General features: G+C 38.7%; 1 protein-coding gene and 2 pseudogenes across 1 annotated transcript; 1 reads left to right on the top strand and 2 right to left on the bottom strand.

The window, feature by feature from the left end:
- Positions 1-32,390: 32,390 nt before the first annotated feature.
- DEFB127 (defensin beta 127) lies at positions 32,391-35,400 on the top strand. Its single transcript, XM_032419395.1, has 2 exons — positions 32,391-33,559; positions 35,147-35,400. Exons 1-2 carry the CDS (start codon positions 33,451-33,453, stop codon positions 35,398-35,400), a joined length of 363 nt encoding a protein of 120 aa, XP_032275286.1. The 5' UTR covers positions 32,391-33,450.
- Positions 35,401-43,810: 8,410 nt separating this feature from the next.
- LOC116641936 lies at positions 43,811-45,004 on the bottom strand (annotated as a pseudogene).
- Positions 45,005-56,291: 11,287 nt separating this feature from the next.
- LOC116641605 lies at positions 56,292-58,419 on the bottom strand (annotated as a pseudogene).
- Between the last annotated feature and the right edge of the window lie 13,670 nt (positions 58,420-72,089).

Genomic DNA, 72,089 nt, shown 5'->3' with positions numbered 1-72,089 from the left:
TATATCTCAATAATTTTAAATAATAAAAAATAAAAATTCCCCACAAAGAATAAAATCTCTAGGACCTTACTTCCAGTAACAATCCACAGGGCTACTCAAAAGAATTTTTAACAACACAAATAAAATCTTCTTTGAATGCCTGCCTCTAACTCAGTCAGAAAACTATTATCAGAATGACATCTGTTTTATACTCTTCTGGTTAATGCATTTACTTCCATACAACACGTATAAATTTTTCACATAAATTAGAATTACTCTATATGTTGTTCTGCAATGTTGCTTCTTCACTCAAAAATGTTTGGAAAGACAAAGTCTGCTGCACTTCTTCTAATGAATGTACAGCATTAAATTATATCTATGCACTTCATTTTATAATATTCTATTGTTGGACTTGAATGGGAATTTAAAGACATCATTGTACATATATCTTCAAGCGTTGATATATTTCTTTAAAAAAAAAACTTTTTAGGGCACCTGGGTGCCTCAGTCGTTAAGCGTCTGCCTTTGGCTCAGGTCATGATCCCAGGGTCCTGGGATCGAGCCCCGCAACAGGCTCCCTGCTCCGTGGGAAGCCTGCTTCTCCCTCGCCCACTCCCCCTGCTTGTGTTCCCTCTCTCGCTCTGTCTCTCTCTGTCAAATAAATAAATAAAATCTTTAAAAAAAAAAAAAAAAACTTTTAAATTGCAGATTATCAACAAAGTATTAACTTTTTCATTCAACAAACAACTGCTTAGGTACTTCTTTATACCCAGAACTAACACACAGAAAAGAATAATATGTAGTCAGTATTCAAAAATCCATTGTATTCTAGGAAAAGAGACAGCCAGGTGAACAGGCAGTCACAATGCGGTAAGGTAAATACTTTTAGAACCAACACAGGAGGACTGTGGAAAAACAGGAGTACCCAGCCTTGAGGGAGCAGCATAAATTCTTCTTGTGTTTTTCTCTCCAAATTGTCATACACTTCAGCAGAGTTTGCACCTACTCTTCTAAGTCCTTTTTCCCCCAAGGCATGCCTAGAATAGGGCTCTTGAATAGTGACACCTCAATTAGAGAGGCTGGTCAATGGACTGAAGTTGTTTGGCACAGTATTCTATATCCTACTGGTCTACTGGTTGAGCCCAACCCCGTCTAGGGAGGACAATAAAGACCTGTGTGCAGTCACACTGAATAAAGAGTTCTGGACTCCACAGAACCCACTGCCTACGTGTTTCAGGAGCCATGAAGTCCCTATTGTTCACTCTTGCAAGCTTCATGCTCCTGGCCCAATTGGTTTCAGGTAAACAGAATCTTGTGGGAAAAAGTCTAGCCTAGAACAGGGTCCTGGAAATGGAATCCCTATTAGCAAACATCTGTGGGAGTAAGGGTAGGGTTTTCGCTGGTAGGGTGTGCTAAGGTATGCCCTACTTCAGAACATCTCTATTATAAGAAACCTCTTACAACAGTGCAGTGTCTATGGTTGGCAGTTAAGGAGAATAATGAGAATCCAAATGCAGAGATGGTCTTGTTGTTCCAAACCCCCCCTCTATCCTATCACTCAGGGCTGCCTCAGGCCAGTCCTGCCTCACTTCACTTTGTATGGCACCAAGTATTACTCTTGAAGTAACAATTCTACAATATTACTTCTTCTGATTTTCTTGGTCTTACAGAGAAGGTCCTCCCATTTTTTTATTCTTGGATATGATTAACAGGACAAGAAAGGCTGTTTCTAAATATTTATAGGACTGTAAGTTGGAAAAGGAAAGAAACACATTCTGAGTGAACATGGGGAAAAGATTCAAGACTGTTGGAAATTCTATGTCAGATTTCAGCTCTATGTGTATAGCATTCCTTCCTTTTAATTAATTATATAGCTTATATTTACAAAATTAAGACAAGAACACTGGAAACATTTTAGAAATAAAGAAATTGGCCACGATTCCATCACTGCTCACATTTTTTTAAAAAGTTGTTACCAACTGATACATGAGTTTATAATCTGCCCTTTTTTAACTTAAGTTTGTAGCAGGTAAACTTTCATTCCTAATGCCTTAGTTACTTCTAAATATTTTTATTGATTTATTAGAAGCACAAAATTTTCATTTTCATGTTGTCAACTCTATTGGCATTTCCTTTGCATTCTTCCATTAGCTTAGAAAGTTCTCTATGTTGAGGACAGTTTGTGCACCATGCTTACTGTGTTGTTTTATTTTTATTTTTATTCCAGTATAGTTAACATACAGTGTTATATTAGTTTCAGGCATATAATACAGTGAATGAACAATTCTATATATTGCCTGGTGCTCATCATAATTGTACCCTTTAATCTGCATCACCTATTTCACCCATCCCACTACCCCCACCTCCCCCCTGGTAACCATTAGTTTGTTCTCTATAGTTAAGAGTCTGTCTTTTGGTTTGTCTCTCTCTTTTTTTCCCTTCGTTCATTTGTTTTGTTTCTTAGATTCCACATATGAGTGAGATCATATGGTATTTATCTTTATCTGACTGGCTCATTTCAATTAGCACTGTACTCTCTAGATACATCCATGTTTTCTAATGGCACAAAGTGAAGAACTAACTTTTTGAGGTAGAATTTCCTAACAGAGAATTGTATAACTCTATAGCCTGCCTCTAGAGAAAGTATTTTAGGTTCTCTAGAATTTACAGAACTGTTCAAAAATAACAGTAGGAAGGCTGCCTCAGAAGATGTTCAGATCTATTGCATCCTTGAAATTCTATGAGTTTAGACTGCTGATTTTGCTCTCTGTCTCTGGGACATTGATGATATACACCACATACTTGCATGGTGTCCTCTTTCTAAATCAAAGGACCTGAGAAAACTCCTCACTTCCCTTTCTAGACACACACAAGCAATTCAGGATTATTCTGCAACATTATCCAAGGCTAACCCAAGATCTCTCTAGATTAGAGAGATGCAAGCCTTAGAAAGGACATTTGGAAGGAAGCATCAACAAAACACCAGGGCTCAAGGTAGAACAGAATGAAAAGGAGGGAAACTTGATCTGAGGTTTCCATCCACTTGTCCCAGCCGAAGAAAGCAGGAGAAAAACATTTGAATGTTATCTCCATGGAGATATTTGGGATGGAGAGAAAGAAGACCATGGAGAGAAGGGCTAGAGAGACAGTTTAAGGTCAAAGACCATTCTGGAGACTCCTTACAGACACAAAAGAATAAAAAGAAGAGATAAAGTAAGAAAAATCACGCAAACAAAGAAGTCAAGCAATCTCTTCCTGTCTCAGAAATAGCAGGTTCTTCCCACACTCTTAGCCTTCACATACGCTATTACTTCTTCTTTGAACACTCTTTTAGATCTTCACATAGTGGGACCCCTTTCATCCATCCTTCTGTCTAGGCTTGAACATCATTTCCTAAGGGATAATTTCCTCAACAACCCCAGGCAGAATCCTGATTTTAGGAGTGAGAGGCCCATTCATATAGCCCTACATCTATATATGTAATTGCATGTACAAAAACATTATGTATGTAAAAATCTCATTTAATCCTCGGAGGAGAATTAAACAGCTGATAAAGGATAACAGTGGTGGTAATAGTCAGAAATCAAAAATGACTGTTCCATTTGCTTACTCTCTACTACATTCCATTATGTTTTTTAATTTGCTGCACTTATCGCAATCTGCAGTTATTTTGTTTATTCATTTACATATTTATTTTCTTCCCACCACCTCCCACATAAGCTTCTCAGATCTTGTCTTCCTGTTCATTGTTTCATTCCCATCATTCTTGCAGAGTTCTTAACATAGTAGGCACCTATTATATATGTGTTGATTGAATAGGGAAATGAGTTGAGCAACACAGATCCCGATAAGAAAGAGTTCTAACATCTCTTCAGGGCCTTCTATGTGTTATACCATGTGATAAGAAAATTTTTTATATATGTATATAATATGTAGGCACACCTTGCAGAATGGCTCCCTAATAAATACATTCCTAGTAGAATGCCTTTTGGGTTATTCCCAAAAAGTTGTAGACTGTATTTATATCTCAATATTATACAGGTATAGATACATAGATATTCATGTATATATGAGAAGTTATATTACATTTAATAAGACAATATATAAGACAAATCCAGTTACATTTCACATACAATTTGTAGGACCTCACAAACTTGTAAAGATATTTTGAAAATCTCACCAAGTGTCAACAAAAGCCAGTGAATTTGGGTGACAGTAAGAAGAATTACAGTGATGATCTGAGCATTTCATATTTTAAAATGATCATTTTTTTTTACTTTTCTTTAGGTGGTTTATGTGTGTTTTAGTTACATTTTATGAAATTGGTTAGGGCTTTTGTACTTACTAGAAATAAGTGTTATATATATTTTCCCATTAAAACAATGGGGAATAGATACCTGGTAAGTGTTTATATTCCGAATTTCGATTTCAGAAAGGCTCATACATACATCAAAATTCTATGTGTGTATATTTTTATAAAATCTCAGAGCAGGTCTGAGGACTAGGAAAAATATAACAATGCCACTGGTCAGGGACTTGAATGATCAGTGTTCAAAAAACTATTGTTATTTCTACCTTTTTGTGATAGGTCTCTGGTTTAAATAATCTATATAATTCCTTTATGCAGGTAGTTGGTATGTGAAAAAGTGTGCAAACAAAATTGGAAATTGCAGGTCGATGTGCAGAGTGGGAGAGGCGGTGACACAGCCTGCTACTGGGATATGCCCCAAAGAAAAAGTGTGCTGCATCCTGTCTGGCAAAGAGTTTAATTCTGCTGTCTGCGGGGAAAACTCAAAGATGACAACCACGGCACATGCTTCAGAAGGTTCAACAAGTGTCACTAACTGAACATTCCCACCTGTCTCCTGACCTAGGATCCCTGCTTCATTAAAGCAAAGGGCTTTACTCTGGTGTCACTCTTCTCGCTACACCCCCTTCCCCCGTCCCTCCACAGAACAATGTCTGGAAGGGCATCACATTTCCTTAGCACCAGCAGTGCCAGGGGAGGGATGCAAATAAGGTAGAGGCCAGACACAAGTGCGGCTTGGTCCAAAACACCCACTAGGGACTGATGGATGGAAGTGATGTCATCATTGAAGACAGTTCCCAGCCTGCATGCTCACAATCTGCCATAGCAGTGATTATCAAATGTTAAAGCACATCAGAAACACCTGGAGAGACTGTTAAAACAGATTTCTGGGCCTCATCCCCAATTTCTGATTCTGTGGTAGAGCCTGAGGAATTAGCATTACTCACAAATTCCAAGTGATGCCAATGTTTCTGGTCCACGGACCACACTTTGAGAAACAATGGCCCATAATATGGAATGTCTAAAGGCCTCTTCCTATAGATTGAGGGCGAAATCACACATATTTTTGAAGTGGTTACTGATACAAAAGCATTCTTACAGAGTGCTTAGGTAATCATTTTCTTATTAGATTTCCTATAACAACCTCAGAATGTAGGTATTGTGACTTCACTTCTGAGAAGAAGAAACTTGATGTATAAGCATTAGAACTGGAACAGATTTAATTGAACACTGAAAGCATTCTGTCACTATACCTTGATGTTGTCCTATTTTCTCCTCAATCACAGACCCCAACTTAGATAGGATGGTAGAATAAGATCTCTATAATGTGACTTGAATACAGGGATAGACACTTTAAGCTTAAGGACTTTTCCCTTAAGAACTCCACATGCACAGGGGCGCCTGGGTGGCTCAGTCGTTAAGCGTCTGCCTTCGGCTCGGGTCATGATCCCAGGGTCCTGGGATCGAGCCCCACATCGGGCTCCCCGCTCAGCGGGAAGCCTGCTTCTCCCTCTCCCATTCCCCCTGCTTGTGTTCCCTCTCTCGCTGTGTCTCTCTCTGTCAGATAAATAAATAGAATCTTAGAAAGAAAAAAAAAATAACTCCACATGCACAAGTAAGAGAATATGACCAGGGGCATCACAGTCATCCACCCATGCCCCAGGACCACTTCCTTGATACTTAGACTGGGAGAATAGGAAATGCAGTTGCCTTCACTGGCTGTGTTTGTCTGTCAGTCTGTTTGTCCACCTATGAGGTGATAGGGTTGGACTGAATTTCTTTCTCCTTACCTTTTTCATGCTGATATCCTTCTGACTCTAAAAATATGAGCTTAGGTTATGCCTAGTTGGGTCAACTTCACCTTTCACCTCACAAGAGGCCAAAGATTTAACGTGGAGAACTAAAAGTGGGACAAAACATTGGTTGAAGAGTTATCACACTGTAAACACAAGTCCATGAGTGCTGTCATGGTACCCTTTTCCAACTTCACTTGATCCCACATTCCATTACTAATAGGTCTATGTGAATCTTCCACCTGTAATACGTATCACGACTTCTATCTCCACTCCTGGAGTAAAGACTCAGCTCTCAAGACTTGCGCTGAGATTATTGCAAGAGTCTTCCTGTTGATTGCTATGCATTTCTTCCACACATATACTCATACATCCTCTATACTGATAGCCAGTCATTTTTCTGACACAAATCTAATCAGCAAGCTCTCCTCTGGCATCATTGCACACAGATTCCTAGCCAACATTTCAGTCCAGGCTTCACTGTTCTTCGCATTCAGATCCTAGATTACATTTCCAGTTTTATCTCCTCTCACTCCCCCAAGGGCCATCCCACACAAATCAAATGTGATTGATTTGAACTTACTGGATTGGTTCTGGATTTCAGTTTTTATACATACTCTTCTCTCTCCACTTACCCCTGCGCAGGAAAATCTTTATTCTCATCCAGAGAATTCATAACCACATTGCTCCACCCAAAACACAACTACATCACATCTTGTTCTCCTTTATTATGGCTTATACGGAATTTGTCATCATGTCACATCGTGTTCTATGTGTCTGCTTGTATGTCTTCTCCTCTAACTAGATTTTGAAATTTTATTCAAGGAGAGGAACTTTTTTCTATTTCTCTCTCTCCTCTTGTCCCGTAACTAGATTCTATATTAGAATTTGTTGAATAAGTAAAGAGGGTTCTTGACAGCCTGGACGACTTTTGGATGTTACTGGAATTTCGCATTTATTCTAGATATTCTCCAGAAGATTGGCCTCTGCCTCCTCAAACAGATACATCTATGATCTATGATATAATCCAGCAGAGGAGATTTGAGGGGTGGGTCATCCCAAACTAGCAGGACATCATTGCCTTTTACTCCCATGGCTCTCGTTGTAGGCAGAACTCGTGAACTCACACAGGAAGGGGGATGGACAGAGGCAGGTCACTTCAGCAGAGGAGGGCAGTAGAAAAAAACATGAGCTTTACAGTCAGACATCTATGAGGTCATTCATGGTCCCCCCATCTATTCATCTATTCAGTCTGTAGACAATTGATTTCCCACCTTCAAGCCTAAGTTTATGAAGTTGAAGAACAGAGAAAACATTTAGTCCCTCTCAGAGCACTCTGAAGGTTGCCAGAGTAGTATATTCAAATTTACTTACAACATAGGGACTTAGCCATAGCAGGTTGCTGATTCCTGGGTGAAGAGCAGAAAGGCACATTTCCCGAGGGCCCTGCCCACTAGACCATGGCTGCTCTGCATGGGTATGGTGATTAGAAGACATGTTTCACCTGGGGGTAAGCTCATTACAATGCAGAGAAGGCTGTGACAGAGGTTAGGAACATAAGATCTCACTGAACAGCCAGATGGGATTTTAAAGGCTCCTGATAGAACTCACTGTGCTTTCCTCTCACTAATCGCCTCGATCACTATCTTGAAAACATCTGAGAGCTATGGTCACTGTGATTACAGATGAGGAATATCATTTTAGTGCTGCAGCCTGAAACTTTACCCTCCTGTCCTTTTCCCTTACATCCATTCCTTCTTCATCCCATGCTTGAACTTAGGTGGCAAATAACCTTTCTCTGCTTTGTGGTTTGGGGGAGAAAAGGAACCTTCATTGTATGAGAATCACAATGTGCCAAGCACATTGATGCACAGTGTCATTAAATAAAAGCCTTATATAATAATTATGATAACATGATTAAAACTGAGGAAACTGGAGCAAAACATATCTAATATTATATCTAGGTTTGCTCCTTACTGTTTTTACTCATCGTGTGGCCTCTCCCTCAATTCTTTCACTGGTATGTTTCACATACACCTACATCCTAGAATCACTCTAAAATTTAAAATAGGTAAGGCATAAAGAACAGTTTCTGGCATGTATAAAACTCTAAGACATGTAGACTTAGTGAGATATAAGCTTCTCCCATTTAAAAATGAAAACTCTGAGTTCATGGAGGAAGAGGATCTTGCACAAACACAGACAGTCACATATCAAAGGCAGTTCCACTACTTCCAATGCCACAACGCATCTGTAACCCATCTCATTCTAAACTGGAAGATATCCTCAAAGCTGATTTCTACCTCTTAAGCTTGTCATTTTGCATAGCCATTGAGTCCTCAAGAATGAGGTCTGCAGTCCATGCAGAATAATCTGGATTCCAGAAGGAAAAGAGAGAAAGAAGGGCACAGAAGTTCATTTAAAGAAATCATAGGTGAGAACTTCCCAAATATGGGGAGAGACTTGGACATCCAAGTTCACAAAGCTAACAGATCACCCTATCATCTGACTGGAGAAACTTTCTCCAAGATACATTATAATGAAACTACTAAAATCAAAGATAAAGAAAGAATCCTAAAGGCAGCCAGTGAATGAAGATTGTAACCTACAAAGGAAACCCCATTAGGCTGTCAGCAGAGTTCTCAGCAGAAATCCTAAGGAGACAGTGGAGTGACATATGCCAAGTGATTTAAAATTGCCAGCCAAGAATACTCTACCTGGCAAAGTGTCCTTGAGATATGAAGTATAAATAAAGACTTTCCCAGACAAACAAAAGCTGAGGGAGTTCATCACCACTAGACCTGCTTTGCAAGAAATACTGATAGGAGTTTGAGCTGAAATGAAAAGATGCTAATTAGCGACATGACAACATATGAAAGTACACAACACACTGCTAAAGGTGGAAAATGTTAGTCAGATATAGAAAACTCTAATTTTATAATAGTAAAGTATATAGTATAAAGGCTAATGGAAAAGAGTATTAAAAATAATTATAGCTACTATAATTTGTTAATAAATTCACAGCCTTATAAAGAGGTAAATTGTGTCTCTTCAACAAATGGGTGTTGGGAAAACTGAACAGCGACATGCAGAAGAATGAAACTGGACCACTTTCTTACACCAAACACAAGAATAAATTCAAAATTGATGAAAGACCTAAATGTGAGACAGGAAACTATCAAAATCCTAGAGGAGAACACAGGCAGAAACCTCTTTGACCTTGGCCATAGCAACTTTTTACTAGACATGTCACCAGAAACAAAAGCAAAAATGAACTACTGGTACCTCATCAAGATTAAAAAGTCTCTTCACAGTGACAGAAACAATCAACAAAACTAAAAGGCAGCCTATGGAATGGGAGAAAATATTTGCAAACAACATATCTGATAAAGGTTTAGTATCCAAAATCTATAAAGAACTTACCAAACTCAACACCCAAAAAACAAATAATCCAGTTAAGAAATGGGCAGAAGACATGAATAGACAATTTTCCAAAGAAGAAATCCAGATGGCTAACAGACACACGAAAAGATGCTCAACATCACTCATCATTAGGGAAATACAAATCAAAAACATGATGTGATATCACCTCACACCTGTCAGAATGACTAAAATTACCAACACAAGAAACAACAGGTGTTGGCAAGGATGCAGAGAAAGGGGAACCCTCTTGCGGTGTTGGTGGGAATGCAAACTGGTGCAGCCACGCCAGAGCAGTTCCTCAAAAAACTAAAAACAGAACTACCCTATGATCCAGCAATTGCACTACTAGGTATTTACCCAAAGGATACAAAAATACTGATTTGAAGGGGTACATGCACCCCAATATTTACAGCAGCATTATCAACAATAGCCAAACTATGGAGAGAGCCCAGGTGTCCATCTACTGATGAATGGATGAAGACGATGTGGTGTGTGTGATGGAATATTACTCAGCCATCAAAAAGAATGAAATCTTGCCATTTACAATGACATGGATGGAGCTACAGTGTATTATGCTAAGTGAAATAAGCCAGTCAGAGAAAGACAAATACCATATGATCTCACTCGTATATGGAATTTAAGAAACAAAACAGATGAACATATGGGGGGAAGGAGGGAAATAAGAAACTCTTAATGATTGAGAACAAACTGAGGGCTGATGGAGGGAGGAGGGTGGGGGATGGGCTAGATGGGTGATGGTTATTAAAAAGGGCACTTGTTGTAGATAAGCATTCTACTCCTGAAAACAATATTGCACTGTATGTTAACTAACTAAAATTTAAATAAAAATTTTAAAAAGAGGTAAATTGTGACATCAGAAATATAAAAGGGGAGGAGAAGAGCCTTTATAGGTTAATGCAGGTAAGTTGCTATCAGTATAAAATGGACTATTTTATCTATGATATGTTTTATATAAGCTTCAAGGTGACCACAAAAAAACATCTAGAGTAGGTTCATGAAAAATTAAAAGGGGGAAGGGGCACAGAGCATACTAGCATGGAAAATCACCTATTTACAAAGGTAGACAGAAACAGAGGGGGAAAGGAGCAATAAAAATACATAATAACCAGAAAGCAATAAGATGGCAGCAATAACTCCTTACATATCAATAATTACTCTAAAATAAATGGATTGAATTCACCAATCAAAGGCACAGAGTGGCTGGGTAGATTTAAAAAAAACAACAACAGAATTGTCAGAGATGATGGAACTGGGGAGATATTGTACGAGCACAAACTTACTAGTGCAACTAATAGATAAATAAATCCTGGAAATCTAATGCACAGTATTGTGATTATAGACAACTATATTGTATTATGGATATCAAACTTTCTAAGAGACTACATCTTAATTATTCCCACCACAAAAAAGGAATGATAATTATGTGATGTGATAGAGGTGCTAGCTGATGCTACAGTAGCAATCATACTGAAATATATAAATGCGTTAATCAACATGTTGTACGCCTTAATCTTATACAATGCTATATGTCAAATGTCAATTTAAAATGAAATAATAAAAATATTAACCATCCAATTAGAAAATAGGGAAAAAACATGAAGAGATAACTCACGAAAGAGGATACACAAATGGAAAATAAGCACATGAAAACATATTCAACATCATTAGCAAATAAGAAAATGTAAATTAAGATCAATATGAATTAGCATTACATACCTATCAAAACACAAAAATATAGTAACAACCCAGAATATTGGCAAGGATAAGGAAATACTGGATCTTTCATACATTGCTAATGGCGATGTAAAATGGTATAGCCACTCTGGAACCTAGTTGGGCAGCTTCTCAAAATAACGAAATATACGTTTACTACACAACCCAGAAATTTACCTCCTGGGCATTTACCCAGAGAAATGAAAACATGTCCATGCAAAAACCGGCCCACGACTGTTCATGGCAGTTTTATATGTCATAGCCAAGAACTAGAAATAATAAAAATATCCATAATAGGTGACTGTTTAAACAATATACATCCATACCAAGACTAGTACTTAGCACTTAGCAATAAAAAAGGTACAAACTACTGATACATGCAACAACTTGGATGAATCTCAAGGACATTGTGCTGAGTGAAAAAAGAAAAGAGCCAGTCTCAAAAAGTCACACATTGTAGGATGCCCTTTATATAAAAGCCTGAAATGATATATTCATTTTCTGTATTTGATTTTGTATTAGATTTTCTGTATTTGATTTACATGAGGCACATGTCTGTGTCTCTTTACTTGATGTCATCTCCAGGGCCAATATCACCTATTACCAGATTAACAGTTGCCTGGGGTTAGGGATGGAGGAGAGAAAAGGTAACTGAGACTATAAAGGGGTAGCACTAGGAGGTCTTTGCGGTGAGGGAATAGTTCTATATATTGATTGTAGTGGTGCTTACCAAATCAAAACATAAGACAAAATGACACAGAACTCTGCAAACACTTTATACTGTTGTCAGCTACCTGTTTTAAAAATGTAATCACTAGGAAAACTGGGTGAAGGATACGTTCTCTGTACTATCTCTGCAACTTCTTGTGAATTCATAATTATTTCAAAACAAAAAGCTGTTTTAAAAAAATCCAACTACTTCAAGCTATATTACAAAGCTGGTGATCATCAAGACAGCATGGTACTGGCACAAAAACAGACACATAGATCAATGAACAGAACAGAGAACCCAGAAATGGACCCTCAACTCTACAGTCAACTGATCTTCAACAAAGCAGGAAAGAATATCCAATGGAAAAAAGACAGTCTCTTCAATAAACAGTGCTGGGAAAATTGGACAGCCACATGCAGAAGAATGAAATTGGACCATTCTCTTACACCATACACAAAGATAAACTCAAAATGGATGAGAGACCTAAAGGTGAGACAGGAAACCATCAAAATCCTTGAGGAGAACACAGGCAGTAACCTCTTCAACTTCAGCCATAGCAACTTCTTGCAAGACACGTCTCTAAAGGCAAGGGAGGGGCGCCTGGGTGGCTCAGTCATTAAGCGTCTGTCCTAGGCTCAGGTCATGATCCCAGGGTCCTGGGATCAAGCCCTGCATTGGGCTCCCTGCTCCTCAGGAAGCCTGCTTCTCCCTCTCCCACTCCCCCTGCTTGTGTTCCCTCTCTTGCTGTGTCTCTCTCTGTCAAATAAATAAATAAAATCTTTTAAAAAATAATAAAAAAAAATAAAGGCAAGGGAAACAAAAGCAAAAGTGAACTATTGGGACTTCATCAAAAGCTCCTGCACAGCAAAGGAAACAGTCAATAAAACTAAAAGGCAACCTGCAAAATGGGAGAAGATATCTGCAAATGACATAACAGATAAAGGGCTGGTATTCAAGATCTATAAAGAACTTATCAAACTCAACACCCAAAAAACAAATAATCCAGTCAAGAAATGGGCAGAAGACATGAAGAGACATTTCTCCAAAGAAGACATACAAATGGCCAACAGATACATGAAAAAATGTTCCACATCACTTGTCATCAGGGAAATACAAATCAAAACCACAATGAGATACCACCTTACACCAGTCAGAATGGCAAAAATTAACAAGACAGGGAACAACAAATGTTGGCGAGGATGTGGAGAAAGAACCCTCTTACACTGTTGGTAGGAATGCAAGTTGGTACAGCCACTCTGGAAAAGAGTATGGAGGTTCCTAAAGCAGTTAAAAATAGAACTATCCTAAGACCCAGCAATTGCACTACTGGGTATTTACCCCAAAGACACAGATGTAGTGAAAAGAAGGGGCACTTGCACCCCAATATTCATAGCAGCAATGTCCACAATAGCCAAACTGTGGAAGGAGCCGAGATGTCCTTCAACAGATGAATGGATAAAGAAGATGTGGTTCATATATACAATATATAGAAAGGATGAATACCTATTATTCACACTGACATGGATGGGACTGGAGGATATTATGCTAAGTGAAAGAAGCAGAGAAAGACAATTATCATATGGTTTCACTCATATGTGGAATATAAGAAATAGTGCAGAGGATCATAGGGGAAGGGAGGGAAAACTGAATGGGAAGGAATCAGAGAGGGAGACAAACCATGAGAGACTTTTGACTCCAGGAAACAAACTGAGGGTTGTGGAAAGGGAGGTGGGGGAGGAGATGGGGTAACTGGGTGATGGGCATTAAGGAGGGTATGTGATATGATGAGCACTGGGTGTTATACACAACTAATGAATCATTGAACACTACATCAAAAACTAATGATGTACCATATGTTGGCTAATTGAATTTAAATAAAATAAAATAATGCAATTAGAAAAAAAGAGAAAACAAAATGGACTGCTTTATCTTTGAGATATTTTATGTAAACCTCATGGTAATCACAAAACAAAAAACTAGAGTAGATTCACGAAAGATAAAGAAAAGGAAAACAGAGCATACCACCATGGAATATCACCAATTTACAATGGAGGGTAGAAACAGAGGGAAAAAGAAACAACAGAAATATAAAACATCAGAACGTAATTAATAAGATGGCATTAGTAAATTCTTACATATCAATAATAACTCTAAATGTAATTGGATTTAATTCAACAATCAAAAGGCACAGAGTGGCTTGATGGATAAATAAGAAGCAAGTACATGCTGCCTACAAGAGGCTCACTTCAACTTTAACACACATAGGCTCAAAGTGAAGGGATGGAAGAATATATTCCATGCAAGTGAAACCAAAAGACAATAGGAATAGCTATAATCATATCAGACACAATAGACTTTAAGCCAAAAAGGGTAACAAGAGAAAAAGAAGGTCAATATATAATGGTAAAGGGATCAATTCATCAGGAAGATGTAACAGTCATAAATATATATGCACCTAACTTTTTAAATCAGAGCACCTAACTTTATTAAGCAAATACTAACAGATCTGAAGGGAGAAATAGACACCAAAGCAATAATAGCAGGGGACTTCAATACCCTCTTACAGCAATGGATAGATCATCCAGACAGAAAATCAACAAGGAAACACTGGACTTGAACCATGCATTAGGCCAAATGGACCTAACAGACATTTACAGAACATTCCATCCAACAGAAGCTGAATGAACATTCTTCTCAAGAGCGCAGAGAACATTATCCAAGATAGACCATATAATAGGACACAAAACAAATCTTAGCAAATTTAAGATCATATCAAGTACCTTTTCTAAATCATGAAGATATTGAAAATCTGAACAGACCAATAATGACTAAGGAGCTTGAATCGGTAAACAAAAATCTTCCAACAGAGAAAAACACAGGACCAGACAGCTACAGTAACAAATTCTATCAAACATTTAAAGAAGAATTAATGCCAATCCTCCCCAAAAACTGAAGGGAAGGGAACACTTCCAAACTCATTCTATAAGGCCAGAACCGCCCTGATACCAAAGCCAGATAGGGACATTACAAGAAAAAAAAACTAGACTAATGTACTGGTGAAAAAAATGCAGAAGTACTCAACAAAATATTAGCAAAACAAATTCAACAACATATTAAAAGGATTACCCACCACGACCAAGAAGGATTTATCCCTGGGATGCAAGGATAGTTCAACATAAACAAATTAAATGTGATACTGCACATTAATAAAATGAGAGAGAAAAATCATATGATCATCTAAATAGATGCAGAAAAAGCATTGGACATAATAAATATCCTTTCATAAGTAAAACCTTCAACAAGCTGAGTATAGAACAAACATACCTCAACATAATAAGAGCCATATATGGGGTGCCTGGGTGGCTCAGTTCGTTAAGCAGCCAACTCTTGATTTCAGCTCAAGTCACAATTTCAGGGTCCTGGGATTGAGCTCCGTGTCATGCTCTGTGCTCAGCAGTGAGTCTGCTTGGGATTCTCTCTCTCTCTCCCCCCCTCTCTACCCCTCCTCTCTCTCTCTAATAAATAAACAAATCTTAAAAAAAAGAAAAGCCACATACAACAAACCCACAGCTAACATACTAAATGGTGAGAAACTGAAAGCTTTTCCTCAAAGATCAGGAACAAGATAAATGGATGCCCACTCTCAGCCTCTTAGTCAGCCTCTTAGTACTTACTGGAAGTCCTAGCTACAGCAATTAGGCAAGACACAGAAATAAAAGGCATCCAAATCAGAAAGGAAGAACTAAAACTGTCATTATTTACAGAGGATATGATCTCATATATAAAAAACCCAAACTAGAGGCGCCTGGGTGGCTCAGTCGTTAAGCGTCTGCCTTCGGCTCAGGTCATGATCCCAGGGTCCTGGGATCTAGCCCCACATCGGGCTCCCTGCTCAGCGGGAAGCCTGCTTCTCCCTCTCCCACTCCCCCTGCTGTGTTCCCTCTCTCGCTGTCTCTCTCTCTCTCTCTGTCAAATAAATAAATAAAATCTTTTAGAAAAATAAAAATTAAAAATTAAAAAAATTAAAAACCCAAACTCAAAAACAACAAAAAAAACTGTTAGAATTAATAAAATAATTGAATAAAGTTTCAGGATATAAAATCAACATAGAGAAATCAGTTGTATTTCTATATGTAACAACAAATCATCTGAAAAGAAATAAAACTATCCCATTAATAGCATTAAAATAATAAAATACCTGGTAATAAATTTAGCCAAGAAAGTGAAAGATTTAGGGCGCCTGGGTGGCTCAGTTGGTTAAGCGACTGCCTTCGGCTCAGGTCATGATCCTGGAGTCCCGGGATCGAGTCCCGCATCGGGCTCCCTGCTCAGTGGGGAGTCTGCTTCTCCCTCTGACCCTCCCCCCTCTCATGTGCTCTCTCTCTCTCTCTCATTCTCTCTCTCAAATAAATAAATAAAATCTTAAAAAAAAAAAAAAGAAAGTGAAAGATTTATACAATGAAAATTATAATATCTTGTTGAAAGAAATAGAAGACACAAACAAATGGAAAGATATCATGTAGTCATGGATTTGTAGAATGGAACAGAATAGACAGCCCAGCATTAAACGCCCACGTATACAATCAACTAATGTTTGACAAGGGAGGCAAGAATATTCAATCAGGAAAGGATAATTTCTTCAACATGGTGCTGGGAAAACTGAATAAACACATGGGGAAAAATGAAATTAGATCCCTATCTTGCACCCCTCATAAAAATTAACTTGAAATGCCTCAAGGACTTAAACATAAGACCTGATACCAGGTTTATAAGAAGATGTATATTATATGTTTCACATAAGACTGGATCTTGACTTTATATATCCTACCAAAATAGTGTTCATTTACCATCCAGGGTTTCCATTCTTTCTTAATTTTTGTCCTTTTCAGATTCCTTGTTTTTGACAGCTAGGCAATGTGGTAATAATTCCTTCTTTTAATTTATCCAACTTTTGGAGTTGTTTTCATCAGATGCATTATTCAACGTATCTATTGTACTATATTTCCATTATAGAAGTCCACTCTACCTGTGTCTTATAGTCTAATATTCCTTGAATCTTTTTTCTTTTTTTTAATTTTAATTTTTAATTTATTTATTTTAATCAACATATAATAATTATTTGTTTCAGGGGTACAGGTCTGTGATTCATCAGTCTTACACAATTCACAGCACTCACCATAGCACATACCCTCCCCAATGTCCATCACCCAGCCACCCATCCCTCCCACCCCCCTCCACTCCAGCAACCCTCAGTTTGTTTCCTGAAATTAAGAGTCTCTTATGGTTTGTCTCCCTCTCTGGTTTCATTTTGTTTCATTTTTCCCTCCCTTCCCCTATGATCCTCTGTCTTGTTTCTCAAATTCTTCGTATCAGTGAGATCATATGATACTTGTCTTTCTCTGATTGACTTATTTCGCTTAGCATAATACCCTCTAGTTCTATAGACGTCATTGCAAATGGCAAGATTTCATTTTTTTTGATGGCTGCATAATACTGGAATCTTTTTTTTAATCCAACAATGAATCTCTGTCATTTGATTAGTGGGTTTAAACCAGATGAATGTATTATGATTACTTGTATATTAGGACATTTTCCTGCCCTCTGGCTATGTCCTATATATTTCTCATATCTTAGTTTCCATTAGATAGATCATCTTTTCTCCTGCTGATAAGAATATTAAATATTTTGGTTTTATTTATTTATACATTTATTTTAGTTATTTGTCCTCACATTTAAGACCCATACTTATGATTATGTTTACCATTATTAACTTACCATAAAACTTCAAAAATAAAACTTAAACAATGCAAAGCCTTATATACTTCTCTTGATGACTCAGACTTAACAGATTATCCTTATTTTATCCTTATATTATATTTACAGGTGACTCACAAGTCACCTATAAAGGAAATTCATGTCCACAGGAAGACTACAAATAATAAAACCAATTCTTTGACTAGGGCTTACACCATTTAAAGACTGGTGGCAAAGGTGAAGAAAAGTGATCCTTGGGACCTCGGAGGTAACTTCTCTTAAAATTTACATTTGCCTCCAATAAGGATTTCTTCCATACCAGTTTCTTTTGAGGTAAAACATATTCCTATGAAAAACTACTGAATCACCTGAATGATGGGGATAGTCCTCATTCAAGCCAAATGACCGTTTTTGGTTTGTTTTTTTTATGCCTATCAATGGTTCACAGAATTGAAATTTTTTGAAAAAGTGGAATCAGTGGTCAAAGGATAATCTAAGTATACATCTCCCCCTACTGGAGATTTCTCAGTTACAGGACACACACGTGCACACACACACACACACACACACACACACACACATGCACAGTTAAATAATAATGGAATAAATAAAATAATAAAGATAAAGGATGTTAAATATGTTAAAAGAGAATTAAAAGATCTAAATTTTCTCAAAGACAAGGTACATCTGGTAAAAAATACATATATCCTCTTTCTTTTTTCTATTGTGGCAAAACATATATAACATAAAATTTCCATTCTAACCATTTTCTTAAAGATTTTATTTATTTGACAGAGAGAGAGAGAGAACATATGCAGGGGGAGCAGCAGAGGGAGAGGGAGAAGCAGACTCCCCGCTGAGCAAGGAACCCGATGTGGGGCTCGATGTAGGGCTCGATGTGGGGCTTGATCCCAGGACCCTGAGATCATGACCTGAGCCTAATGCAGATGGTTAACCGACTGCACCACCCAGGCACCCCTGTATTTAACTTTTTGATGAAGTACCAAACTGTTTTCCACAGTGACAGCACAACTATACATGCCAGTCAACAATGCAAGAACATTTCAATTTCTCCACATCCTCATCAACACTTGTTATTTTCCTTTTAAAAAGATTTTTTAACTGGGGTGCCTGGGTGGCTCAGTTGGTTGAGCATCTGCCTTTGGCTCGGGTCATAGTCCCAGGATCCTGGGATTGAGCCCCACATTGGGCTCCCTGCTCAGCGGGGAACCTGCTTCTCCCATGCTCCCTCTGCTGTTTCTCCCGCTTGTGCTCTCTGTCTTTCTCTCTATCAAATAAACAAATCTTTTAAAAAATTTTTTTTATTTTTATTTTTTTATTTTTTTAATATTTTATTTATTTATTTGACAGACAGACACAGCCAGAGGGGGAACACAAGCAGGGGGAGTGGGAGAGGGAGAAGCAGGCTTCCCGCCAAGCCAGCAGCCCGATGCGGGGCTTGATCCCAGGACCCTGGGCCCCGTGACCCAAGCCGAAAGCAGATGCTTAACGCCTGAGCCACCTTTAAACTATATTAGCAGGTGTGAAGTGGCATCTCATCGTGGTTTTGATTTGCATTTCCTTAATGACTACAGATATTGAGCATGTTTTCATGTGCTTATTGGCCATTTGTGTATCTTCTTTGGAGGAATTTCTTTTCAAATCATTTGCCCATTTTTATTTATTTATTTTTTTCTCTTTTTTCCAAATTTCTTTTTTTTTTAATTTTATTGTTATGTTAATCCCCATACATTACATCATTAGTTTTAGATATAGTGTTCCATGATTCATTGTTTGTGCATAACACCCAGTGCTCCATGTAGAACGTGCCCTCCTCAATACCCATCACCAGGCTAACCCATCCTCCCAACCCCCTCCCCTCTAGAACCCTCAGTTTGTTTTTCAGAGTCCATTGTCTCTCATGGTTCTTCTCCCCCTCTGATTTCCCCCCCTTCATTCTTCCCCTCCTGCTACATTCTTCTTCTTCTTTTTTTCTTTCTTAACATATGTTGCATTATTTGTTTCAGAGGTACAGATCTGAGATTCAACAGTCTTGCACAATTCACAGCGCTTACCAGAACACATACCCTCCCCAGTGTCCATCACTCAGTCACCCCATCCCTCCCACCCCACCCCCCACTCCAGCAACCCTCAGTTTGTTTCCTGAGATTAAGAATTCCTCATATCAGTGAGGTCCTATGATATATGTCTTTCTCTGTTTGACTTATTTCGCTCAGCATAATACCCTCCAGTTCCATCCACGTCGTTGCAAATGGCAAGATCTCATTCCTTTTGATGGCTGCATAATATTCCATTGTATATATATACCATATCTTCTTTATCCATTCATCTGTTGATGGACATCTTGCATTTGCCCATTTTTAAATGGGATCGTTCTTTTGTTTTTCAGTTGTAGTTCTTTATATATTCTCCATATTAAACTCTTATCAGATATATGATTGGCAAGTATTTTTCCCATTCTATTGGTGTACTTTCACTTTTTTTAAGGTTTATTTATTTTAGAGGGAGAGAATGCATGGATGGGGGAGGGGCAGAGAGAGAGAGAGAGAGGAGAAGCTGACTCCCCACTGAGTAGGGAGCAGGACACAGGGCTCCATCTCAGGACTGTGAGATCACGACCTGAGCCAAAACCAAGAGTCAGACGCTTAACCAACTGAACCACTGAGGTGTCCCTTTCACTTGATAGTGCTCTTTGATGCACAAAAGTTTTTAATTTTGGTGAAGTCAGATTTATCTATTTTTTAATTTGTTGCCTGTATTTTTGGTGTCATATTTAAGAAACCATTGCCAAATCCAAGGTCATAAAGATTTCTCCCTGTTTTCTTCTAAGAGGTTTATAGATTTACAACTTAAACTAGATTTTGGTGAATTTTAAGTTAATAATTATAAATGATACAAGATAAGGGTCCAACTTCATTCTTTTACATGTGGATATCCAGTTTTTCCAGCACCATTTGTTGAAGAGACTAATCTTCCCATCAAATGGTCTTGACACCCTTGTCAAAAATCAATGGACCATAATATGAGAGTTTATTTCTGGGCTCTTGATTCTATTCCATTGGTCTATTTATCTATCCTTACGCCTAGACCACACAGTGTTGATTACTGTAGATTTGCAGTAACTTTTGAAACTGAGAAGTCTGAGTCTTCCAATTTTGTTCCTTAAGCTTGTTTTCCCCTATTTGAGGTTCTTGAAATTCCATATGAATTTGAGGATGAGTTTTTACATTTCTGAAAAAAAATACCATTGAGATTTTGATAGGGGTTGCATTAAATCTGTAGCTCATTTTGGGTACTTTTGACATCTTTTTTGTGTGTGTGTGTGATCCTCACGGGTTTTAAGCACTTTATTCTAATGTACCCCACCAGTTGGGTGGCCCAGGATGTTTGTGGCCGTCACTCCAGACAGTAACACATCACAGCACACCTGCCATTGTGTCTCGCTCTCAGTGGGTACTTTTGACATCTTAAAGATATTGTCTTCTAATTCATGAACAAAAATGTCTTTTTACAGAGTGTCTGGGTGGCTCAGTCGATATAATGTCCGAATCTTGATTTCGGCTCAGGTCATGATCTCAGGGTTGTGGGATCCAGCCCCAAGTCGGCTCCATGCTCAGCATGGAGTCTGCTTGAGATTCTCTCTCTCCCTCTGCCCCTCCCCACCTGCTCCCACGTGCTCACTTGCGTGCTCTCTCTCTCAAATAAACAAGTATCTTTTTAAAAATGTCTTTTTACTTAGTTTTCAATGTTTCGGAGTTTTCAGGATACAAGTCTTATACCTACCTGGTTACTTTTATTCCTCAGTGTTTTATCCTTTTTGATTCTATTGTAAATGGAGTTATTTTCTTCATATCCATTGCAGATTGTTCTTGATAGCGTACAGAAATGCAACTGGTTTTTACAGTAGGTTTTGTATCCTACAACTTCGCTGAATTCATTAATTAGCTCTAATGTGGTTTTTTTTGTGAATTATTTAGGGTTTTCCATATATAAGATTATGTTCTCTGTGAATATAATCTTACTTCTTCCTTTCCAATTTAGATGCTCTTTTTCTTGTCTAACTGCTCTAGCTAGAACTTGAATAGAAGTGTGAAAGCACACATTCTTGTCTAGTTCCTGACCTTAGAAGAAAAGTTTTCAGTCTTTCACCCTTGAGTATTATGTTGGCTGTGGGGTTTATCATGTTGAGGAATTTCCTTCCATTCTTAGTTTATTGATTTTTTTTGAATCATGAAAAGGTGCTGGATATGGTCAAATGCTTTCTCTGCATCAAATGTAATGACCACGTAAAGTTATTTATCTTCATTCTGTGAATGTGGTGTTTTATATTGACTGTGTTTCATGTGATGAGCCCTCCTTGCATTCCCGGGATAAATCCCACTTCGTCATGGTGTATAATCCTTCAAATATGCTATTGATTCATTTTGCTATTATTTTATCAAATATTTCTTCAGCTATATTCATGAGGGATGTTGGTCTATAATTTTCTGGTAGTGTCTGTTTGGTTTCAGTATCAGGGTAATGCTGGCCTCATGAATGAGTTAGGAAGTGTTCCCTCCTATTCAATTTTTTGGAAGAATCTGAGAAAGATTGGTGTTAATTCTTTAAATGTTTAGGGGAATTCAGGGTGCCTGGGTGGCTCACTCAATTGAGCACTGGACTCTTGATTTTGGCTCAGGTCATGATCTCAAGGTCCTGGGATCGAGCCCTAGGTCAGCTCCATGCCAGGGGTGGAGCCTGCTTGGGATTCTCTCTCTCCCTCTCCCCCTGCCCACACTTACTCAAGCTCTCTCTCTCTCTCTCAAAATAAATAAATAAATAAATTTTTAAAAATGTTTAGGGGAATTCACCAGTTTAGCAATCTATCTGGTCCTTGACTGTTGTTAGGAGGTTTATCTCTTCCTCTGTCGAGGGAGAGATAGGGAACACAAGCAGGGGGAGTGGGAGAGGAAGAAGCAGGCTTCCCACTGAGCAGGGAGCCCGATGCGGGACTCGATCCCAGGACCCTGGGATCATGACCTGAGCTGAAGGCAGACGCTTAACAACTGAGCCACCCAGGCGCCCCAGGAGGTTGTTTTTTGTTGTTGTTTTTTTTTTTTATTACAGATTCAATCTTCTTATTTGTTATAGACCTAGTCAGATTTTCTCTTTCTTCTTGAGTCAGTTTTAGTAGGTTTTGTAGGAATTCCCCTTTTTCTTCTAGATTATCCAATTTATTGGCATACAGTTATTCAATTGTTCTCTCATAACCATTTTTATTTCTGTAAGGTTGTAGTAATGTCCCCTCTTTCATTTCTGATTTTAATAATTTGAGTCTTCTCTATTTCTTTCTTAGTCAACCTAGCTAAAGTTTTGTCAATATTTTACTCAAAGAAAAATGTTTTGGCTTTGTTGATTCTCTCTGTTGTTTGTCTATTCTCTGTTTCACTTATGTCTGCTCTCATTTTTACTGTTTCCTTCCTTCTGCTAAGTTTGAGTTCAGTTTACTCTTCTTTTTCTATTTCCTTAAGGTATAGGGATAGATTATGGTTTTGAGATCTTTCTTCTTTTTTAATGTAGACTTTTACTGCTATTAATTTTCCTCTTCACACTCACTGCACATGATTTTTGGCATGTTGTGCTTCATTTTAATTCATCTCTAAGTATTTTCTAATTTACCTAGTGATTTCTCCTTTGATCCATTGGTTAAGACTGTGATTTAAAGTCTACATATTTGGGGATTTTCTAAAAGTTTTCCTTTTGTTTTTGACTTCTTGTTCCATTCCATTGTGGTTGAAGAAGATACTCTGTATTATCTAAATCTTTTTTTAAAATGTTGTGGCTTGTTTTGTGGCCTAATATATGGTCTATCCCAAAGAATGTTCCATGTACACTACAGAAGAATGTGTATTCTGCTGTTGTTGGGTATGCTATAGATGTCTTCTAGGTTTAATTGGTTTATATTGTTAAGTTTTATTTCCTTATTAGTTTCTATCTTGACGTTCTATCCATTATTGAAAGTGGACTATTAAAGTTTCCAACTATTGTACAACTATTTCTCTCTTCAGTTCCATCAATGTTTGCTTCATATATTATGGGCTTCTTTACATTTGATGCATACATTTTTATAATTGTTATGTCTTCATAACAAATTGACTCTTTTATTAATAGATAATGTCCCACCCTGTCTCAAAATAGTTTTAGGAATGTCCTTTTCTGGTAGTCCCCCAAATCGGCCACTAGGAATTAATGCCAAGGAAATATTCAAGTAACCAGTAGACACTAAAATCTATTTCACAATATATAAAAGACCTTGTGGGCAATCTTGAAAAGGAAGTTTGAGTGGAAGAGATGGAAAAGGGAAAAATACTTCAAAAGCCAGTGAGTATATATATTCAATGGAATATTATGCAGCCATCAAAAGGAATGAAATCTTGCCATTTGCAATGACGTGGATGGAACTGGAGGGTATTATGCTGAGCAAAATAAGTCAATCAGAGAAAGACATGTATCATATGATCTCACTGATATGAAGAATTCTTAATCTCAGGAAGCAAACTGAGGGTTGCTGGAGTGGTGAGGGGTGGGAGGGATGGGGTGGCTGGGTGATAGACATTGGGGAGGGTATGTGCTATGGTGAGCGCTGTGAATTGTGTAAGACTGATGAATCACAGACCTGTACCTCTGAAACAAATAATACATTATATGTCAAAAAAAAAGAAAAAAGAAAAAGATAGCAGGAAGGGAAAAATGAAGGGGGAGGATATCAGAGGGGGAGACGAACCATGAGAGACTATGGATTCTGACAAACACACTGAGGGTTCTAGAGGGGAGGGGGGTGGGAGGATGGGTTAGCCTGGTGATGGGTATTAAAGAGGGCACGTTCTGCATGGAGCACTGGGTGTTATACACAAACAATGAACCATGGAACACTATATCAAAAACTAATGATGTAATGTATGGTGATTAACATAACATAAAAAAAAAAAGCGGAGGGGGGGAAAGATGGCGGAGGAATACGGGACCTATTTTAACTGGTCCCCGGAATTGAGCTGGATATCTACCAGACCACTCTGAGCACCCACGAAACCAGCCTGAGATGTAAGAAGATCTGGACCTCTACAAACAGAATATCACAGGCGGTTGGTTTGGAGGTACAAAGTGGGGAGCCCTGATTCCACAGGCAGATACTGGAGGATAAATGGCGGCGGGAGGGTACCTGGCCGTGGGGATCCTACACCACCAGTGACTGACAGACTCGCGCGCTGCGGACGGGGCACAGACTCACAGACCGGTAGTGGAGGGGAAAGACTTTAAGGCAGCCCCCAGGGCGGAAACCAGGAGCGGCGGGGTCGCGCCTGCGAACTGCAGCCCCCGGGACAGAAACCCGGAGCAGCAGGGTCGCGCGTCCGAACTGGGAGCGGCTGGCGGTTTTAGAAGCACGAAGGGCAGAGACGTGCCCCAACCTGGAGGCAGGACTGGGAGCGCTGCGGAGGGGCGCACAACCCAGGATGCTGCAGTTTATAGCAGCACGGACAGAAACGGAGATGGTGTGGCCTGGAGAGCTCACTGAAGAACAGACTGAGGTCTCTCTGCTCTGAGGCAGAGGGTTAGAAACGGTCTCTTCTGCTCTGACTCACGGAAGAGATGCGGAAAGCCGCCAGGGAAAGGCGCCAGAGAACAAAAGTCCCAAAGACAGATTCCCGCTGAGCCCATCCCCTGCCACAGGGGCGCAGGGCAACTCCGCCCGAACAGGGTTGCCTGAGGAACACCGCCGCAGGCTCCTCCCACAGAAGACAGGCTGGGAAAACAAGAGGCCAGCAACCCTAAGGTCCCAAGAAAACAGGTGCATCTTGCTTGGGTTCTCGTTAATAATTTGGACTCTATACATTCCCTCAAACACCCATCAACAGAATGACTAGGAGGAGGAGCCCCCAAAATAGAAAAAACTCAGAGATTATGACTTATGCTGCAGATTTACAAATGGCTGCAGATATAACCAAGATGTCGGTGATGGAATTCAGGCTAGCAACTGTGAAGACAATGACTAGAATGGAAAAATCAATTAATGGCAACATAGAGTCTCTCAGGGCAGAAATAAAAGGTGAATTGGCAGAACTTAAAAATGCTATCAATGAGATCCAATCCAATCTAGATAATCTAACAGCTAGGGTAACTGAGGCAGAAGAACGAATAAGCGACCTGGAAGACAATATAATAGATAAAAAGGGAAAAGAGGAGGCCAGGGAAAAACAACTCAGAATCCATGAAAATAGAAGCAGAGAAATAAGTGACACCATGAAGCGATCCAATGTCAGAATAATTGGAATCCCGGAGGGAGTGGAGAGAGAGAGAGAACTAGAAGATGTATTTGAGCAAATCATAGCTGAGAACTTCCCTAATCTGGGGAATGAAACAAACATTCCAGTCCTAGAGGCAGAGAAGACCCCTCCCAAGATCAGGAAAACAGGCCAACACCCCGGAATGTAATAGTAAAACTTGCAAATCTTAGAACCAAGGAAACCATCTTAAGAGCAGTTAGGGGGAAGAGATTCCTTACATACAGAGGGAGGAACATCAGAATAACGTCAGACCTATCCACAGAGACCTGGCAATCCAGAAAGGCCTGGCAAGACATATTCAGGGTACTAAATGAGAAGAACATGCAGCCAAGAATACTTTTTCCGGCAAGGCTGTCATTTAGAAATGGATGGAGAGATGCAGAGCTTCCACGACCGGCAGAAACTGAAAGAATATGTGACCACTAAGCCGGCCCTGCAAGAAATATTAAGGGGGTTCTATAAAAGGAGAAAGACTCCAACAGTGATATACAACAGAAATTTAAGGGACAATCTATAAAAACAAGGTCTTCACAGGCAACATGATGACAATTAATTCATATCTTTTGATAATCATTCTCAACGTGAATGGCCTAAACGCTCCCATAAAACGGCACAGGGTTGCAGTTTGGATAAAAAGACAGGACCCATCCATATGCTGCCTACAAGAGACTCATTTTGAACCTAAAGATACATCCAGACTGAAAGTGAAGGGATGGAGATCCATCTTCCATGCCAGCAGACCTCAAAAGAAAGCTGGGGTAGCAATTCTTATATCAGACAAATTAGATTTTAAACTAAAGTCTGTAATAAGAGACACAGAAGGACACTATATCATTCTTAAAGGGTCTATCCAACAAGAAGATCTAACAATTGTAAATATCTATGCCCCCAACATGGGAACAGCCATCTACATAAGCCAACTGTTAACCAAAATAAAGAGTCATATTGATAACAATACGTTAATTGTAGGAAACATCAATACTCCACTCTCAGCAATGGACAGATCATCTAAGCAGAAAATCAACAAGGAAACAAGAGCTTTGAATGACACATTGGACCAGATGGACCTCATAGATATTTACAGAACATTCCACCCTAAAACAACAGAATACTCATTCTTCTCGAGCGCACATGGAACTTTCTCCAGAATAGACCACATACTGGGTCACAAATCAGGTCTCAACTGAACCAAAAGATTGAGATTATTCCCTGCATATTCTGAGACTACAATGCTCTAAAACTGGAACTCAATCACAAGAAAAAATCTGGCAGAAATTCAAACACTTGGAAGCTAAAGACCACTCTGCTTAAGAATGTTTGGGTCAACCAAGAAATCAAAGAAGAACTTAAACAATTCATGGAAATCAATGAGAACGAAAACACATCGTCCAAAACCTATGGGATACTGCAAAGGCGGTCCTAAGGGGGAAATACATAGCCATCCAAGTCTCACTCAAAAAAATATAAAAATCCCAAATTCACCAACTAACTCTACACCTTAAAGAACTAGAGAAAAAGCAGCAAACGACGCCTAAGCCACGCATTGGAAGAGAAATAATTAAAATTAGAGCAGAAATCAATGAATTAGAAACCAGAAACACAGTAGATCAGATCAACGAAACTAGAAACTGGTTCTTTGAAAGAATTAATAAGATCGATAAACCACTGGCCAGACTTATCCAAAAGAAAAGAGAAAGGACCCAAATTAATAAAACTATGAATGAAAGGGGAGAGATCACGACTAACACCAAGGAAATAGAAACAATTTTTAGAAATTATTATCAACAACTGTATGCCAATAAACTGAGGAATCTGGATGAAATGGAGGCCTTCCTGGAAACCTATAAGCTGCCAAGACTGAAACAGGAAGAAACTGACAACCTGAATAGGCCAATAACCAGTAACGAGATTGAAGCAGTGATCAAAAACCTCCCAAAAAACAAGAGTCCAGGGCCTGATGGATTCCCTGGGGAATTACCAAACATTCAAAGAAGAAATGATACCTATTCTCCTGAAGCTGTTTCAAAAAACAGAAACAGAAGGAAAGCTTCCAAACTCATTCTATGAGGCCAGCATTACCTTAATCCCCAAACCAGGCAAAGACCCCATCAAAAAGGAGAATTTCAGACCGATATCCCTGATGAATATGGATTCCAAAATCCTCAACAAAATCCTAGCTAATAGGATCCAACAATACATTAAAAGGATCATCCACCACGACCAAGTGGGATTTATCCCCGGGATGCAAGGGTGGTTCAACATTCGCAAATCAATCAATGTGATAGAACACATTAATAAGAGGAGGGAGAAGAACCATATGGTCCTCTGAATTGATGCAGAAAAAGCATTTGACAAAATACAACATCCTTTCCTAATTAAAACTCTCCAGAGTATAGGGATAGAGGGAACATTCCTCAAGTTCATAAAATCAACCTATGAAAAACCCACAGCGAATATCATCCTCAATGCTGAAAAGCTCAAAGCCTTTCCCTTAAGATCAGGAACACGTCAAGGATGCCCACTCTCGCCACTCTTGTTCAACATAGTACTAGAAGTCCTAGCAACAGCAATCAGACAACAAAAAGAAATAAAAGGTATTCAAATTGGCAAAGAAGAAGTCAAACTCTCTTTTCGCAGATGACATGATACTTTATGTGGAAAACCCAAAAGACTCAGCCCCCAAATTACTAGAACTCATCCAGCAATTCAGTAATGTGGCAGGATACAAAATCAATGCACAGAAATCAGTTGCTTTCTTATACACGAACAACGCAACTGTAGAAAGAGAAATTAGAGAAACGATTCCATTTACAATAGCACCAAAAACCATAAGATACCTCGGAATAAACCTAACCAAAGAGGGAAAGGATCTATACTCTAGGAACTACAAAACACTCATGAAAGAAATTGAAGAAGACACAAAAAGATGGAAAAACATTTCATGCTCATGGATCAGAAGAATAAACATTGTTAAAATGTCTGTGCTACCCAGAGCAATCTATACCTTCAATGCTATCCCAATCAAAATTCCAAGGACATTTTTCAAAGTGCTGGAACAAACAATCCTAAAATTTGTATGGAATCAGAAAAGACCCCGAATCACCAAGGAAATGTTGAAAAAGAAAAAGCTGGGGGCATCACGTTGCCCAATTTCAAGCTATATTACAAAGCTGTGATCACCAAGACAGCATGGTACTGGCACAAAAACAGACATACAGACCAATGGAACAGAATAGAGAACCCAGATATGGACCCTCAACTCTATGGTCAAATAATCTTTGACAAAGCAGGAAAAAAGACAGTCTCTTCAATAAATGGTGCTGGGAAAATTGGACAGCCACATGCAGAAGAATGAAACTCGACCATTCTCTAACACCATTCACAAAGATAAACTCAAAGTGGATGAAAGACCTCAATGTGAGACAGGAATCCATCAAAATCCTAGAAGAGAACATAGGCAGTAACCTCTTTGACATCGCCCACAGCAATTTCTTTCAAGATACATCTCCAAAAGCTAGTGAAACAAAAGCAAAAATGAACTTTTGGGACTTCATCAAGATAAAAAGCTTCTGCACAGCAAAGGCAACAGTCAACAAAACAAAGAGGCAAGCCACAGAATGGGAGAAGATATTTGCAAATGACACTACAGATAAAGTGCTGGTATCCAAGATCTATAAAGAACTTCTCAAACTCAACACCCAAAAAACAAATAATCAAGTCAAAAAGTGGGCAGAAGATATGAAAAGACACTTCTCTGAAGAAGACATACAAATGGCTAACAGACACATGAAAAAATGTTCATCATCATTAGCCATCAGGGAAATTCAAATCAAAAGCACATTGAGATACCACCTTACACTAGTTAGAATGGCAAAAATGGACAGGGAAAGAAACAACAAATGTTGGAGAGGTTGTGGAGAAAGGGGAACCCTCTTACACTGTTGGTGGGAATGCAAGTTGGTACAGCCACTTTGGAAAACAGTGTAGAGATTCCTCAAAAATTTACAAATAGAGCTACCCTATGACCCAGCAATTGCACTCCTGGGTATTTACCCCAAAGACACAGATGTAGTGAAAAGAAGGGCCATATGCACCCCAATGTTCACAGCAGCAATGTCTGCAATAGCCAAACTGTGGAAAGAGCCGAGATGCCCTTCAACAGGTGAATGGATAAAGAAGATGTGGTCCATATATACAATGGAATATTACTCAGCCATCAGAAAGGATGAATACCCAACTTTTACATCAACATGGATGGGACTGGAGGAGATTATGCTAAGTGAAATAAGTCAAGCAGAGAAAGTCAATTATCATATGGTTTCACTTATTTGTGGAACATAAGGAATAGCATGGAGGACATTAGGAGAAGGAAGGGAAAAATGGGGGGGGGAATTGGAGGGAGAGATGAACCATGAGAGACTATGGACTCTGAGAAACAAACAGGGTTTTAGAGGGGAGGGGGGAGGGGGGATTGGTTAGCCCGGTGATGGGTATTAAGGAAGGCACGTACTGCATGGAGCACTGGGTGTTATACGAAAACAATGGATCGTGGATCACCACATCAAAAACCAATGATGTACTGTATGGTGACTAACATAACATAATAAAATTAAAAAAAAAAAAAAAGCCAGTGAGCTAGTAAGAAGCTTAGAGTAGGTGAAACCAGGAAAACTCATCATTAGTATGATGAAGAAATTTAAGATCAATGACGTCTTCCAGCCCTTTTGAAAGTTGCTTGTGTTACTGCCAAGTAATCACCTTCTCAGTAACCCTCCTTTCTAAACTCTTGTACACATTTTGATAAATTCCAAAATGCTTAGTATGTGTGGTTTTGTTGGGGGGGGTAGTTAAGGAAGACTTTTGCATCAGGGAGGATGGATATGGTGCAAGTAAGAGTTAGCAAATGAAGATAGAGAATTCTGAAGACCATTATATCCCTGAGAATGTACACATCTCTGGAACTAGGAGAGATTTGAAGGATTCTAGACTCTCAAAAGCCATGTAATTGATGTAAGTTTGAGACAGTTTTGCCATATCTTCCCTGTTAATCAGGAAAATCTCATAAGCTGGTATTTGGGTTAAAAAATAAAATATTTTTCATTCTACTAAAGAAAAAATTTTAAATGGTATACATGTTTCCAGATGTTTTCTTTAGACAGTAGTAATGCTACTGGTTGCTTCCTTTCTTATCTTTGCTTTTGTATTTCCTGATTCTTGTTAATAATGCACATGTACAATAAAACTACTTTTCAAATACTATTTTTAATTGACATAAAAAGAAAAAATTTTTAATCTTGCAAACAAACACAACTTCCCTGGTCGACCCATTTAAATAATCAAATAATTTGCTCTCCTAACTTCTCAACTCAATAGAGCATGGTGGGTGAGTTATCCAGAAATACATTACACTCCTGTCCTTTTATAAGTAGTACATTAAAACAAATTGTACTTTTAAAAGTCCCAGTGGATGTTTTCCTAAGAAACATCATGTTCTTTATTCATCCCATCTTGCTCATGAGAACACCTACTGTTTAGCCCTAGGAGGATTTGGGGAAAGGAAGACTCTCTATGGAATCAGTCTAGGAGATCAGACTCATAGACTCTCTGGCAGCAGGGGACAGAAAAGACATACACATACACACACACACACACACACACACAAGCACACACACATTACTAAAGTGGGAGTATAGAGATACCACTTTTTCCAAGATGCAGTCTTAATGTTATCTGTGGAAAAGAATGTGAGTTTTCTAATCAAGGAATTGGTGAAACATAGTGCATATTAGATACAGAATGTTCTCTCCATTGCACAGGCAATACATTTTGTTAATATAAATAAACTCTTTAGGGGCACCTGGATGGCTCAGTTGGTTGAACGACCAACTCTTGGTTTCCGCTCAGGTCATGATCTTAGAGTAGTGGGATTGAGCCCCAAGCCGGGCTCCATACTCAGTGAGGAATATCCTTGAGGATTCTCTCTATTCCTCTCCCTCTGCCCCTCCCCCCACTCGCACATGCTCTCTCTCTCTAATAAATAAAAAAAAATCTTTTAAAAAAATAAACTCATTGTCAAAATTCAAAGATCAATTTATTAGCCACACTGTTTATACTCCTCTATATATCGAGAAAAGAGTCCATGATCTATTTCAATAGCTCTCTAGCCAGTAACTAGGACTCCTTTGTTCTTCTTTCAGTCCTTTAATTCCTTGGGTACACCACAACCCTGCATTAATGCAATTATTTGTTGTGTACATTTCTAAATTTAGATAGACAAGTGTTGCTAGTGGCATTACACAAAAATATACATTGATACCACTATAAATTCATGGTGATCACTCTGAATTAGTTCATCCACACTGTCCCGATGCTACTGTATTGAACTGCTTACAGCCAGGGCCTGAGTGAGAGGTTAAGTTAAGGGATGAGCTTAGAGATGGTATAGAGTTGGTATAATCTCCAAAAGCTTGTTCTGTAGATATCAGTGCCCTGGTTGGGATCTAAAATGAATTTCCTGATTCAAAATGATTTGTTGATTGGTCTTAGACATGAAAGTGACTGAAAGCAATTCAAAGGAAAGTGTGTTATCTTTCAAAAAGAGATAATATGCCATAGAAATCAAAGCCTGGGTAACAAAATCATTTGTATAGTTTTCTAAACCTACACTAATAGGAAATGTGCTGCTAAAGTAGCACATCCCCCAGAAGAATTCTCCCCCAACCTCTTCCAAGAAAAATGGCCACTGAGATTAATGGACAAGAGACATCTTCCCAGACAGCAGAACAGAAAGAATACAAACTAAAGAATTCTCTACACTGACAGGAAAGAAATCCTTGCTGTTGTCCATCAGGATGATGCTACATATGCTATGTTATCTCTGTCTTTTCTCCTCCTTGCTGATTCTAAATGAAATTGTATTTTAGTTATCCTATTATTCCCCTATCATTGTATATTGCTTGTCTGTCTGTGAATAATTAAACTTATCTAGGATGTGGGGATGAAAATCAGCTACCATTTGGATGGACTGAAGTGATAGACACAACGCCCAGAGATCCTAGACTTAGATGAACGCACTAAATGGAACAGCCTTCATTATTTATATTACTTTATTCATACTTAGAAGTGAACACATGTCTACCCTGGTCTAGCAGGGCAGACAGCCAAAGTAGAGAAAGCCAGATTACTCTCACCAGTAGTCTACAGCCTACAGAGGGCATCAGATAGGATGAGATAGAACACGCTGTGTCTCCTAATTCCATGTGGGGGTAAAGTGGGTAACCTCAAATTTCCTGTGCCTGCCCACATGGTGCAAAGTCCACAGTTCAGACATTTGGGAACACACTTCACATCATACCATCTGTTCTAGTTTGGTGCATAAGAATCCAAGTCTCTGAGGAAGGTGACATGGTGTGCAACTCACTGGACAAAGAGCTTTGGCTGCCACCTCCTTTGGGAAGCCTGGCCATGAAGCTCCTCCTGATCATTGCAATTCTGCTGTTACAGAAGTCCAAAGGTAATCCAGAGCTTTCCAGGGGCTCGCTCAAGCCAACAATGGGATAGAGTATTTCCAAGAACAAAGGGAATTTTGTAATTCATGGTAGTAGGAGATAGGGCCCCTTGGGATGCCTGAAGTCTACCCAATGTCACCAGAAATTTCCTCTTCCTGATGCCTTCTACCACGGTACTGTTTTGTTTTTTTTTTTAAACCATGGTACTGTTCTTAAAAAGAAGTATTTACAGAGTTGAAAAGCGGCCATAATTTTCCTCTGGGAAGGTCTCATTATAGAAAGGAATGGGCCCAATATCTAGGAATGCCTTTATTTTTTTTGGATACAGTTTTTATTGACACCCAGCCATATTTTCTTCCACTCCAATATATATTTTAGTCTACAGAGTGTGAATAGTGAAAGAAGCACCAACTTTGGAGTCAGGTTTGAGAAATATGCTTTCAATGTCTACTAGTTTGTCAACCTCAGATAAATGGTAAAGACTCTCTGAGCCTCAGAGTCCTCATTTGTAGAGGTAATGATACATGGATCCTGGTGGCTTTATTAAATAACATTTGTAAAACATCTAGCATAAGGCTTGGCACATACTAAGAACTTAAAAATTAGTTTTCCTTCCTCTTTCAAAAGCAGATCTATCATATTTGACTCTTCTTCTAGGATTAGTAATGGTCTGTCCCTGGCCCCTCAAAGTCCTAAGAATCAAAGGAGTTCTAGAATCTGGGGTGGGAGGCAGCATCTTTGCTGGCCTCAGCAAACAAGACCGGATGCTCTTGGTGGAGTCCATTGAGGGTCTATCTCAGGGGATTGTGCAAGCCCAGAAGCCAAAATCTGAACATCTTAACTCTGTAGATCACTGAAAGTATTTAGGATCACTAAAGGAAAGAATATATATCAAGGTGAGCAAAGTTCTGGGACTGAACATTGGAGAACTTCTTGCCTCTAGAGGTGGAAGGAGAATGAGGACTCATAGAGGGGTAAAACAAGTCCAAGATTATTGTGATGACATAGAAGCCAAAGGAAGATATGCAGTGGCAAAAATGTGCAATGCTGCGAATTAATAGGAGAGGAAGATTATTGAGAGAAAAAATACCTGACTAGACAATAAGACAGTCATTCTTGACCATGGTAGTGAGTATGAACCCAAGAGTATAATCTGACTCAGATATAAATACATAGGAACAAATTGTTATTCTCTGGGCACTAGAGGTGCGGCAGTGGTAAAGAAGTAGTGCCCGGGGAGCATTCAAATGGAGACAGATGTGCTGAGGTTCCCAGATGGAGTATATAGTTCCATAGCCTGAAATCAAAGATTCAGTTCCTTTATTTTCCCAAGCAAGATCTGATGCTCTTGGAGGAATCCACCAGATGTTAGATGGAAGCCCAAAACCCAGGAGGAAATAAATATGAGTGATCAGTTAGACATAAACACTGAGGTTTACCTTCTTGGAGCATCCTCCATAGGATTTTATGAGTATATGCCTGTGGATCTCCCATACACGTAACCCCCATAAACATCGTCTGTCTTCCCCATTACCAAAGTTGCCTTTTAGTCTCAAACACTGATCTTGGCCTATTGTTCTTTATATGCACAGTAACTGAACAACTTAAGAGATGCTGGGGTGAATATATACATGGATATTGCAGGAAAATATGCAGAATAAGTGAAATACGTCAAGTACTATGTGAAAATGGGAGATATTGTTGCCTCAATATCATGGAATTGGAAGCACGTAGAAAAATTACAAAGCCACCTCCTCCAAAGCCAAGGACATATGCAATGACTTTCCCTCAAGATGAGGATATACCTATAGAAAATTATTCAAGACCCAAGGCAAATTCTACATAAATCAAGTATAATTTTCTTTTCCTTTATTTCTCACCCTATTCCAATAAAGTAAGATGAAGAAGTCCACATCTTCTCCCTTCTGATTCCTTGACCTCCAGAATGACCTTACAGCAGATTTTAATAAAGCTCATTGCCAGTTTTCTGACTTGTTTGTTCTTTAAGAGATTGAACACTCAATACACCAAATGATGAATTGATAAGGACAACTCAGAACCTCCCCCTTGGAAAGGGGATATAATCAGCACACTAAAAATCTATAACATGGAAGACTGGAACAAGAAACTCAGGAAAGTTGTCATGGAATTCAGGAGAGGGAAAGTTGAAACCAAGTATTCTGGGAAAATCACGAGTGAGTTTAAGATTATAGTGGTGCCTTCTGAAATGTGTTAGGATTTCAACTAGTGAGTGTTTGTGAGAAGGCAATCTGCATGAACAGAATAAAATCAACAAATGGAAAGAAACTGTAACAAACAGGACATTTCAGGAGAATATACATGAACTTTGTCTGGTTGATGAATAGGGTTCCCAAAGATGAGCTATGGGGAAATCTAATTTCTTTAGTTTCTGTGTTAAAGCAGTGAGCTGGAAAGATAGAATTCCACTATTTTGGAGCTCGCTATATAAGGTAGAGGTAGAAATAAACATGTAACTCCAAGACAGAAGTTTTTAGTTGTTCCTTTGTTGTTCATGTTTTATATGTCACCACTAGTAATGGATCCTTTGGGTGATTGGGGCTCTTTGGAGTTTGGAGGAAATGTAAAGGACTTAGGAATTGGTTTCTTTTCTTCTTTTTTTTAAATTTTATTATGTTATGTTAATCACCATACATTACATCATTAGTTTTTGATGTAGTGTTCCATGATTCATTGTTTGCGTATAACACCCAGTGCTCCATTCAATACATGCCCTCTTTAATACCCATCATCAGGCTAACCCATCCCCCCACGCTTCTCCCCTCTAGAACCCTCAATTTGCTTCTCAGAGTCCACAGTTTCTCATGGTTCGTCTCCCCCTGCGATATCCCTCCCTTCATTTTTCCCTTCCTGCTATCTTCTTTTTTTTTTTTTTAACATATAATGTATTATTTGTTTCAGAGGTACAGGTCTGTGATTCATCAGTCTTACACAATTCACAGTGCTCACCATAGCACACACTCTCCCCAATGTCTATCACCCAGCCACCCCATCCCTCCCACCCCCCACCACTCCAGCAACCCCCAGTTTGTTTCCTGAGATTAAGAAATCCTCATATCAGTGAGATCATATGATACATGTCTTTCTCTGATTGACTTATTTCGCTTAGCATGATACCCTCTAGTTCCATCCATGTCGTTGCAAATGGCAAGATTTCAGTTTTTTGATGGCTGCATAATATTCCATTTTATATATATACCACATCTTCTTTATCCATTCAACTGTTGATGGACATCTAGGCCCTTTCCATAGCTTGGCTATTGTGGACATTGCTGCTATAAACATTGGGGTGCACATACCCCTTCGGATCACTACATTTGTATCTTTGGGGTAAATACCCAGGAGTGCAATTGCTGGGTCATAGGGTAGCTCTATTCTCAACTTTTTGAGGAACCTCCATACTGTGTTCCAGAGTGGCTGCACCAGCTTGCATTCCCACTAATAGTGTAGGAGGGTTCCCCTTTCTCTGCATCCTCGCCAACATCTGTCATTTCCTGACTTGTTAATTTTAGCCATTCTGACTGGCGTGAGGTGGTATCTCACTGAGGTTTTGATTTGTATTTCCCTGATGCCGAGTGATGTTGAGCACTTTTTCATGTGTCTGTTGGCCGTTTGGAAGACATTGTTTATTTATATCTCTTCTCTTTTTTTCTTGGTAAGTCTATTTACTTGTTACTTGATTAATCTTTAAAAAAACAAATTTTCTTTGTTAATTTTTAGTCTAGTTTCCATTTCTTTAATATCTTCATTAATGCTTTTATTTCCACTTGTTTTTCAAACAACTTTACATGCCATAAAAGTCACTGTTTTAGGTGTATAATGTCTTATTTCTACTTTTTTGGTTTTAATATGCTCTTCTTTTTCTAACGTTAGGTGATGTTTATCTCACTGTTTATGTTTTTAGCCTTTCTTCATTTCAAATATGAGTATTTTAAAGCTATAAATTTCCTTCTATACACAGCTTTAGCAGTGTTCCACAAATTTTTGGCATATAGTACGTTCATTATTATGTTATGAACCTTCTCACTTTTCTTAGATAAGTACATAAATAGAATCTCGATGATATGAAGACAATGAAGGCAAATGGGTACCATGTAATTTTCTCAATTAGTTATAGTTACACATATAGTAAGATTACTTTGATGATATATAAATCAAATCAAACAACACAACTTGAAAACAAGCAAAAATATCCTACACAAAAACTTTTACACTCTTGTCCCTCATACAGTTTGTTCTCAATACTATCCTCTGTCTTGCCATGAGATTTTTTTATGGCTTAAAACTGACATTTACTTTTCCTTTATATTGACCTATGTTATGTTCTTCTAGTCCTGGCTCTCTTAGATCAGTAAATTTTTAAAAAATATTTTTTGATTTACAAAAGTTTGCCAATTATCATCATCATTTATTAATTTATCATTAAATATCACCATCATTCCAAAAGTTAAATTTTATCATCAAGTAATATGTACATATGACATAGTAGGGGAAAAGGACAGATTTTTAACTAAATTCATTCAGATTTCTTAAAATCTCATTGCATTATTACAGTTTTTCCCATTTTATTACAGACTGGCTCAAACTATATTATGAACTACATTGGGACCCACCAATCCACTTAAGAATTCAGTTCTCTAGTTTTTAAATTCTTAAAATCAAAATGTATATAATTACTGGTACTCAGTGGGCAGTAGTCTCCTGGGATGTATCCATTCCATTCCATCATGCTTTTTCTTCTATAACCACTCTGAATTTAAATGTCCTTTCAGTTATTTTTTGTTCTGTAGTTAGGTGGGGAAGGTGTCTGCTTACTTGTCTCCTTAATAAATAATGTATATTGCATTCTTAATGGTTAGTGGTTTTGTCATTTTTTATCTGCTTGTGACAGATGGACTCGTGGTCTTTTCTTGAACTCTGATAATAGTGATATCCAATGCCCCATCTAAAGACCATAACGTCAAATACACTCAACAGTTTTTGAATCATATTCATATTTTTATGAGGTCCATACTCCCCTAATTGTTTAATATCCAAAATATATAAGGAAATCATACAACTCAATAGGAGAAATTCAAACAACCCAATTTTAAAATGTGCAAAATACTTGGATGCACATTTTTCCAAAGATATACAAATGGCCAACATATACAAGAAAAGGTGCTAAACATCACTCATTATCAGGGAAATGCAAAGCAAAACTATAATGAGATCTCATTTCACTCCTCTAAGAATGGCTACCATCAAAAAGATAAGAGATATCAAGTGCTAGCAAGGATATGGTGAAAAGAACCCTTGTGTAACTGTTGGTGGAGAGGCAAATTGGCATAGCCACTATGGAAAACAGTGTGGAAGGCTACTATTATGGAAGGTTGCTCAAAAAATTAAAAATAGGGACAGATGGTAGCTACACTTGTGGTGAACATAGTATAATGTATAAACTTGTCAAATCACTAAGCTGTACATCTGAAACTAATGTAACATTGTGTGTCAACTATACTCAAAAAAAGTTAGGTGAATAAACCTAATAAAATATTATATATTATTATAAAAATAATAAAATAAAATTTAAATTAAAATAAGAACTACCATACGATCTAGCAATCCCACCTCTGGGTATATATCCAAAGGAAATTATAAAACTATCTTAAAAAGACATCTGCACTCCCACATTCATTGAAGCATTATTTACAATAGCCAAGACATGCAAACAACCTAAGTATCTGTCAATGGATGAATGAATAAAGAAAATGTGATATAAATATAAATATAGATACACACACACACACACACACACAATGGAATATTATTCAGCCTTAAAAAATAAGGAAATCCTGCCTTTTACAACAAAACAGAGGCCTCGAGGGAGTTATGCTAAGTGAAATAATTCACAGAAAAAGACAAATACCATATGATCTTATTTATATGTAGAAACTGAAAAAGCCAAACTCAGTTACACTCACAGTTACAGAGAGGAGAATGGTAGTTGCCAGGAGCTGGAGGGAATGGGGAGATGCTGGGTACAAACTTTCAGTTATAAGATGAATAAGCTCAGGGTGCCTGGGTGGCTCAGTCAGTTAAGCATCTGCCGTAGGCTCAGGTCATGATCTCAGGGTCCTGGAATCGAGCCCTGCATCGGGCTCCCCGCTCAGCGGCAAGGCTACTTCTCCCTCTGCCTCTGTGATCTCTCTTGCTTTCACTCTCTCTCAAATAAATAAATAAAATCTTTTAAAAAATGAATAAGCTCTGGGGATGTAATGTAACATACACCATGGTGACTACAGTCAATAATACTGTGTTACATACTTGAAAATTGCTAAGAGGGTAGATCATAAATGTTCTCACCACAAAAAATAATAATAATAATTATGTGAGGTGATAGATGTGTTAACTAACCTTATTGTGGTAATCCTTTTGTAATATATACATGTATCATATCATCACACTGTACACCTCAAGCTTACACAATGTTACCTGTCAATTCTATCTTAATAACACTGAGGAAAAAGACACACTTGGCAGTAGGAGGTACCTGAAGAGCATCTCAAAGAACCACACATGTACCCCGTAAACAAGCTAGGATTTGAACACCTGCCACACAAAAGACAATTATCTCACAGAGCAAGAGCATGGTGCAGTGTTGCCCAGTCACATAAAGAGAGTTGTACTCTCTGCCTCTCCTCTCCCCAGTGACAGTAATCCATGGAAGATGGAGTAGAATAGGGTAGGGGGAGTCCCTGGCATAGTTGATATCCAGAGTGGGTCACTTTTTCTTGCCATACAACAAAATCTGTCTATAATAATTGTGTAAAATTAGTAATAATTTCCTTAATTTATTTTTTAATTTTAAAATAAGACCTAAAAGAAGAATAAACTTCAATTTTAAAGATACAATTCAAATCCAGAAAAATATTTCATATATGTATTGAAATTGGTACTAACAAAAATATTACAACTTGCATTCTCTTTCACCGTTTGGATAGTTAAACACAAATTTGATCACAGAGAGTGACAGAACTGAATTAACTAACTCTAGTGCTATTCCTTCACCTTTACAATCACTCTGGTATCATCGTTGAGTTCAAATCCACTATTTAAACACAGAAATACATAGTACTTGAGGGTTTGGAAACATGAATGGAACCTGAAGCAAGCTGAATCATGATGAACTGATTTTTAAAATAAATACATGTATCTGAATCCACATACATCGATGCAGACTGTAAAACTTGGAATTCTTCATTTAACCTCCCTGTAGAATACAATGTATATTAAAGCATAAATAATAAAAAAGTGCCAATTTGGTGTGTACATATTATTGTTAAAACATATACATTATTTAGAAAACAGTCTGAGGACTGACATTACCAGACATATAGATTTACTATAGAGCTATGGTAATCAAGACAGTGTGGTATTGTTAAAAAAAAATAGAAAAGCAGATCAATGGAACAGAATGGAGAGCCCAGAAACAGACCTACATAAATATAGTCAACTGATCTTTGACAAAGGAGGGAAATCAATTCAATGGAGAAAAGATAGTTTCTTCAACAAATAGTGCTGGAACAACTGGACATCCAGACGCAAAGAAAGAAAAATGAAGAAACAGAGCTTGTGGGTAGATAGCAGGACAAAGGATGATGTTGGAGACATGGGCAGAGACCAACAGACTAATAGGGCAGAGGCTAATAGACCCATTTTAATCTTTAACTGAAGAGGAATAGGAAGCCATTAAGTATTTTAAGCAGGGAATGATGTGGTCAGGTCTGCACTTTTTTAATAGCTCTGTAACTGAGTACATGAAATGCATTGAAACTGGGAGTAGACACGGAGAGAATAGATAAAAGGTATTACAATGGGCCAGGAGAGAGAGGTGGTTTGGACCAAAGTCAAGACAGCAAAGATGGCAAAGTGGATAGATTTGAGAGGTATTTAGTAGCTACAATTTATAGTAGTTGATTATTCATTGGACATGGTGGTAATGTCATTTCCTGAAGGATAATAGGTGTCCTTGTGTTATCTCATTATCACAACAGCTGCCAATTTAAACCCCTTAAATGAATTCTGGAAGCCATGGATTGAACCAGTGGTACCGTTTTAACAATTATGGCACATAGAGTTGATAAGTGAAGCTCAGTGAGATCCTGACAATACACCAAGCTGACAGCAGGATCCTACATTCAATGTATACAGTAAGTGTTGAAATAATATACAAATCTTCCTCTATTTAAGTGACTATAGATGGTGCTGATCCTGCTTCCTTCAACACAGTCACCCAAGTCACCTATAGTCAACTGACCTTGCTACAATTGCATGCCCCAATTCACTCTCTCCCTCACTTAAGCCCACTCTTAGAGGGAAAGGAGACTTCTCTCCTGTCTTCTCTATGCCTGGGAATCAGGGTTGAGATGGCTCTGAACCTGAGACATTGCCAAAAAAATACCGATTTTTTTCCTTGAACTGTAACCCAAGAGCAGCGTCTCCCTTGTTTCTTCGAAAAGCAAGCACTGTAGGTTGTAGTGCAGGGTCTCCTCACAATACACCTGTACCCCTTCTAGTGGCATCTCTAAGGCTAGGCCAATTACTCGGATTCTGTCCCTGAAAATTTACTCTAGCTCCAGCCACATTTAAGGAAGAGGTTCTCTGCTGAATCTCAAAACTGGTGCAATGGACAACTGTCAGATAATTGGCTTCTCAACACTGTTTTTTTTTTTTAAGATTTTATTTATTTATTTGACAGAGAGAGAGACACAGCGAGAGGGAACACAAGCAAGGGGAGTGGGAGAGGGAGAAGCACGCTTCCCGCCAAGCAGGGAGCCCAATGTGGGGCTTGATCCCAGGACCCTGGGATCACGACCCGAGCTGAAGGCAGACGCTTAATTGATTGAGCCACCCAGGCGCCCCTCAACACTTTTTCAACACGATTCTTATTTTGGTTGTAGGAATGAGTCTGGACAATCCAAAGTTGCTGCCAGGATGCAGGCATGTGACCTGGGCTATTTATTATCAATAATGGTGCTATGAACATTCATGTACAAGTCTTTGGAAGTATGTTTTCATTTCTCTTGCATATATACCTAGAAGTGCAACTGTCAGATCAAACTATAGTGAATCTATGTTTAACATTTGAGGAATTGCCAGATTGTTTTCCAATATAGCTGCACCATTTTTATATCCGCACTAGCAGGGTATGAGGGTTCCAAGTTCTCTACATCCAAGCTAAAACTTGTTATTATCTGCCCTTCTGATTATGGCTATCCTAATGAGTATGAAATGATATTATCATTATGGTTTTGACTTGCATTTATCTGATGACTAGTGATGTTGCACATTTTTCTCATGTGTTTACAGGTCATTTGTATATCTTCTTTGGAGAAATGTCTATCAGTTCTTTTGTCTTTTTTTTTTTTTTTTTTTGCTTTTCATGTAGTATACATATTTTATTAGTTTGTACTAAAACATTCTCATATTATAAAAGTAATTTAGTGGAAGAATCCTTCTTTTGACTCTTAAATCATCTAAAATAACACAAACAGAACCAAACGTTTTTTAAATCTTCATTTGGATAACAAAAAAAGACACATTAAACAACAAAAAAATTTTCCTTTCTTACAAGTGACACTGAAGGGGACCTAATTCAGTTTTCTTATTAAAAGCCTCCAAAGACAAAAGCAACTTACAATCTAATGAAAATGAATACTACTCAGCCATCAGAAAGAATGAATACTTACCATTTACATCTACATGGGTGGAACTGGAGGGCATTATGCTGAGCGAAATAAGTCAATCAGAAAAAGACAATTATCATATGGTTTCACTCCTATGTGGAATATAAGAAACAGCACAGAAGATCATAGGGGAAGGGAGGGAAAACTGAATGGGAAGTTATCAGAGAGGGAGAAAAACCATAAGAGACTCTTAACTATAGGAAACAAACTGAGGGTTGCTGGAGGGGAGGTGGGGGAGGTGGGGTAACTGGGTGATGGAAATTAAGGAGGGCACATGATGTGATGAACACGGGGTGTTATACACAACTGATAAATTATTGAACTCTATAGCTGAAATTAAAAAAATAAAAATTTAAAAAATAATAAAAATTTTAAAAAAATAAAATGAATAAACAGTTTGTTTCCTAAACTACTGGTCTCCAGCACCATTTTCTATTTTCTGTTGTTTCAGTGCAGGTTCTTCTTTGTTTCTTCTCTTGCTCATTTTCCTTATCCAGCTGCACCATTTTTATCCCCTTTATAATCACGATCACATTTCATTTTCTTGCCCTGAAACTGAACTTTTCCTTTACCCATCCTAGGCAGTTTTATTTCCCTTTCTTTTTCCTTTAAATCTGAGACCTTTAGACTTCCTTTTGTTTAGGGATTCTTGTTGATTTATGACTTTTTTCAATGCTTCTTGTTCCATGTTGTCCTTTAGTACTTCCCAGGTCACTTTTTTTTTTTTAAGATTTTATTTATTTACTTGACAGAGAGAGAGGGAGCACAAGCAGGCAGAGGGAGAGGGAGAAGCAGGCTCCCCACTGAGGAGAGAGCCCAACGTGGGGCTTGATCCCAGGACCCCGGGATCATGACCTGAGCCTAAGGCAGACACAACCAACTGAGCCACCCAGGCACCCCTCCCTCTTCCTCTTTTGCTTCTGTTTCTTCTCCTTCCAAAGTAGTCTTCCTTGAAAAGTATTATCAGGTCCCTGTCTTCTGGCCAGAAGTCTCAACAAACTTCTTAGATTCAATACTATCAAACACAGCACATACTGATCCCTTAAATATTCTGTGCAATGCTCTTTCCATCTGAATATCTAGTATTTGACCTTTATCTCTTACCACTCTTTTATGTCATCAAGCATTGTATCAGTTGAGAAGGTTTTAATATAAACAGATCTTTTTAAAAAAAAGATTATTTATTTATTTATTTGACAGAAAGAATGAGGAGAGGGCATGAGAGGGGGGAGGGTCAGAGGGAAAAGCAGACTCCTTGCCAAGCAGGGAGCCCGATGTGGGACTCGATCCCAGGATTCCAGGATCATGACCTGAGCCGAAGGCAGTCAATTAACCAACTGAGCCACCCAGGCACCTCAGATCTTTTTTTTTTTACATCATTTTTATACTCATCAGTTACTTCAGGGTGAGGTTTGCTTGGAGATCTTCTGATTTTAGTTTTAGCTTCATTTATGTCCATGAGTCTTGCCTTTGATTTGCTCAATGCTTCTGCTATTACATTAAAGTTAGATAGATAGATGAATTTTATCATTATCTTTAAAGGTAACCAACCCTTATCCAGTTCGATCTGTGCCTTTAAAGTTTTATCATGTGGCAAATTGAAGTCACCAAAATCATACTCAATTTGATGACAGTTTGGCCTCCAGAGCAGACATTTTTTTCATTATCACCATTTTCATCCATTGTGGCTCTCTTTAAGGTCCCAGTCCACAGAGCCACAATCACTAACAGTGACAGCAGACTGCAATGTATTGACTTCCCAGCACTACCAGCTGGCCTAATGTGCATAAAGGTAAGGGCTATTTTCTGTCCATTTTTTAATTGGGCTTTCTTTTTATTATTGAGTTGCAATAGTTCTTTATATATTCTAGATACAAGCCCCTTATTACATATATGATTTGCAAAAATTTTCTCCCATTCTGTGGATTACCTTTACACTTTCTTCATGATGTCCTTTGAAGCCCCAAAGTTTTTAATTTGGGTAATGTCTAATATTCACTGTATACTTTTTAACTTTTTAAAATAAAAATAGACTTTGTACAAACTCTGGGGGGATATTCTGTCTGTCTGCAAGTCATTAGTTGCATGTTACTTAAAATAGGCTTTTTCAGGGAGGGAGGGAGCTTTCCCATCATGGCATGCTTGCCATGCCACTATTCTTAACCAAAGAATACAGATACATCGCTAAATTTATATTTTACTACTTTAAACTGGTTAACTATATTTTACTTTCACTATACATTGTAATTTCTTTTAATTTGTAGAAGTTACAAATAATTGCCTTCCAACTTTTACCAGGTTGAAAGACAGGAAAAAAGAATGCTGAAAGATAGCTATCCTATCATTTCTGTGCTTCCATTTTGCCATAAGATAGGGATTTCAGATGTGCCTAAGTCTTACGTGACCTGATTCTTGGACTCGGGAAATATTATTTAATGGCATCTAGGCTTTTTATATTTATCTGACGTGCACTATTTGGGAGGGGTTATTTAATGATAATATCTGAATTATTACCCTCTATAATTATTTTCCACTAGTTTGATTGCGTTTTCTAATAATATTTATTGGCCATTTTTAAAAAGTTTGAAAAGTACCAAACTGGGGTAATGAGTATCTACATATTCCCAAGGGCCATTGAGTAATCGAAGCTAACTTAGAACTTATCTGTGAATACAAAATATCATCATAAAGTTGCTTTGAACATGGCTTCTCTTAAGTACTTGGGTATCTCTAAAACTAGTTGTTGAAGTGGATCAGAATTGCTGTCACTGTCATTATCCTAGTCTTTACTAATTAAGTATTACTAATGAACAAACCCTCTATTTGTACCTCTGTGCCTGAAAACTTGCCTTACATATAATTTTCATGTCTTAGATATGAGGTCATAGGAAACATACACCCACTCAAGCCCACTTTAGGAAAGGAGGACCTATTATAAGAAATGTTAGTAATTACATGAGGCCTAAGGGACTAGAACCAGTAACTAGAAATCTCTCTCCCTCTCTCCCTCTCTCTCTCTCCCTCCCTCCCGCCTTCCCTCCCTCACTCCTTCTCTCTTTCCCTCCATCTTTTCCTATTCATCGGTTTACCAGGATCCAACTTGGATATCCAAAGAAGTTAAATCTCTACATACACATTTGTCATCCACCCTGGTCCAATTACTTGTAGCCAAAATAATGTTTTCCGGCCTTCTACTCTCTTGCTGGGGCCCACTGAAATAGGTTCCCTGAGAAAGGCTGAGCAAATTTTCTAAGAAGGTGTGAATTTTGGATATGAAATGACTAATATCTCCAGCACCTTTCATGATCATTATCAAAGACCCCCAAAGAGATGGGTGGTCCCAACTGTTGGGACTTAGTAGAAAAATGTATCTGAAACATTCTGGCAATTTAAAAATGCTCTGTGAATAAGATTTTGGAGAATGTTCTAAAACAGATCCAAGAAAAATAAAGTACCAATAATACTGCCTGTGCCAGAAAAGTACATAATAAAAATACAGGATTTCAATTTAACTTTGTATATAAAAATAAGGTGGACAAAAAAACATGTGCCTAACAATACTGACCACATACACTCTTCTATGAGTATGAAGGGGATACAAAAAGGATAACAGGAAAAGTCAAAGCAAAGATTAGGTCCACCCATTCAAAGCAGAATTCAAGGTTTAATTTGTCTGTTCATTTCATTATACCTGACTCAGGCAACATTTCACTGGTTGATCTCATACTAACTAAGCCAAAATGGATTCTTGTTTCTAATTTATCAATGGACTCACATAGAGTAGAGGACACATACAGATTAAAGACAATGGGCAAGACCCATCTTCATATCATAGCGACAAAATGGACATTCCTTAAAAATGCCTCTGGTGACCCATAGTGATGGAAGCCTGAAAAAGAGGAGCTTATGAAGTGTTGCAATAAAGAAAGGGCTTTCTTACATGGGCCTCTTGAAAAACCTCTCTGAGAATTAGATTGAAATAGTCATACATTAGTTTCCATGGTGAAATTGTCAACAAAATAATTTCTAATTCTACAATTTAGTCTGGTCCTTGTTTCCTATACACATCTCCAGGATTCTCAAAAGCCACAACTACTAAAAGGAAGGTCTTTATAAGCTCTTAAAATGTTAACATATCCATTTAAATATGTGTCTCCCTGTCCTCCCAGTGAAATGAGATGGTGAGCTGCACGTGGAGGAATAAGGCCCATTGATTTCTTTATCTCGGATGAGCAAATGGTAGCTCCACAAGTTATTTATGACCAATATCTTAACCAGGTTAAGCAACATCAATGGATGGTACCACAAGATGTTCTGTTCTGTTCATCTGGAGAGCATCATTATTTACTAAGATTTTATCTAGCTCATAAGGAGCTTCTTAAATATGTCTCATTTATGAGGCTTTAAATTTCACAATATTTTTATTTATTTTCAGTTTTATTGAGGTATAATTGACTTACAAATTGTAAGATATTTAAAGGGTACATCATGGTGTTTTCTACTGGGTATTTACGCCAAAGACACAGATGTAGTGAAGAGAAGGGCCATATGCACCCCAGTGTTCATAGCAGCAATGTCCGCTATAGCCAAACTGTGGAAAGAGCTGAGATGCCCTTCAACAGATGAATGGATAAAGAAGATGTGGTCCATATATACAATGGAATATTACTCAGCCATCAGAAAGGATGAATACCCAACTTTTACATCAACATGGATGGGATTGGAGGAGATTATGCTAAGTGAAATAAGTCAAGCAGAGAAAGCCAATTATCATATGGTTTCACTTATTTGTGGAACATAAGGAATAGCATGGAGGACATTAGGAGAAAGAAGGAAAAAAATGAAGGGGGGGAGGGCGCCTGGGTGGCTCAGTTGGTTGAGCGACTGCCTTCGGCTGGGGTCATGATCCTGGAGTCCCGGGATCGAGTCCCGCATCGGGCTCCCTGCTCGGCGGGGGGTCTGCTTCTCCCTCTGACCCTCCCCCCTCTCATGTGCTCTCTCTCATTCTCTCTCAAATAAATAAATAAAATCCTTAAAAAAAAAAAAAAATGAAGGGGGGGAAATCAGAGGGAGAGACGAACCATGAGAGACTATGGACTCTGAGAAACAAGGGTTTTAGAGGGGAGAGGGGATGGGGGGATGGGTTAGCCCGATGATGGGTATTAAGGAGGGCACATATTGCATGGAGCACTGGGTGTTATACAAAAACAATGAATCATGGAACACTACATCAAAAACTAATGATGGGGCGCCTGGGTGGCTCAGTTGGTTAAGCGACTGCCTTCGGCTCAGGTCATGATCCTGGAGTCCCGGGATCGAGTCCCGCATCGGGCTCCCTGCTCAGCAGGGAGTCTGCTTCTCCCTCTCCCGCTCCCCCCTCTTGTGCTCTTTCTCTCTCTCACTCTCTCTCTCAAATAAATAAATAAAATCTTTAAAAAAAAAAACTAATGATGTACTGTATGGTGACTAACATAACATAATAAAATTTTAAAAAATAAAGGGTACATCATGGTGTTTTAATAGATGTGTATGTCATGAAAGGACTCCCTCCCCATCCAGTTAATTAACACACCCATCACCTCCCATATTTACTTGGTGGTTTTTGGTTTTGTTTGTTTTTATGTGTGTGTGTGAGAACATTTAAGTTTTACTGTCTTAGCACATTTCAATTACACAATACAGTGTTCTCAGCTATGATCACTGCATTTCACATTAGATACTCAGACTTCATTCACCTTGTAACTGAAAGCTTGTAAATTTCATGCTATTAACAAACAATTGAATATGTAATGTTTTCAAAGATTCTAAGGGTAATATTGTCTAAAACTTGTGTCAACGGAGTGGTCTAATTGCTACTAAAAAGGAAATGGAGCATACACATTAAATAAACTTCAAATGATGTACAGATATCCCCTGCTTTTTTAAAGTTTGCAGTTACACCACTTCACTTTTACAAAAGACCTACATTAGTACCTGTTTCCACGAACTGCAAGAAATCTGAAGAAGATATTATCTTTTGCATAAAAAAGGCAAAAAGCAAAAATGGCACTGTTTGTTTTGCAGCAAACCATTACAGAGGCCGTGGGTACCTGAGCAGTGAGAGTGACCTCACCAAGCTCCTTCCCCGGGACATACACTCAGCATCCCAGCACCAAACCATCATAGCTTTGAACTGTGTCTGTGAGCATCTGTGCTTTATCTTGATTTATTTTTTGCATCCCTTAGCAAGATGTGTCCTAAGGTATCAGAAAAGCCTAAGAGAGGTTATTTTTTGGGTCTGGAACACTCAAAAATTTTTCCATATAAGTTCATGGTAATTGCTTCTTCACATTACATCATTCTGGCCTATGAAAGTTCTCGTAGGATCGCTCTACTTTTGGATAGCAGGGGAAACCTGTATTGGAATTATCACTAGCTCTCATCACTGCCCATTAGACCTGGCCAATAACTGTTATGAAAATGTTCCAATATCTTGCCTTCTTTTAATGAACTCTTGGTTGTTAGCAAAACCCTTATTCATCCTACACACGCAAAGTTGGGACATTTAGATCTGCTTAGACACAAGAAACTTCATTTAAAAGAAGGGCACCTGGGTGGCTCAGTCAGTTAAACATCTGCCTTTGGCTCAGGTCATGATCCCAGGGTCCTGGGATCGAGCCTCATGTTGGGCTCCCTGCTCAGTGGGGAGTCTGCTTCTCCCGTGCTCCCTCTGCTGGTCCCCCTGCTTTTGCTCTCTCTCTTTCTCTGTCAAATAAATAAATAAATAAATAAATAAATAAATAAATAAAAAGTAAATATCTTTTAAAAGAGGAGTAATACTTGAAATGCTATGAAATTGCATAGAGAATGGAGGAGCTAACTTCCACTTCTACCAACATTTTCATTTCATCTCTGTATCACCCATCTTATTAGTATATGCCTGGAACATTGTAACTATTCATTTATGGTTAAAGTGTTTAAAAAAATGAGTGAATACATTAATAAATAAATCCAGAGAAAAGCATAAAATTTTATTATGTGGAGAATCAAGTTCACAGAAGAAGTAGATAACTCTTTTGCTCCAGGCCGTCGAAGGAGGTGGCACTTCTGATTTAGGAAGAGTGGAGACCAGTGAAGCAAGTGCTTGATTTACAGTTGCACCGTGAGAAGTGTGGTGGTGGGTAAAATGGCATAGTCTATCTTCCCATCAGGCTGTGGTAAAGAGTGAGGTGACTCTGGGGCTTTCTTGTGTTTTTTGGTTTTGTCTTCATTAACACAACATAATTTCCCATTTAGACATGCCATTTCATATATTTCCCCCATTCCGCATTTCTTCCGGCAGTAGCCTGTTATAGTACTAAAGCATTTTCTGGGTCGCGCTGTATCTGTGCCCAGGAAACAACATTGAATGCAGATTAGTTTCTGAGGCAGAGTAGAAGTATTATGTGGTTCCCACAAGCTTTGGCCTCCTGTGCTTCCAAAATGAACCTTACAGTGATAAGAGAAAACTAAGAGCCTCCTCCTTGAAAATCATCCCAAATTAAGAACATCAAAACCCCATGCTCCTAGCCAATACCCAACTGGCTCTGATAACATTAGAACTTATATGACAAAAAAGAAGAGAGATCAATTCATGGTTATCAACTGGAGCTATGTCCCACTCCTGGACTCTGGCAAATCTGACCTGTCTTCCATGCTCCAAAGTCAGTACTCCCTCAGCCTTACCCCAGTTCAGTGTCCCCAGAGAGTACCAACTTACCACCATGGCACTATTCAGAGCCAAGTTAACTTTTAAAAGAGTACCACAGACAGGACTTTTTAAGTTAAGAGAGAAATTGGGTTTCCTCACTGACATGAACAATAGAAATCTCCCTCTGCCAAAGCCAAGACTTCATGGGTCTCAGCAATAAATGCTGCTGAGAACTTCCCTTATTCAGCTTCTGTGTCTTCATGCCCATGATCCTCCTGGCTCCAATCTCAATCTCTCTCTCTCTTCCTCTCTCTCTCTCCATCCTCCTTTTTATCTCAGATAAATGTGTTGCCCAGGGATCAAATTCAATTCCATGTGTACCCATCTCCCTAGAGATCCAACTGTCACTAAATCACCTGTTTCCAATTCTTTATGTGTCCCTGTACACAAATTTGGACAAGCTCATGGAACAAAGAGGGAAAACAAAGACATTTCCTCACATGAAAATTCAATCATTATGAAATCAGGTCATTATACTCAATTGACAGATGAGAAAACTGAGATTCAAAGGGAATAATTAGGGGTGCCTGGGTGGGTCACTTGGTTGAGCATCCAACTCTTGGTTTCGGCTCAGGTTGTGATCTCAGGGTCCTGGGATTGAGCCCCCCATTGGGCTCCATACTCAGCGGGAAGTCTGCTTGAGGATTTTCTGCCTCTCCCTCTCCTCCTCTCCCCACTCTTTCTCTCTCTAAAATAAATAAATAAATCTAAAAAAAAAAAAAAACCAAAGGGAATAATTAGCTCCATTCATACAACTAATCAGTGATCAAGATATATTTTAACCTCACATCTACATGATTCCAAAGCTTGTGCTCTTCTCATTACTGTTGTAAAGGCTGAAAATGAGTTTGAATGAAAAAAGAGATGGTAGGGTTCCTGAGTAAAAACCATGTTCAACATTATAAAGATAATTCTAGATGATGGGTTCATGCCTATCTTTGGAGAGGACTGCTGAGAGTACAGCCCTGATGTCTTCTTACCTCTTAACTCCCCAAATGCTTTCTTCTAAGACACAGGCTTAAGGAGAGTGGGTACTTTTGATGATATTGGCAAGATATCAACAATCTCAAAGGCCCTAACCCCACTCCTACAGACAGTAATATCTCCTAGGATCTTATGGTATATTTGGACAAGTTACCTGTTGGTACCTCAAACTGCAGAATAATGAGAACCAGAAACAGCTTCATGTTTACAGATTTCCCAAGAGAAATAGGCAGCACAATTTCTTTGTCCAGTGATCTCTGTCACAGAGTTTTTCAAGATGAGACAAGCGCTTTCGGTGCTATCAGCATTCTGAGCTCTCATTTTAACCCACATCGATGGACAGGAAATCCAAGTCCACCCCACCTTCATTCCGTATATGGAATTCACAATCACACAATGTTCCATCGCATCACACCTACTCTTCTTTACTCAGGATAAGAGCTCCCAGAGAGCAGGAACATTGATTTCTCCACCTGGGCCATCAGCCCAATTGGATCAAGGCTGGTTGGTCATATGTTCTTGTTTGTATGAGTCACTCCAAGTTTATTCCTCTCGTTCCAATATCCCATCCAGCTAATGCCACCGTTTACTCACAAAAGTTATCCATTTGGAAGATTAATTAAATCATGAACTAATCAAGACAGACACATATGCACATCCAATAATAATTACATTTTTTAATGTATGAAACTTCCAGAAAGTCATCTGGGAGTAAGATTGCATTTAGCTTTGGCTAGATAAATTGATATTTTTTCAGAGTCTCCCATAAGGTCTTCCCCAGTACAGCTCAAAAGATCAAATCTCTTTAGTACAGTGTTCAACTCATTAGGAACTGGTCCCTGCTCACCTCTCCTAGGCATTTTACAGAACCACTTATGGTTCTGCCAAATTAGTGTGGGTACCTCAACCCAACTTGTTACTTCCATAACCTGTTTCTTTGCACAAATTTATATCATGCTCTCCCATCCTGTCCATCGAATTGGCCCTAATGAGCTCCTAATTTTACTTCAAAACTAAGTTCAATCATCTCCACATCTACGAAAGTTTCCCTTGACCCAACTAAATAGAGCTGCAAACTCCCTTCTTTGTGTCAACATTGTATCTTGTCCATATTTTTCTTGGCAGTCACAATATGTCATGTTCCAATTATTTGTTCATCTGTAATAATCTATGAGCCCCTCAAGGGCAGGCCACTGGCTTCATTCAAGTTGGAGTTCTTAATGCACAACACAAAACTCATACTATATCCTCAGTATGTAATTACAGAAAGAATGATTGCAAAGTACCAAATAAATTATTGCTACATAAAATAGCCCAAGACAGTAATAAAGTTAATTAAGACATTTTCTAAAGAATTTTGTTTACCATGTTTTATAATTTCTGGACACCAGAACTTTGAACTTACAGTAATTAGGACCTACCCAAATATCTTTCTGTGACAGTACCTGAAAAAAATTTGGAGTATGTGAAGGCTGAATAAATATCTGTTGATGATGATTAAACTTGTATCACAACATAAGTTCAGGTTAGGGCTAGGGTTAGGAATGAGTATTGTGTATAGCTTATTATGTTAACCAGTAACCAGAGTGAATTAAATTTGTCAATGAGGAGGAAGTATCAAATGCTACTGATATGTCAAAATGCAGAATGAGAATTGACCAATGGCCCCACTAGATTTGCACTAGCCCCACCAGTATCTCATTTGGCCTCAGCTCCATGACCTCTTACATGTGCCTACTAGATGACAAATGCATTTTGTATACATTACTTACTTGAAGCATTACAAGAACATTATGAAGTACAAACCTAATACCTCTCTCCTTCAAATTGGAAAACTACAATTTAGGGAACTGGTGATGTGTCCAATGTCACACAGCTAGTAAGGAATGAGCTAGGATCGACCCAGGTCTACATGAACCTAAAAGTAAAGGCCTTAGCCATTGTGCTAACCTGCCTCTCCAGTTGCCTCCTTCGGGTCAGTCTTTGGGAAAGAAAGACAAAATATTCAAATACAAGATGAAGATGTTGCTTTGTTCACAAAATTTATTGTCATGCACTTGGCTGGACATCCTCCTCCCATCCACCTCCTTATATCCACTCAGCACTCAGAGAGCTGCCTCTATTGAGAGAATTCATATTTCTGATTTCCACAGATGACATTGTTACAAGTAATATTATCTGCTTGCTTTAATGGATTCCTAAATTTGTTTGTCAACTCCTTTAATATCAGAGGGACTTTCTGCGATCTTTGTGGGGCACAAGAAGTACACAGTCTCCTCATTTTCAAAGCCCTTTGTGACTAAGTAATAGATCTCCCCTTGAATAGGCTGAGATGAATAATTAAATGCTGCATTTTAGTCATGGTCATTAAAAAAAAAAATCATCCATCAACATTTGTTACTGCACCTCCCACTGTGACCCATAGTTGTACAAATTGCTTTTAATACCTTACTTATAAATGAACTTTATATGTGTATAATTTCTTAGAAATATTCTCTGAATTCTACTTAAGATGTTATCTTCCTAAACTCTGGAATAGGCTGAATCTAGGCAAGAAATAGAATTACTAATTCCCTCTTAAAAAGGCTGGAGTTGAGCAAGATTCTTTTGTTGTTCTTTGTTTAAGGATGTGAGGAAGTTGAATTAACATTTAATGCTAGAAAAATCAGAAAGACACATAAACAAAAAGGTGAAAGTAGACCACCCATAATCTTCCCTCTGTTAACATTCTGGTGTTTAGCCTTCTAAATATTTCACTCCAAAAGTAATTTGACAACTGTATAAGAGGTAAGATGAAACAAAGTAAGCTTGCTTGCTTTTCAGTCACTGAGTTTAAAATAAAGTCTGCTAGTCAACACTCCCTAAGCATACACATACTAATACACATACAAAGTCTACATTCACCCCTCCAATTCAAGAAACAGGCCTATTGGCAAAACAGGCATGACCCACTACAGAGGAACCACATTCAGCTGCCTTTACTAATCTACCATTATGCTTAAATATAGGTCACTAGATAGTTTCAGGAAAATAAACAATATAAGAGAAGAACTTAAATGAACAATAAGGATAAATGACCTCAAAGGAAATAAAGCTAATAATGAGGACAGAAGAGAATTATTAAAAATCATAAAATTTGACTACATAAAATGTACATCTTAGTAACAAAATGCATGCAGGAGAAGGTTCAAACCAGTATAAGATTAAAAGATAATCAGAGTAGAATAAAATTTATAAATGCATTATATACCATAAGAGGATTAATATCCATAATATATAAAGAATGTTTACAATTCAATAACAAAATGACAAATGACCTAGTAGAAAATAGGCAAACAATATCATAGAAACACAACCTGTATGCATCTCTTGCAGAACGTTGATATAAATTTAGAAATATAATATTCATTTTAAGAGAATCTGCTTTTAATCCATAAATTGTCTCACAAAATAAATTTATTTGGGTAAGATTGTGGGACCCAATTAGGGTTGCAATTTGCTATATATTACTGTTCCTTCTCATTCCACTGTACTCTTGAGACCTAAGTATACTAGGAATGTGTCATATTTTTTTTAAAGATTTATTTATTTATTTGACAGAGAGAGACAGTGGGAGAGGGAACACAAGCAGGGGGAGCGGCAGAGGGAGAAGCAGGCTCCTGCTGAGCAAGGAGCCTGATATGGGGCTCGATCCCAAGACCCTGGGATCATGACCTGAGCCTAAGGCAGACGCTTAACAACTGAGCCACCCAGGCGCCCCCAAAATGTGTCATATTTTATGAAATGCACATTTGGACCTTTTATGTGTGTGTGTTTAGACAATAATTGTAAAACATTACACAAAAAGCATATAAATGTCTCACATGATAATTAGTATTGGCTCATAAATTGTATTTGCTTAAATCCTAAAGATGTAAGTGCTTTAAGTAGCTTTAAATATGCCATTTAATGTGGTGAGCACTGTGAATTGTGTAAGACTGATGAATCACAGACCTATACCCTTGAAACAAATAATACATCACATGTTAATAAAAAAATTTAAAAAATATATATGTCATTTAACTATTTTTCTCCTTTTTTCCCCAGAACTACTAAAAGATTAAAGTGTTTGAAATAAATGATGTCATAGTTTTATCTCCTTGTTGCAGTGTGTTTCAGATCATTTTATAAAATCAAAATGAATCTGAAGTTTTATTTGTTTTGGTTTTGTTTTTGTTTGAGCTATGCAGAGTTTTGTTAGGGGTGGAGATAAAACTTTAAGGGGGAACATCCAGTACAAATAAGAACATCTACTATTTGGGGCTTGATGTCTTATACCTAAATTTCACAGTGCTTTAAGATTCTCAGGAGGGCACCCACATATTCCCATGTGTATCTGGTGCTTTGGTATAAGGAATGTTCCAAATCCACAGCCGATCTTTACTTCCATACAGTTCTGGAGGCAGGTCATATGGCACAGGAAAGGCGGCCACTGGCTCCTTGCTCCCTGAGAATTTCTCTTTTACTATGAAGCTGTCCAGGCCAAATGCTGACGGCAGGAAAAGGGACCCCAAACTCATAGGAATGGATCATCAGCTGGGTGCCGTTCTTCTCTAATGCTCTCCAGGTGGCCTTGGACAGATTTGTGCTCATGACAAGGAACCAAGCAATTTAACTGAACTCTGGAGAAGGTCTCATATATGTTTTAATATGTGGCATAGCATTGCTGGGCCCAATGTGTCAGCCAACCATTTGTGAAAACAGAAATGAAGCCAATTCTGTTTTTCAGCTGTCTGGGTGCTATAGGGAAGACAGCCCCCAGCTGGATATTCTTGTAAGCTGGTTCACACATTTTCCACAGAAGGACAGATCAGGTGAAGAGGAACGGCATTTTCCCTGGGGTCCTGCTTTCCTTCCCCAGCATCACCAAGCTTTCTTTAAACTCAGAACACGGGGTGCCTGGGTGGCTCAGTCATTAAGCGTCTGCCTTCAGCTCAGGTCATGATCCCAGGGTCCTGGGATCGAGCCCCGCATCGGGCTCACTGCTCAGCGGGAAGCCTGCTTCTCCCTTTCCCACTCCCCCTGCTTGTGTTCCCTCTCTCGCTGTGTCTCTGTCAAATAAATAAATAAAATCTTTAAAAAATAAAAAAAATAAAAATAAAAAAAACTCAGAACACAACCATTTCGAGTCATCAGTTCCCATACACCCAATGAAACTGACCTACTATCCGGCCAAGACTTTCCTTTAGGTATGGATGAGGCATGCTCTTTCAGAAGGTTTCTAAGCCTAAAATGTCCCCAATTATCTTTTTGACTTCTTGAAAGTGTCCTGGGGTTGATCCAATAAGATAAACATTGATTTCAGAGAGATCATGCTTATGGATGATATCTATCCACTCCTTGAGTGAAGGAGCATTATAAGCCATCAAGTAGCTGATGAGATCAGCTTCAAAATGTGTTGTTGATTCTCCAGATCTGTGGGTTCCATGGATAATCCATAGGTATAAGGGGCTCAACCGTATTCCCTGAGTTTTCTGGTGCCAGTCAGCATGGATGAGGTTGGAGGTGTGTGTGACAATCCGGAGGCCTTCTTACAGTAGTAACATCATTTTCCTGGCAGAGGGAAATGTTTTCATAAGGCTTGGCCTGGGCATGTAAGTGAGCCTTCGAGTCTCATTTATCTCCGTGCACAAGCAGAATTGGTTTCTGAACTCCGGTGGATACTGTTTTATGAGCCAGTCTACGTCAAAGCAGTAGTTAAACTGAGCTGAAGATACAAGTATCCCAAATAGAGGAGACAGAATATCCTTGATGTGGAGGGCTCCAGAGTTATACTTTGACTTAATTCCCGAGACTCTAGTGAGGTAAAATTGGAAGGGGTTCCCTTTTCCCAACATGTCCCAAATGTCTTGGCCTTCCCCTGAGGTTTCTTACTCCTCTTCCTCCTCTTTTAGTCCCTGGTGGGCGGGAGGGACATGATTTCCAGTACTTTGGGCAGCACTGTCTTTGGGAGAAGAGATGCCACTCTCCTCTTTGACCACCATGTTCTTAGCCTGCTTCTGCTGTGTTCCTGGTTGCAACTCATCATTGCTGCTAGAGAGACACCAACCTAGGTCTTCCTGGGAACCACTCTTCTGCCTTTTGGGAGGTGAAACTTGTGAATCTGTGTTGCTGAACTTCACAGGTGTTAATTTTCTTCTATGGGCAGCTTTCCTAGCCTCAGAACAGTGTATCTTAGTTCATTTGCTGCTCCCTGCCCAGCATGCAGGAGGGAAGAAGTAGATAGCTTGTCTAGTTTTGGCTTTTCCTCCTCACGTTCATCACTACTGGACACTGTCCACTTCCCATAATCACCGTCCTGAGACATACTTCTGAAATTTCCAGAGCCGGTCTGTTTTTGTTATTTTTTGATAGTTAAATAATACCATGAAAGGTGAATCTAAAATAGAAGAGATATATCACCTGTGGCTTTGATGCAGCATTCCACAGCATGCCAAAATAAGAATTTTCTCCGGGGCGGCGGGGGAGTGTGTGTGTATGTGTGTGTGTGTAGGGCTACCCATGTCTGCCTGATTTTCCGGTTTTTTGTTGATGAAAACTCTCAGGTCAGAGGAACACAAGATAAAAGAAAAAGATCATATGTTAGTAATGAGAAATAAATGGCAAATGATAATTAGGGAATCTGTTTTCAGCAGATTGGCCTTAGAGATCGTCAAAATAGGTCTCTAGTAATAATTAAGGATTGAAAAACTTAAAGTGATTTTTTTTAAAGTTAAGTTCAAAGAGTGTTAGATGGCTCAGATTGACTCTGTTTCTGGTATGACTCGAAGAGAACATCACATGCCGGTCCATGATGATCAAGCTGTGCCTAGGGCTGGATGGTCCAAATATCCTTTTATTTGGAACTCTAGTTAAAAATAAACATGAAGAAACTCAATCTGTCAATCAACCGACATGCCAGATGCTTTCATGTTTCATTTTCTATATATCTAAGCCCAAGTTGATCTCAGCTAAATATTTCTCTTCTCCTCCCTCAATAATAGAAAACTGACGATAGTGAAAACAATACATTATATAGATTTTCCTCAACTTATGATGAAGTTACATCCTGGTAAACCCATTGTAAGCTGAAAATATCATAAATCAAAAATGCATTTAATACACCTAACCTACTAAAACATCATAGCTTAGCCTAGCTGACCTTAAACATGCTCAGAACACTTATATCAACCTGCAGTTGGGCAAATCATCTAACCCAAAGCCTATTTTATAATAAAGCATGGATAGCTCATGTAGTTTATTGAATACTCTACTGAAAGTGAAAAACAGAATGGTTGTAAGTGTATCGGTTGTTTCCCCTCACGGTCACATGGCTGACTGGGAGCTGCAGCTCACTGCCACTACCCAGTATTAAGAGAGAGTATCTAACCACATATCACTAGCCTGGGTAAAGATCACAATTCAAGGGGCGCCTGGGTAGCTCAGTCAGTTAAGTGTCCAACTCTTGATTTCCGCTCAGGGTCATGTTCTCAGGGTTATGAGATCAATCTTAGGGTTGTGAGATCAAGCCCCACGTTTGACTCCAGACTGGGTATGGAGCCTGCATTAAGATTCTTTCTCTCCCTTTTCCTCTGCCCCTCCCTGTCCCCAAAAGATCACGATTTACTATCAAAGTATGATCTCTACTGAACATGTATCACTTTTGTACCATCATAAAGTCAAAAAATCCTGAGACAAAACATTGTAAGTCAGGAACCATCTGTATGTACAATTTTGAGTTCTAAAGGTGGAAAAAACAAATTGCATTAATAATACTTATGGTAGGAAGAGTCATGGTCCCCTAAAGATGTCCACATTCTAATTCTCAGAAGCTATGAATATATATTACCTGCAAGTGAGAATCACAGTTGTAGATAGAATTAAGGTTGCTAATCAGCTGACCTTAAAATAAGGAGATTATTTTGGATTATCTGGGTGGGTCTCATGTGATAACAAGGATCATTTAAATGTGGAAGGAGAGGTAGGAGTCAGTGTCAAAGAAAGATCTGACAATGCTACATAGCTAGCTTTGAAGATGGAAGAAGAGGCCATGACCAAAGAATTCAATCCTCTAGAAGCTGGAAAAGACCAGGAAAGATTTTCCCTTAGAAAGAAACTCCAAAGGGAACATCTTGCTTTTAGCCCAATGAGACCCATTTCAGACTAACTTCAGAACTTTAAGATGGTAAAGCTGTGTTGGTTTAAGCCACTAAATTTTTTGTAATTTGTAATAGCAGCAATAGGAAACTAAGACAACATTCAATCTCATGTCATCACGTCAGACTCCCTCCAGTGATCTAGAACAATTTCATGACTCAGCCAAGTGACTGGAATAAAGCATGTACTGTCAGAAAGGACATACTTTGCCAGCAAGCTTCCAAACTGTGAACTGAGACTTGATTCACACAGGACAACAGCCCAGAGAGATCTGAGGTATCCCTAGGCCAACTTACAGCCAGTTACAGAGTAAAGCTTGTATTCCTAGAAGGAATTTATATACACCTTCAGATGTCCAGAAAAAATGAGAAAAAGATTTTTTTCTATCAAAATAATTTTAGTATAAAAATGTCATTTTGAAAACTCATCTATTGAGAGAAAACTATGTATGTAGGTAGTGGCTCAACAAAATACCTACTTCATCTAGAGTTACTCCTGATTATTTTAGGTTTAAAACAATAGTTACAGATAATTATAAAATTTTTGGAGCAATAAAATTGATATACCTCAGAGAGCACATAAAAACTTTCAGGTTAGTCAAAACTGTGTTCTTAATCCATTCCCTTCATATCAGCCCAAGAGGCAACAGAAGATGTTAGGCATATATTTCCCAGTTGAAATACTCCATTCAATATTCCTGCAGCCCCTGCAAAACCCATGGCAGTCACACTTCCTTTCCCCTTTCTTCCATCATAACCCCTTGAATGCCTACCCCATTTTCACTGTCAAATTCAGATAGTTTGCACTTACGATGAGCTCTGAGTAATATATAGAATTGTTGAATTGCTATATTATACACCTGAAACTAATATATAACACTTAACATTTATAAACTCTACAGGAATAAAAATTAAAAACTTATTAAATAAATAATTAAAATAAAAATAAAAAATTCAGGTGGTTTGGATTTCAAGTATCACCTAGTGGCCAAAGAAACTCCTCTCACTAGCTGACCAAACATTCCAAATTCCAAAACTTTAAGATAGCTCCCCAGAAATGATGAACAACATGCTTTTATAATTGTTCTGCATGATCCATGGACATCTAGAGACTTTAAAACATTAACAAAATAATTTTCTTTTTTTGTTGTTTTTTTTATTTTATTGTATTTAAATTCAATTAATTAATATATAGTGTATTATTAGTTTCAGAGGTAGAGTTCGGTGATTCATCAGTTGTATATGACACCCAGTGCTCATTGCATCACATGCCCTCCTTAATGCCCATCACCCAGTTACCCCATTCCCTCACCCCCGTCCCCTCCAGCAACCCTAAATTTATTTTCTATATTAAGAGTCTCTTATGGTTTCTCTCCCTCTCTGATTTTGTCTTATTTTAATTTTCCCTCCCTTCCTCTATGATCCTCTGTTTTGTTTCTTAAAATAATTTTCTAATATCAGGGAAAACCTTTAAAAATTCAAAAGGAATTAAGATTCTTTCTCTCCCTTTTCCTCTGTCCCTCCCTGTCCCCAAAAGATCACAGTTTAATATCAAAGTATAGTTTCTACTGAACATGTATCACTTTTGCACCATCATAAAGTCAAAAAATAGTTTTTACCTGTGTAGGCAACTCTCAACAAATTTATGTACACAATATCTTCTGAAATTAAAAATCATATAAAAGGAGAGGCAAGTTGTCCCAACCACACCACTAGCGTACCCACATCAAGCAAAAACTATGTTAAGAAAAAGCTCTAGGGGCGCCTCTGTGGCTTAGTCGGTTAAGCATCCAACTCTTGATTTTGGCTCAGGTCATGATCTCAGGGTGGTAAGATCAAGCCCTGCATCGGGCTCCGCCCTCAGCAGGGAGTCTGCTTCTCTCCTCTCCCTCTCTCTGCCCCACCCCCAACCCTAGCTCACACACTCTCTCTCTCTCAAGTAAATAAATCTTTAAAAAAAAAAAAAAGAAAAAGCTCTAAATTAAATGGTCCTGGAGTAAGTGTTTTTTTAAATCAGCTTTATTATACAAGATACATATCTTTAAAGCTAGATACTCTGATTCACAAACATGTCACTGCCTTTAATATTGCTTTCTCATATATGGGGTCAGGTCTCACCATGAGAGACGATGGACTCTGAAAAACAAACTGAGGGTTCTAGAGGGGAGGTGCGTGGGAGGATGGGTTAGCCTGGTGATGGGTATTAAAGAGGGCACATTCTGTATGGAGCACTGGGTGTTATGCATAAACAATGAATCATGGAACACTACATCAAAAACTAATGATGTAATGTATGGTGATTAACATAACAATAAAAAATTTAAAAAAAAAGATATGGGGTCAGGTCTCTTGACTACCTTTCTGATAGATGACATATTCTGTCAGAAGTTAAAACTGCAGTCTGCGACAATGGAAGAAGCTATTTTGTATCTACTTCACAGAGACATCATACTCAACCATGGAAAATTAAAAGCTTTTCCTCTAAGATCAGGAAAAAGACAAGGATGCCCACTCTCATCACCACTTATTCAACATAGTATTGGAAGTCCTGGCCAGAGCAATTAGGCAAGAAAAAGAAATAAAAGGCACCCTAATGGGGAAGGAAGAAGTAAAACTGTCACTATTTGCAGATAACAAAATATTATATATAGAAAACCTTAAAGATTTCACCAAAAAAAAAAAAAACCAAAAACCCAACCCTGTTAGAACAAATAAACAAATTCAGTAAAGGCAGTAAAGTTGAAGGATACAAAATTAATACACAAAAGTCTATTGCATTCCTAAACACTAATAACAAACTATCAGAAAGAGTAATTAAGAAAACAATCTCATTTACAATTGCATAAAAGGGAATAAAATATTTAGGAATAAATTTAAGCAAAAAGGTGAAAGACCTGTACATAGAAAACTAACTAAAGAACACATACATAAATGAAAAGATATTCCATGCTCAAGGATTGGAAGAATTAGTATCATTAAAATGCCCATACTACCCAAAGCAATCTACAGATTCAAGACAATCCTTATCAAAATTCCAATCATATCTTTCACAGAAATAGAATAACCCTAAAAATGTATGAAACCACAAAATACCCTAAATAGCCAAAGCAATCATAAGAAAGAACAAAGCTGGAGACACCAAGTGTACTTCCTGATTTCAAACCAAACAATAAAGCTATAATAATTAAAACAGTATGATACTTGTATAAAAATAGACACACAGACCAATGGAACAGAATAAAAAAATAAAATCCCACATTTATGGTCAACTAATATTTGACAAGAGAGCCAAGAACACCCAAAGGGGAAAGGATAGTCTCTTCAACAAATGGCGCTGGGAAAACTGGATAAACACATGCAGAAAAATGTGCATTCTTACCTTACACTGCTCACAAAAATTAACTCGAAATAGATTAAAGATCTAAACATAAGACCTGATATACCTGATATAAAACTCCTACAAGAAAATATAGGGAAGAAAATCCTTGACATTAGTCTTGGCAATGATTTTTTAGATATGACACAAAAAGCATAAGCAACAAAAGCAAAAACAAACAAATGGAACTACATCACACTAAAAAGCTTCTGCACAGCAAAAGTAACAATCAACAAAATGAAAAGGCATCCTATGGAATGGGAGAAAATATTTGCAAACCAGATATCAGATAAGGAATTCATAGCCAAAATATATAAAGAACTCACACAACTCAACAACAACAACAAAATCTGATTAATAGGTAGAGGAAATAAGACATTTTTCCAAAGAACACAACCAAATGGTCAACAGGTACATGAAAAGATGTCCAACATCTCTAAACATCAGGAAAATGCAAACAACAACAACAACCCACAATGAGATATCACCTCATATCTGTTGGAATGGCTATCATCAAAAAGACAAGACAAGTGTTGGTGAGGATTTGGAGAAAAGGGAACCCTTAAAAATTGTTGGTGGAAATGAAAATTGGTTCAGTTGCTATGGAAAACAGTATGGAGGTCCATCAAATAATTAAAAATAGAACTACCATATGATTCAGCAATACCACTTCCAGGTTCGTACCTAAAGGAAATGAAAATAGGATATCAAAGAGATAGGTGGCCTACAATTTTCTGTTCTTGCAGTGTCCTTGTCTGGTTTTGGTATCAGGGTAATACTGGTCTCATTGAATGAGTTTGAAAGAGTTCCCTCTTCTATTTTTTAGAATAGTTTGAGAAGGATAGATATTAATTCTTCATTGAACGTTTGGTAGAATCTACCCAGTGCAGCCATCTGGTCCTGAAATTTTATAATATGTATTTATCCAAAAACAAATACAAACACTAATTTGAAAAGATATATGCATCTCCATGTTCACTGCAGCATTATTCACAATAGCCAAGATATGGAAACAACCTAAGTGTCCAATGATGAGTAAATGGATAAAGAAATTGTGGTGTATATATATACAATGGAATATTATTCAGCCATTAAAAGGAATGAAATATTGCCATTTGTGACAACATGGATGGATCTTGAGGGCATTATGCTAAATGAGATTAGTCAGACAGAGAAAGACAAATACCGTATGATCTCTCTGCCATGTGGAATCTTTAAAAAAAAAAACAACAACTAATAGATACAGAGAACAGATTGGTGGTTGCCAGAGTAAAGGTGTGAGAGGTGGGAGAAATGGATGAAGATGGTCAAAGATTAAATAAATAAATAAATAAATAAATAAATAAATAAATAAATGCAGCATATCACTGACCACCCACCAACAACAAAAAAGACCAGAGGTTTAAGAGGATGAAAAGATAGGGCCATGCCAAGAGCTATAAAAAAGATGGGGCTCCCATTCCAGTCTGGGGGTCTCATGGAATATGGATCAAAGAAAGCTCCCCAAAGAATATACATATAAATAGGCCTCAAAGGATGCATTGGATTGTTTTCCCATAAGGAAAATAGCTTTATTCCATATGAAGGGATAAAGAAGATGTGTTATATGTACCTACACAATGGAATATTATTCAGCCATGGAAAGAAGGAAATCCTGCTATTTCTGACAACATGAACGGACCTTGAAAGCATTATGCTAAGTGAGAGAACTCAGATGGAGAAAGACAACTACTGCATGATATCACTAAAAAAGCCAAAGCCAAACTTATAGGAACAGAGAGTAGAATGGTGATTACCTGGGACTCGGGTATGAGAGAACTGGGTAAATAAATCCTGGAGATCTAAAACACAGCATATTAAGTATAGAAGACAATACTGTATTATATACCTCAAAATTGCTGAGACTAAACCTTAATAAGTGATTCTGGGTAAAGGATATACGGGTATTTTGCAGTATTGTTTTTGCAATTTTTCTGTAAGCTTGAAATTGTTTTATTATAGGGGCACCTGCGTGGCTCAGTTGGTTAAGCGTCTGCCTTCGGCTCAGGTCATGATCCCAGGGTCCTGGGATCGAGCCCCTCCTCAGGTTCCCTTCTTCATGGGAAGTCTGTTTCTCCCTCCCCCACTGCCCCTCCCCCCACATGTGCACAAGTGGGAGTGCTCTCTCCCAAATAAATAAAATCTTTTTTTAAAAAAAGAAATTGTTTTATTATAAAAATTCAAAATGTAAAAAAATAAAGCCAAAAAAATGGTAATTATATGACATGACAGAAGTGTTTGCTAACAGTACAGCAGTAATCGTATTTCAATATATAAATGTACAACTTATACAGTGTCACTATATACCTTAAACTGGTACAATGTCAACTGTATGTCAATAAAGAATAATAATTTTTAAATGTACTAAGTGCTTGTGTTTCTAAAGGCCTTAAAAGATGTATAGAAGACTATACAACCAACTTTTAATCTTAGTTTCTTCGGAAGAGGGGGATGAGAAGGATTTCAGGGATAAAGGAAACAGATCGCTGGTCTGTGAATCAGTGAGGACTCAAATTCACAACTTGCTAGGTGATCCTTTGATAATTCTCTTTTCTTTCTTCAGCTTCACTCTTCCTGTCTGTAACGTATAAATGTTGGACTAGATGTCCACCAAAGTCCTTATATTCTAAGCCATGAATTCAGCTTATCCCCAGGGATGAAACTTCCCCTTTGTCCTTATAGGAAAGAACTACTCTATAATTTAGGGGTATATGAGATAATTCGGAGGGGAGGTTGTGTCCACACCACATACACTGGTAACTGGAACAGATTCCTAGATGTTTCATCCTCTGCTATTTCCTCTACTGGCCACCCCCAAACCTTCCACTCCCATGCCCCACTTCCCAGCTCCACTTTCTATTCTCGGCTTCATTCTCCATCACCTCCCACCTGTTCTTGCAGGACTCTCTTCCCAGGCCACCCTGCCACCAATCGTGTACTCCAACAACCAGAATGATTCTTTTTTTATAGTTTTATATATAATCTACTTTGTTTCTAAAATGGCAAAATTCTATATGATTTTATATAAAAACTAAACTGATCTAGAAGCATACAACTAGAAAAGTGAAGGTCACACACACTGCCCATAGCACTTAAGAAAATAAGATCTAGAGTAAAGAGAAGACTGGGACTCACCCTACAAGAAACTCCTGTAAAACATCCTGTCACTCCTCTAGAGTGCTAGAGGACAGTGCTCTAGGACATTCAATGTGCTCCTTGATGTGGCAGCAGGTTATTGTAAAGCATTATGTTCCTGTAAAATGCATTATGCCATTCTATTACCAAATACAAGAGTCCCTGATGATCTAGCCTAACAAGCAGTATTATGCAGTGCAGCAGCACAGGGACTGGGTTCCCATTATTTAAACTGCAGAAAGGCACTGCCACAATGTCACTGTGGAGGCCACCATCACATACATCAGTAAGCCCCCCTACCTGGATCCACATCTCCCACTGTAAGGAGACCTTAACCCTGATCATTTAACAACTTCATACACTTTATGTTTCTCATAAACAGATCAATGAGGTCCAGACTGTTGGTGCCAATGTATGGAAACAAAAGGAAGTCATACCTCATTCTTAAAAGTCTATTCCCCAAAGTGACACCAATCATTTCTCCTCACATTCCATTGGTAAAAACAAATCACATAACCACACTTAGATGCAGGGGGAATGGGACATTGGCAACCTTTCCCAAGTGACAATTATATACTAGGTAATGGGAGGATGCATTTCAGGGGAAAGCTGGTCAGAGTCGCCACAGGTATAGAGGAGGGTTGAAAGATACAGAGAGGTACAGAGGAGCTGAAAGATGCTGAGCAGCTAAAAGAAAGTGTCACACATCTATTACAGAAGGGCATAGACACCAAGAGATATATAAGAGTGAACACTCCTGGGGCGCCTGGGTGGCTCAGTTGGTTAAGCGACTGCCTTCGGCTCAGGTCATGATCCTGGAGTCCCTGGATCGAGTCCCACATCGGGCTCCCTGCTCAGCAGAGAGTCTGCTTCTCCCTCTGACCCTAACCCCTCTCATGTGCTCTCTCTCATTCTCTGTCTCTCAAATAAATAAATAAAATATTAAAAAAAAAAAAAAGAGTGAACACTCCTCTTGTTTCACAAATAATAATCACAAAAAAAGAAAGCACAACTTTTGTTATATATCCAAGCATTCAACAAGAAAAGACATTTTTGTACCAAAGTAATTCAAGAGTCTAAATTTAAGAAGTAACTATGTGGCTAAGTAATCAGGACTCCATCCAGTCTGGGGTTACACAAAATGCCAAAGTATTGTACTAAAATGGTATGTTTTCTTTATATTTGCTATTACAATGCAAAATACCACTGTTCGTTGTCCCAAAACAAATTGAATTGTTACATGTATTCAACTTGCTTATGCTACTATTATATAGTTTTATAAATTAATCTATCTTGTTTCTGACACTTACACGGTTTTCTCCTCTGGCGAGTTACAGAAGCACACACTTTGCATCCACTCCACAATTACCTGTGCAAATTTTCAGCGGCAGGCATGCTACACTGTCTTCACTGGGAGATTAGGGGAAATCTCTCCTAAGGCTTAGCTCTCTGGACCATGGCAGAAGTATATGTACACAAGTCGTTGCAGATCATGCTGTGCTCTGGGGTGAGGACCCATTAGTATGACTAGGAGAGATAAGTCACAGGTACAAATAGTTTGGGTCTGTCTGCCCAGACAGAGGGGTTATCAGAGGCCCCCTGAAGAGTCCATTGTACTTCCCACACTGGACTACCTTGATCCCTGAAATCACCCTACTCATGTGACCCAGATGAAGGAACTGACCTTGCTAAACTCTCCTTCTTAAGGTCTTTTATCTTCTAGTCCCTTAATCTGCCTTTCCTGCACAATTTCTTTATTCCTCATCTTATTTCATGGGACAATAACTCTGCTAGCCTCTAACAATAGGGACAGGAGAGAGGAAAGGAATAAAAGAAGGTTGGGTGGCATCAAGCAGTAGTGAGCAATTATTCTGTGGGCACCAACCATGTGCTGAGTGCCACTTAAGTTATCACTCTTGAAACTCATAACACTTTGAGTTTGATGTCATTGGAGCATTTTTTAAATTAGGAAACTGAGGCTCAGAGGTTTGATATGAATTTTCCAGGGTCTCATTAATGCATCAGCAGCGCAAGCTGAATGAAATCCCTTCTGCCTAACTCCATGTTCTGTAATCACACCCAGTCACATCTTTAGCTCTCTGATTTTATTATTATGGAAGTATTCTCCTTGAATTCATCAAATGTATACTCCCTTGATCCAAATACATTCCATGCATCAATCAGACTTTTCCTTCTTCACTTTTCTTTATCAGTGTCCACTCCATGATTCATCACTTCAATTGCTTTCTTGCCAACATCTTAAGAATCCAAACACTATTATTTTCTGCACCTATCTGTAAGGAAAAAATTCAACCCCAGATCCTTTTTTTAAAGATTTTTTATTTCTTCATTTGAGAGAGACAGAGAGAGCAAGTGAGAGCACAGCAGGGGGGAGGGGCAAAGGGAGAGGGAGAAGCAGACTCCCCACTGAGCAGGGAGCCCAACACAGGGCTCGATCCTAGGACCCTGGTATCATGACCCAAGCAGAAAGCAGACGCTTAACCGACAGAGCCACCCAGGCACCCCAACCCCAGATCCTATTAAGTGTTTGCCTTCTCCACAAACAAACAAAAATCCCAACCCTGATAAGAATGCTGGAGAAAATCACAAAGCTGTACAGATTAGTGGCATCTGAATTTGTCATTTTCAATCTTTACACAGCCCTCAGCAGCAGCCATTTGACTGCCATTCAACAGAAGCCTTGATGAAAGTAAGAGCAATATCTGGTTTTGCTCATTATTTCAAACCATTTTAATGTAAACTCCATGATGGTATGAACTGCCTGTGGTACATACTGCCAGCCCCTAAGACAGTTTCTAGAACATGATACATGCTTAATAAATATCTAATGAAGAAATTAAATGAATAAGAGCTTAAAGCGGTCAACAGCAGTCCAGGATTTAAAGAGACTTGTTTTGCGTATCATATGATCTCACTGATATGAGGAATTCTTAATCTCAGGAAACAAACTGAGGGTTGCCGGAGTGGTGGGGGTGGGAGGGATGGGGTGGCTGGGTGATAGACATTGGGGAGGGTATGTGCTAAGGTTAGCACTATGAATTGTGTAAGACTGATGAATCACAGACCTGTACCTCTGAAACAAATAATACATTATATGTTAAAAAAAAAAGAAGAAGATAGTAGGAAGGGAAAAAGGAAGGGGGGGAAATCGGAGGGGGAGACAAACCGTGAGAGACTATGGACTCTGAGAAACAAACTGAGGGTTCTAGAGGGGAGGGGGGTGGGGGGATGGGTTAGCCTGGTGATGGGTATTAAAGAGGGCACATATTGAATGGAGCATTGGGGGCGCCTGGGTGGCTCAGTCGTTAAGCGTCTGCCTTCGGCTCAGGTCATGATCCCAGGGTCCTGGGATCGAGTCCCACATCAGGCTCCCTGCTCGGCGGAAAGCCTGCTTCTCCCTCTCCCACTCCCCCTGCTTGTGTTCCTGCTCTCGCTATCTCTCTCTCTGTCAAATAAATAAGTAAAATCTTTAAAAAAAAAAATGAATGGAGCATTGGGTGTTATACGCAAACAATGAATCATGGAACACTACATCAAAAACTAATGATGTAATGTATGGTGATTAACATAATAAAATTTAAAAAATAATAAAGAGACTTGTTTTGGAAGTTACAATTAAGCAGAGACTTGAGAGATAAGTAGGAGTTTGCTCATGAGAGGAGCTGGAAAGGACAGTATTAACGGAAAATTGAAAGGCATTCCTAAGATCCCTCCTTCCTACTTTACACACAGTGTTCTGAATATTCTCTCTACTCAAAGCTCTTCCATTCTCTCCAGCCCCACTGTCACTCCTATGAATGCACTCAGATTCAGTCTCTACCTTGCAACCAAATGCACTTTTGCTGTTGAAGTAATAAGCAAGATGGTGGAATAGGAGCCCCTGGATCAAGTCCTCCTGACAGAAATACAAATGAGCAAGTGTCCACAGACAAGATGCCTTTGTGAAAATCCCAGAACTTGGGAGTGAGGCTGAAGCACATCCTTTGAAGCACAAAAAACAAGAAAATCTACTCTAGAAAGGTAAGAAGAGCAGGTTCACTTTGACCATAGCACCCCTCCCCCAGGCCAACAGAGTGCCACACCAAGAGTGATCTTCTGGGCCCACGATTTCTCCAGTGGAGGAAAGAGGACCAGAAGCAGACATTCAGTCTCCCCAGCATTTCTGGGTCACTCCCTGGAAGCCCACTTCTATCTTGGAGAACAATGGGACAACTGACAGACCTAGACCACAGGAAGGCAGCTGGAACAAAGAAGGGTGGGGCTCATGATGACCAGCAAGTGGATCTTAGCATTGCAACCATATCCCAGCCAGTGACCTTGCCCAAAGAGAGAGGCCAGCCAGTGGCTCCTCCCACCTGTGAACCCAAGTCAACAGCCCCTTTGGCCAGAGAACACAGTCAGCATTTCTGCCTGGCCTCAGCCAGTGGTCCAACCCAGCTGTAGAGCACAGACTATGGCCCGGCTTAATCATCGTACACAGTCAGGGACCCTGCCCGACCACAGAGAACAGCCAGTGACTCCACTGGACCAGAGAGCCAAGCCAACACCTCCAACCAACCACAGTGCACAACCTGCAGCCCTGCCCAATTGCAGGCCACAGCCAGTAGCCCCACCAAACAATGAAGCACAGCCTGCAGCTTCACTTAAACATAAAATCCAGCTAGAAGCACCACTTCACCAGGGAGTAAAAATTGCAACCCTATCCAATCAGGGGTGATTGCAGGAACTAGCCAGTGGCCCTGTGCAGTTATTGAGTCCAGCCAGCGGCAGAAGGAGCCCAGCCTGCATTCACACCCACCCGGTGAGCCCAGTAACTGGCCCTGCCTGACCACAGATCCCAACAGGCAACTGTGCTCAACTACAGAACCCAGCCAGTGGATGGGAGCCCAGCCAGCAGCATTACCAAAGCTCACAGCATAAGCAGGAGCTCCCTCCAAACAGAAACCCTATGGCAAACCCCACCTGCCAGTGAAAGGTATGAGCTAACCCATCAAGAAACCTGGGCTAAACTGAGTCATGAAGGTCTTTCCGTCCAAAGTGAACCTGTATAGACTAGAAGAGGTGACTCCTTCCTCAAATGCATAGACACCAATACAAGGATACAAGGATCACAAAGAATCAGGGAAACATGACACCACCCAAGAAAACTAGTAAGATTCCAATGACCGATCCTTAAAAATAGAGATACGTGAATTGACTGACAAAGAATTCAGAATAATCCTCTTACAGAAGTTCAGTGAAGTACAAGAAAACACAGATAGACAACTAAACAAAATTAGGAAAACAATACTTAAACAAAATAAGTTCAAA

The sequence above is a fragment of the Phoca vitulina genome, unplaced genomic scaffold (genome assembly GCF_004348235.1).
Source record: "Phoca vitulina isolate PV1807 unplaced genomic scaffold, GSC_HSeal_1.0 scaffold22, whole genome shotgun sequence".
Taxonomy (NCBI): domain Eukaryota; kingdom Metazoa; phylum Chordata; class Mammalia; order Carnivora; family Phocidae; genus Phoca; species Phoca vitulina.
Note: the sequence above shows the minus strand (reverse complement) of the source record. Positions and strands in the feature narration are given on the sequence as shown.

What these genes read in the sequence shown, in the direction of transcription:
- DEFB127 (XM_032419395.1), top strand. Translation starts at nt 33,451, where the DNA reads ATGGTGTGCAACTCACTGGACAAAGAGCTTTGGCTGCCACCTCCTTTG. An exon ending in GCTGTTACAGAAGTCCAAAG is followed by an intron (nt 33,560 to 35,146) that starts GTAATCCAGAGC and finishes TTATATGCACAG; the next exon opens with TAACTGAACAACTTAAGAGA.